The sequence below is a fragment of the Helianthus annuus genome, chromosome 14 (genome assembly GCF_002127325.2).
Source record: "Helianthus annuus cultivar XRQ/B chromosome 14, HanXRQr2.0-SUNRISE, whole genome shotgun sequence".
Classification (NCBI taxonomy): domain Eukaryota; kingdom Viridiplantae; phylum Streptophyta; class Magnoliopsida; order Asterales; family Asteraceae; genus Helianthus; species Helianthus annuus.
In genome coordinates this window covers 109,124,397-109,196,485 of record NC_035446.2, presented here as the reverse complement: position 1 = coordinate 109,196,485, position 72,089 = coordinate 109,124,397, and the positions used below count along the sequence as shown (strand labels likewise).

The 72,089-nt window shown below is 36.0% G+C and overlaps 3 protein-coding genes, 3 long non-coding RNA genes and 2 other non-coding genes across 32 annotated transcripts; 4 read left to right on the top strand and 4 right to left on the bottom strand.

Annotated features, from left to right (window-relative positions):
* Positions 1-4,421: 4,421 nt before the first annotated feature.
* LOC110905734 lies at positions 4,422-6,055 on the bottom strand. The gene is made up of 3 exons (XR_002573377.1): positions 5,942-6,055; positions 5,364-5,430; positions 4,422-4,626 (listed from the first exon to the last, which is right to left on the bottom strand). It is a non-coding gene; the product is annotated as an uncharacterized LOC110905734 (long non-coding RNA).
* A 253-nt stretch (positions 6,056-6,308) lies between these two features.
* On the top strand, positions 6,309-11,307 carry LOC110905736. Its single transcript, XR_004878348.1, has 5 exons — positions 6,309-6,401; positions 7,795-8,736; positions 9,988-10,086; positions 10,177-10,713; positions 10,801-11,307. It is a non-coding gene; the product is annotated as an uncharacterized LOC110905736 (long non-coding RNA).
* A 23,890-nt stretch (positions 11,308-35,197) lies between these two features.
* Positions 35,198-38,422, bottom strand: LOC110908979 (zinc finger MYM-type protein 1-like). 2 transcript variants are annotated; one of them, XM_022153981.2, is made up of 2 exons: positions 38,227-38,422; positions 35,198-37,774 (listed from the first exon to the last, which is right to left on the bottom strand). In XM_022153981.2, the coding sequence occupies exon 2, from the start codon at positions 36,508-36,510 to the stop codon at positions 35,233-35,235; it is 1,278 nt and encodes a 425-aa protein (XP_022009673.1). In that variant the 5' UTR covers positions 36,511-37,774; positions 38,227-38,422; the 3' UTR covers positions 35,198-35,232. Both variants share the same exon structure in this region, with proteins under 2 accessions (XP_022009673.1, XP_022009674.1).
* A 4,443-nt stretch (positions 38,423-42,865) lies between these two features.
* LOC110905737 lies at positions 42,866-43,435 on the top strand. The gene is made up of 2 exons (XR_002573380.2): positions 42,866-43,140; positions 43,234-43,435. It is a non-coding gene; the product is annotated as an uncharacterized LOC110905737 (long non-coding RNA).
* LOC118487059 lies at positions 43,374-43,441 on the top strand. Its single transcript, XR_004880225.1, has one exon. It is a non-coding gene; the product is annotated as a small nucleolar RNA R66 (small nucleolar RNA).
* Positions 43,442-45,968: 2,527 nt separating this feature from the next.
* On the bottom strand, positions 45,969-50,922 carry LOC110908980. 24 transcript variants are annotated; one of them, XR_004878333.1, is made up of 9 exons: positions 50,234-50,922; positions 48,844-49,067; positions 48,711-48,778; positions 48,563-48,605; positions 48,367-48,423; positions 48,185-48,285; positions 47,502-48,100; positions 46,619-47,437; positions 45,969-46,241 (listed from the first exon to the last, which is right to left on the bottom strand). It is a non-coding gene; the product is annotated as an uncharacterized LOC110908980 (transcript). The 24 variants fall into 24 exon arrangements; XR_004878325.1 differs by having other exon boundaries at positions 48,711-49,067; XR_004878336.1 differs by lacking the exon at positions 48,563-48,605.
* An 8,968-nt stretch (positions 50,923-59,890) lies between these two features.
* Positions 59,891-60,390, top strand: LOC110905738 (protein RADIALIS-like 1). Its single transcript, XM_022151270.2, has one exon. The coding sequence runs from the start codon at positions 59,961-59,963 to the stop codon at positions 60,198-60,200; it is 240 nt and encodes a 79-aa protein (XP_022006962.1). The 5' UTR covers positions 59,891-59,960; the 3' UTR covers positions 60,201-60,390.
* A 2,952-nt stretch (positions 60,391-63,342) lies between these two features.
* Positions 63,343-64,944, bottom strand: LOC110905739 (GATA transcription factor 19). The gene is made up of 2 exons (XM_022151271.2): positions 64,425-64,944; positions 63,343-63,862 (listed from the first exon to the last, which is right to left on the bottom strand). Exons 1-2 carry the CDS (start codon positions 64,836-64,838, stop codon positions 63,551-63,553), a joined length of 726 nt encoding a protein of 241 aa, XP_022006963.1. The 5' UTR covers positions 64,839-64,944; the 3' UTR covers positions 63,343-63,550.
* Between the last annotated feature and the right edge of the window lie 7,145 nt (positions 64,945-72,089).

Below are 72,089 nucleotides of genomic sequence, written 5' to 3'. Positions count from 1 at the left end.
CTATAGACTAGGTCAATTTTTCTAAGACGTCGACCCGGACTAGGTCGAGTCTCAAACTTTGCCTAATTCCCTATAGTTATGGCTCTGATACCAATCTGTCACACCCCAACCGATGGCGGAATCATCGGGGCGCGGCACTAGGCGAATCAGATTGCTCAAGAGAATCCATAACAACTATATTGCGATAATATTTATTACATTTGTCATCCCATACTAACAAACAATACAATCACGTAAGTCATCACAGATTTCTTGTCCTCTCGAACAATTCAAATCCGACAACCTAGATTTTAGATGAGTTTCTAGACTTCCTAGCTTGATTTGATGTATACTTCGGCTAAACCTGCAACATACGTTAAAACCTTGTCAATACAAAAGTATTGGCGAGTATACAGGTTTGATATGTGATAGTGTGATAGATTGAAAATGCTGCGAATTTCCACATGCATAAACGTAATACACAACATATATACTCACAAAACTGATACTACCAGCTAAGTCCTCGATGCTCGACTCTTGATGGCATAACTAGACCCCGTCGGGCGAAATAGTACTATACTAGTCTTGGTGGGACGTCACGAGTATAAGTCCTAGCATACATGTACTAGCATCACGTATATCTATGCAAACAGTTATTCGCAAGTGATAAATAGTCCAATTAAATCATTCGTTTGATAAGTTTGTTTTTTTATGGAACGTATGTTACACCCAAAATTCGATAAAAGGGGTCAAGTATACTCACAGTGGTTGATCGTGGATTGAAAGGAGTACTGAGAATAGGTTAGCCTGAATAGTTCGATAACACAACGATGAGTAACGCGGAAAAAGTAAACAATGTACTTGGATCGAGTAGGCCATTCGATCGGACAGCAGTTCGATCGAGTGGGCTGTTCGATTGGTTTGAAAGTCCGTTCGAACATCCATTCGATCGGCTGGCTGGCTCGATCGGCTGGTTCCTTCAAGTGGATTGTTTCTTCCTTTGATGAGAAGGATGTGTTTGTGTATGATGGTTTGTACTACCGTTCAAGTTGGCCGATCGAACAGCTGTTCGATCGGTTAGCCCAACCGATCGGCTAGCACTTCACTGTTTTCAAATATGTCACTCGATCGGTTGGCATGCTCGATCGGGTGACATTCCAATGTTTCGAAAAGTCTAAGTGTTTTGAAGTGTAGTATCTCATGATTCGAGTAGTGATGATTACAATCGAGTGGCGTAGTCGATCGAACAGTACCTCGTCAATACTACACCTTTGAGTTTGAGGGCCCAGGTGCTAGTCGATCGGTTAGCCTAGCCGATCGGCTGGCGTAGTCGTTCGGTTGGGCTGTTCGATCGAACAGCCTAGCCGTTCGGCCAGCTTCTCGATTTGGTTAACCTATCACTTAACACTTGGTTATTCCCGTTAATTGTTGATGTTTTAGAGGTATTTTGACTACGAGTTGAACCACAAAGCTGAAGTCCCTACTTAGTCTACTGACTCGAGCAGGAATCACCCAAGCTCGGCCAGAGGCGGTTTGGAACTTAAGTTTAACGTTCTACCCGAAATCGGTATATCTCTTGGTAAAACCCGAATCTTGAACCATGTGTTTGTTTAGAATGGCTTATAAATCGGTTCAAGTCTCGTTTTCACCTTTTTGAGTGTAAAAGAGTTGAAAGATAGATGAAAACCCATCTTCCAATCCTTTTCCACCGTGAAATGTTAAGATCTTTGGTAGATTTTAGGTTATTTATGTGGAAATCGGTTAGATCTAAGCTATTCATGGTGGAATGATGCCAAAACTTAGTGTTCTTGAAGAACACATGATGACATCACCCAAGAACACCTGGATCTTGGTGATTTCATGGATGAAATCCAAGTTTTGAAAGATAGAAAGATGTAGAATCGATTAATGAACAAAAACGTACAAGGATTAGAGCGTAATACTTACCGGTTTGAGAGAAATCTGAGATTTAGTGAGAAGAAGAGGCTGGTCGGTCAGAGCTTTTCCAAAAGTGGAAAGTTTGACAAAGGCAGCCCTATTTATAGGCTTCCAAAAGAGGAGAGGGTCAGCTGATCGAACAGCATCCCTGATCGAGCAGCTGCCCGATCGAACAGCCTGTTCGATCGGCTAGCCTGTTCGATCAGGTTGCCCTGTTCGATCGGCTAGCCTGTTCGATCAGGTTGCCCTGTTCGATCGGCTAGCCTGTTCGATCAGGTTGCCCTGTTCGATCGGCTTGCCTGGTTTTGAGTGTTTCGCGACGATTTTTGATATTTCGGCTTCGATGAACGATGATTTGAGAATGATAGAATTCCTAATCAAATTACTTTTAGTCCCAACTACTATATCTAACATACGAGCATCCTTACAACCATTTCGGGTTCGATTTCCATTGAGTTTGATTCACCTTTGAGTCTTGATTGATTTGATTGATTCACCACACACTTTAACACATAAGGCACACACACACGTATAAAAGTACTAGAATCTCCACACTTGAGTTCGATGATTGATTTGACTAGCCTGATCGAATTGATCCGTTCGGAAGCCTTTTGATCCCGTTTTTGGTGCGATTTCGACGGTTTGAGCCATATTTTCATATATTTGTATAATTATTAAATTATTTATTATTATTAATCACAAAAGGGCCGTATATACGTAATTATGTATCCAATTCTCAGTGCGGTGATCGAGTTACGCGTGCCTTCGAGTGCGTTCTACGATGTGATGTGCCACAATGATTATCGGGGCACCACTTACTCATATTGCCATCATCGTCATGACGGTTAGAGTCATAGTACTCACCCGATAACCTTCGTTAGCGTTGATTACTCACATTTTGACACCTCACGCTCATCGAGAAGGGTAGTTTAGGCCCATATTCGACATCATCGTGAGTGTTATGCGAAATAGGTTTGTAATAGCGATAGAATATGCGTAATTATTCGATTGTACTTCGATTTAGCGATATAATTGATATAGTTACATTATGATCCGAATCTCCGGTGCTAGGCGCAACGAGTGTATCGAGTAGTAACAACGCACGAAGGTGCGGGTTGTTACATTTTGTGTCTCTCTTTCCAACCAACTCGGGGCATTCAGACTTTTTGTGGTCGGGTTGATAACATTTGTAACAAACGGAAACTTTTCCGGGACATAACGATGCAGTGTGCCCAGTCTTCCCACATACCGGACATGGCTTGTCTTTGAAGCGGCACTTGCCTTTGTGCCCCTTTCCACATACTTTGCAACTTGGCGACCCGCCTTTAGCATCAACCTTCTTTCCCGATTCTCCAGTTCGGGCTTTCTTTGTAGGGCTTGGATTCACATCTTGTGCCCTTCGCTCACCTCTTTCAACTTGTTTCTTCAACTCGATTTCCCGTTCCCGAGCAACGTTTATGATTTCGGTAAGGGTCTCGTATTTTGAAGGAGTCATAAACTCCATATATTCAGCGCTCAACATGTTGTAATAATAGTATATCTTCTGCTCTTCAGTGGTGACTAACTCGTCACAAAACCTCAGCTTATCCATGAAGATGCCCGTGATCTTATCAATTGATTCTCCCTTTTGTCTTAACTGGATAAATTCCTCTTTGATCCTGTTGATAACTGCTTTGGGACTATGGTGTTTAAGGAACGGCACCTTAAACTCATCCCAAGTCATGACCCTTGCCGCTTCGGCTCCCATTTCCTTCTTTTTATTTTCCCACCAATCCTTGGCTTGATTTCTCAATTGACCAGTTCCGTAAGCAACAAAGTCACCTACGTCACATTGGGTTCGTTCAAACACTCCTTCGATGTCACTCAACCATCTTTAACATATTATCGGGTCGACCTCCCCATTATATATTGGCGGTTTACATGCCATGAATTCCTTATATGAGCACCCTTTACGTTCTCCAATTTTGTCTTTCATAAGGTTGACACTATCCTCCAACCTTTTAACTCGCTCTTCGACAAGCGACAACACCGTGCTTTGAATCTTGTCTATAAACCCGGATAGGCTACCTTCAATTGTCTTCCCTACTTCTTCGGCAATTATCTCTTTCATTTGTTCGGTGCTTGTTTGCACCGGATCATCATCATTTCCATCAGACATCTTGAAACTGAAATGTTTACATTTAAACGTTAAACATTTCATTTATAACATTGCTTCTTTTGTTTCAATTTAGCCAAGTTCTCAACTTGCTTTGACCGTTCACATTTGGTGCACTTTCCGGGTTTGGGTGTGTTAACACGCTCTTCCATGCACTTCAATTACTTTCTCATTCTTACATAAGACATAATTTGTTAACATAATAAGTTAATTCTTACCGGACGATCGATCGAGCTTGAACCGAACACTTTGTTGACAACCTTAAGCTCTGATTACCAACTTGTAACACCCGTCTAATTTACTTGAATTTAATAATAGTTCAAACCATTTTAGATAAAAGATGCCTAGTTAACATAGATTTCATAAGTATAGTTCATTAGTAGCAAGACCTCAGTCGACTAACGACTAAGTTAAAACATCCAAAAGTTGTTTAACAATTTGTTTACAACCCATAAACATAATCTACTAAAGTTTAAAACATTGCGGAAGCTTGTAAATAGTGTTTGGTTCTTCAAAAGCTAGCTCGATCATCTTCCGGTTAGTTCCAACGTCACCTAAGATCAAAACCACAACAAATGTTAGTTTTGATAAAGTTACAATGCATATAAACAAGTTCCAAGAGTCAAAAAATCAAAAAATAAAATTTTCTCGGATAAAGGGGGCGTCGCGTGACGCCAAGGGCCTAGGCGTCACGCCTAGCCCTGATTTTCACAGAATGTTCGTTCATTTGATGTTGTACATTTCCAGCTCAAAGTTTAATCAAGTCCCAACTTAAAATAGCCATAACTTATGATCCGTAAGTCCTTTTTTAGTGATTCTTTTTCCTATATGTCTGTAATTTCACTACCAACGTGCCTAATACGATAGTCATACCAAAATTTTAACTTATGGACAGAAAGTCTATATGTCGTTATGCATTTATTCGACCCATTTGTACTTGACACAATTTACTACCATTTAGCTAGTAAACTTATAATGCTTTATACCCAACATCTCGGGCTTATCATCACTCGCATTTCTTGACCAATCTCATGGCTTAATGCTCTTGTGATTTCCAACTCCATTTTGACTCTCTAAAACACTAAACAACAATTTACACAATTAAATGACCCGTTTGGCTCATCTTATGGAATTCCCCAATATGATGACTACCAAACGATTCTTTATCATTCTTAGACTAGTAATTCAAGTAACGATCATGGTCGCTACAATCGACACCCTATTTATCCTAAAATGAGACTTCGCAAAATTTAACAACGATTCATTTAATGTAACGGGTCAAGTTACATACCTTCAATGTAGGCCTTTCAAACGTGATTCGCCACCCGCTTGTCCGTTTGACGCTCCTACGTCCTTTCCTATAGAGTTCATTAATGACATGTTTAGAACTCTCTTTAAACCACATATCGCATAATATACCTAAACATCATAATTATGCGTTTGAACTTTGAATTTCAATTTTAAGCCTTCTTTGAGGCATTTTCACAAACACTTTAGGGGGGGGATTTTTACATATTATATAGCAAATTTCTAGCTCATCACTTAGCCCTAATTTCACCCCAATCAACCATTTTACATGATTGTTAACTTCTAAATTTCTGAAATCACTTCAAAATTGTCAAATTACACTAGGTCAGCACTCTATCTCCTAGTGTTCATCAAATTACACATAACCCACTAACCACCTACAATGGTGTTCATAGGTTTCACTAAAATTTCACATGATTTCAACTTGTATTTGTCTAGGGTTTGTCCCTGGACACTATATGGTTCCTAATTCATCATAAAACAAACATGCAACCATGAATTTCAGATTATCCCAATTTCATGAGAATTTCAAACAGAGAATTAGCACCAAATTTCACATACCTTGTACCCCCTTGTGATGAGGATCATGAATCTATGTTCAGATTTCGATTTAGGACAGGAATTAGCCTTCAATTGATCAAATTTGTGGAGTTGGGGTTTGGTGAGAAGCTTTGGTCGCTCCTCCTACGTTCCTGATCGACAAGACACCAAATGGTGTGTTTGGTTTTTGTTTTAATTAATTCTAGTTTTAGGTTTTTACAAGATTAACCCCTCCTCTTTTGTATAACTTATAGTTTGGCTGTTTTTAACCCTATTATAAGTTATTTCTAGACTATTAGCTAACTAGGTTAAAATTCCTAGTTAGTAAATTCTTGTTTATTTATACTTTATAATCCTAATATAAAGTTTTATATTTTCGGGATGTTACACGATAAGGATAATGGAGGAGGATGCGGTGGTGGGAGATGGTGGGGGAGGAGATGGTTGTTGGAATGTTGTGGCGACGCTTAGAGAGTTGCAGGTAGCTTGCTTATGCTTTTATTACAAATCGTATAAGCCGACTGTCTTTTGGTAAACTTATGTGCCCTCATCTCTCCTTTCTACTTGACGGCTGGCCCCCTCCTAGTCTCCTACAAGCGCCTAATTGAGACGAATTCTCGGTAGGGCTGTCTCTGATCTGGTTTTTCACTGCTGGCTTTTCTCCCGCTGTTGCTAGTTCTTCCGTTGTTGGTAGTTCCTCAGGTCGGGTTGTTTCTTTTTCAGAGCTTTTTCAATTCTTTCAGAACCTTTCGTATGCGCCTATTGGAAGATTTGGGCTACCTCCTCTCTTTCCGATCTCATTCAGATAATAAGCCAGTCCGGTTTATTATTATTAGATAGTGAGTGGGTAAGAGAGGTGCTTGGTCTGTCTCCAAATGTGGGCCTAGAAGCATTAGCCGAGTCTCTGAATATTCCCGAGGGTTCTCAGGATAAAGACAGCCTTAAGGTGCTAACGGAGCTTCCACGGTCTCAGTCCATGAAGGTGCTTGCTTTATTGGTTGGCAGCTTGGTTATAGTCGTTATGAAGAATGAAGGAGCACTGCTGCACTTCCACGACATGGGAATTTGTCTGGTTGTGCCTTTCAAAATCACAAATTCACATATGTAATTGGTTGTTTATTATTTGTTTTTATGGTTTATCATTTTAAGTGATCATCACATTTCAACTTGACTGGTTTTGTAAACTGTATTATTCATGTATTATAAAGTTGGTTTTTTAGATCTGAATTTCATTTATTCGTAAATTGTAAAAGCGAGTGATCGACTTGATTATTGAAGTTTCGAGAGTTGAAAGTCTAGTTATTCATAAATTGTATCGCATATAACTCACGCGCATCCAGTAAAACCTAATTCGTATGCGTATAATCGGTTTGTACATGATAAAGAACTATCGTATTATATGAAGTTTGACTAGAAAAGGTACTTTTAACTGAACAACTTTATTCAGCAAAACCTGGTGAGTTTCAGATTATTCTGTAATTAATGTTTATATAATATGAAAAGTATTTGATTATATGAATCTGCTGAACTGTGGTTGAGAGTTTCGATTAAACCTATGAGAGTGAATACGAACTTAGGTTGTAGATGATATTTGTAAAAAGTTAAAGCTCAAACGATTAATTAATTTAATTTGGAGATTGAATGTTTCTAGAAGATCATATCTACTGTTTTGATTTTCCTTTAATCACCGTTGATAATATTATATGGTGTGTTTCTAGAAAATTATATCTTCTATATGCCATTAGATATATGTATGTACTATGGAATGCGATTTTGGTTTAGGTATATTGATTTTTCTATTAAATATCGTCTCGATGTGATTTTTTGTTGACATTTGTATAACTGGAACCTATGTTTTCGTTCCTCTGAAGCAGACACAAGCTTTCGTGATTTCTATTCCAGCTGTGAGTAGTTAACATTCACAATGAATAGGAGCAGTAAAGCTTGGGTTACCAACATGTGCCAGAAGTTAGAAGATATACGCACGGATATTGATAAACTTGTATGCAAGGAATGCTTCTTGATGCTTTTATGTAATAGTTTTAGTTTCTTTTTGCAGTTGGTCTTCAAGATTATCATGTAAGTTTCATGTTTTTTTTTTCTTCAGGAACCCATTTCATTTGTGGGAAAACAAATGGAAACTGTGGGGAACCAAATGGAAACTGTCAGTGCGAACGTGAAGAACTTTTTCTCTGGTATTGTGGATGAGTTTGGTCTTACTCGGGTGATGGATCCTGTACATGAAGCACAAGTAGTGCCTTCAAAAGGTATTAATTTGGCTGAAACTTCTACAAATTCAGTTGCAGAAGTCAAAGACACTACTGTTGATAGTAACACAAAGAACCCGAAAAAAGCTCCTTCGACTCATGAAGAATTATGTCATAAACCATCATCTACTGGTTTGCCCCCATTCAGAGCAAATCATCTCTGAAATCAGTCAACATCTTATTGGTGAAACGGACAGTCTACCAATAAACGAGACTTTGGATAACACCACTCAAGTTAATCTAAACTCTTCTTCTACCAATAGTCAAAATCTTGATAACAGATTTGAAGAGGAAGTAGTTTATGATGAAAGTTCACATAGTGATGCTCTAGCATTTGAGTATTCAGATTGGGGTCTAGAAAATATTATCGATCTGAATTTAGAAACCGACAATATTATTGAAGGGGATCAATTGATGAATTTGGAAGAAAAGAAAACACTTCTGAACAGCCCCGTTGATGAACTTGAATGCGATTTAAAATTCTTTAACCCCTCATGAATCATCTGAACTGGACAAGGAGAGGTGCAAAATGATGCTAAGTATGATCAGGTATAAACTAAATACAAAAGTATGAAATACTTTTTTTTTAAAAAACATCACCGTGAATGACACCATATAAGCTTGGCAACAGTTTTATCTTGGAGACTACAGGTAGGGGTGCAAACGAGCCGAGCTGAGCCCGAGCTCGACCAGGCTCGAGTTTGTTTAACATATGAAAGCTCGAGCTCGAGCTCGGCTCGAATGTAATTTTTCAAGCTCGAGCTCGGCTCGGGCTCGACTCATTTAGTATTTATTAATTATAATTATTATTATTTTACATATAAGTTAGTTATTTTTTATATTTATATAAATGGTAATTATTATTATATAAATATACGTTTAATATATTAATAAAAAAATATATAAACAGGAAGCTCGTTTAGGTTCGCGAGCCTGCTCGAGCTCGATAAGCGAAGCTCGGGCTCCGGCTCGTTTACTAAACGAGATTGTTTTTAGGCTCGGGCTCGAGCTCGAGCTCGTTTAAGCTCGACTCGTTCGAGGTTTTTTTCGAGTCGAGCTCGAGTAGCTCGCGAGTAGCTCGCGAGTAGCTCGGTTCGTTTGCACCCCTAACTACAGGCCCCTTATTCAAGACGGTCATGGAAATGCTCTATATGAGGTCAGTTTTTTCAATTACTTTTTTTAGAAATAATTTTTTCCTTAATAAACCATAGTTTTATTCAAAATTTCAAGAAACCACATGAGTAGACCTGTAACCGAACCGAACACGAACATATAATGGAACACATTTTTTATTCATGTTCGTTCATTAAGAGAAAGAGAATGAACATGTTCGTGTTTGTTTATACTCATTCGTTTAACACTTAAACGAACAATTCACGAATATACACAAAAAAACTTATACGGACATAATATAGTAAACATAACGAACACTAATGAACATAATTGACCAAACATAAACGAACATTAAGTAGTTTTTTGTTGACCAAATATAAACCTTTCAAAAAAAAAATTAATTATGATAAGTTCAATTCGAAAGCCCTTTTTATTACTAGAAAGCCAAATTACTAATTAGTTATCTTTCTAAAAAACTTATTTTAATTACCATACTGAACTACTGAATGTTATCTTTTTTTTTGCCATTTGTTGCTAATGTTTTGAGATTTCCAAATACATGAATGGTTGTCTATCACTTCCTCAAGGAATGCAAAATGGTGGTACTCTGCATATTTTACCGGTTACCGTCATGGCATAAACAAGTTAATTATTTAATTATTTCCGATTGCAATTGGCCTTTTTCAGATCTATTATTATGTTGGATATTCTCTCATCTTGGAAAAAGTGCCTTTGCTTACTCAAGATATCGAACTGATAAATCAAGATCTGCTCGTACATGGAAATGTGAGAACTATTGGTTTGATCTTTTCTATATGTGGATGTTAATACACATTTATCATGTTAATGAATGTTTTTCTTTTCCTTTTTACGTAGATTAAGCATTTCTTGAAGTATTGGCATGAAAAGTTGTAGCAAAAGCAAATTCTTCAACCTCCTATTATTTCATCTATAAGTAATTTTTTTTATTTGTTTGAAAATAGTTAAATTACACATTTTTTATTTGTATATTTTGTATACACCTGGAAATCGTGACTTATTCTTTAATAAATGGGTTGATTTGGGTAATTGTTTTTAGCTAAATGGCTTGATTATGGTGACTCAAATTAAATAATGGGTCAAAATAGGTCACTCCAATGTACCTAGCTAAGGTCCAAATGGGCTAGCACCACCCCCCGTCACCACCTACAGGTCATCACTTCGGTCAACAAAGTCACCACCTATTTTTTTCGGAACCCATATTGACCTAATTCCAATTGACACGTTACTTTAAAAAAGACCTGTTTGACCCGTTAGCTAAGCCAACCCATCCTCTTTGCTATTTTATAAAATTGGCAAACTTTCTGACTGGAAAGTTCAGGGATGGTAAGCTTGGGGTTTGTAGCAGGCAGTGATTATCAGCTATCAGCAAATGTAAACCTTAAAAACCTTGAAATTGATTTTTTTATAAGTGTCAAATTTTGTTTTCATTGCTGGTTTTGTCATGGTTAATGATCTCAGGTGCTTGCAGGAGCTGTCTTCTTTAACCACATTCAAGATAGCTGAGTTTTTGTCCAGGATAATTCTTACTTGCCATGAAGGTTAGTTATTTCATCATCTATCTATATCAACATTTTAGCATGAGTTACACTCAAGGTCGTCTGTATGGATATTTAAATGAAGCTACTGCTTAGGGCCACGATTTTGTTAGGGCCTCTAATCTTAAAAAAAAAATCATTTTGTATATTATATATTGGGTTTATAACATAATGGACAAAATAACTAAAAGTGTCCACCATTGAGTTTAATTAGGGTCAAAAGTCACTTAGTTTATCCGGAAATAATAAGTATGTCTCTTTTTTATTGCAAAGTTTATTGGCAATGCATGATTACTTTATTTTATGTTTTCTGCAACTACACTTTCATGACACTTCAATTAGGTGATATTAGGATTAATGTTTTTTTTAGTTTTCATCACAGTTGTTTTTGTATTTTTCGTATTCATCATTTCAATTCATTGTAATTTAATATATACCTTAGTAATGGAACGTTATTTCATTTAAAAGTTTAGGTCAACATTTATTAGTAGTATAATTTATTGTAAGACCACCCGTGTAGCACACGGGAACTTATGTTGTTGTGCGTTTGGTCGATTGTAGGTGATGCTTTGTTGTAAGGGGAAAGGCGTATGCAGAGAGGCACATACTAAGAAAATTATATTTGGAAAGTAGGATATCTAAAATCATGCCAAGAACATCAAAGTCTCAAACAGCTTATCATTGTCTAATAACGACTTGTGATTTTTTATTCATTTTCTTTCATTTCAAAGTTTATTTCAACACTGTTAGATTTTGAATGATCGTCCGATATTCGCTATCGATAACTATGGCCGTTACATGTATTTTTAGGCTTTTATATGGTGGCATGGGTAACAATAATCGTTTCGGTTATCATACGGCTCAACCTCTATGGTTTTTTAGAGATGATCCTTTGACATCAAGAATCTGTTTAGTTATCATATTGGCCTGACCTGTTAGGTTTTCTTAGAAATTGTTGCTTGATAGCAATAACTAATTCGTTTATCATATGTAATTAACCTGTTAGGATTTCCTAGATGTTTTCTTTGACATTGGACTCTTGACCAAATGCAGCCACCACTTCCTAGCATTGTTGATTTGGTGTTGTGTCCGTCGCTTGCCACAGTGTCAAATGTTGACCACATCGAAAGAACAGGTCTTCGATTGAGGGTACTTTGTACGGATCGTTGATATGACCATGGTTCTTTGATGGTCAGATACGGTCTCCGAGGGTCAGGTAGCATATTCCGATCAGGTCTACGGAAGGTGAGGTATTGTTCAATCCTTTTAGTTTGATTTTGACAAGTGATTGTTCTTTTTCCTTTTTAGATAGGTGTTAATTGTTTGTTTTGTTTTTTGTATTTTCCAACTTATAGTTATTGTTTGGTTAACAAAGTATATTCAGATAGGCTATTAACAGAGGTGCCAAGATTCAGTAGATCATTTCTTCAATGTCATGTCAGGTCATTTTTACCATTTTTTTAATTCATCAATTTAGTGCCTTTATATGTAACAAATGAATTCATGATGTCTAATGTGAACATGCTCGATGAAATATCTATTTATATTTTTCTTTCTTTTTAATTTAATTACTATTTTTACTTTTCTATATTTTGATCCAAGTTTTCAACCAATTCGATGAGATGCGCCACTTAGTTTTTTATTATTCTTTAATTTAGCTATTAATTTATATTAAGTTTTGATCCAACAATGAAACATGTTCCGATGAAATGCCTCTGTGAATAGTTTTATTCTTCTTTTTAAGATTTAATTATTGATTTCTATATGCTTTTGTGATGAAGACACACAAGGGCTCCAAAGAAAAGCAAAAGCAAATAATTTGAGTTGAAGGACTGGTCAGAAAAGTACAAAGTCAAATGTCAAATGTGAGAAAGTTAATTGCACATCTAATTTATTGGTGCATAGGTAACGGGGAACATAGCTTTGGTGGGTGGGTGTTTTGGTGTGCGTTAGGAATAACGTGATGCATTGCTACTCGAGATAATTGAAGGTGTTAATACGATTTGGATAGTTCGATTCGCAGGGTTGTTTTGGTTCATGAGGTGTATTTCTTTTCTTTTCTTTCGGAGGTATTAGAGTATTTTCTGTATGATTTAAGAAACAACCAGGTTGACTTAATTTTGACTGGTTGGTCTGCATTGGTTCTTTTGGCAGAATGACATGACTTAGCAAAAGATAGCATGAGTCATCATGAGTTAGGAAGCTAAGTTCAAGACGGCTCGGATGCAGATGTGCTAAGCGGTGGTCACTGACAAATGCCCAAGTTTTGCAGAGGGTTCAGGCAGTGGCGGAACCAGAACTTTTTAATTGGGGGGTCGAATCATATTTTTTCTACGTTCTAGAACTTTTTAATTGAGGGGTCGAATCTTATTTTTTCTGCGTTCGCTGGTGTGTTCTAATTCCTTTCGGTGCACTATATTCCAACCGGCCAAAATGATCAAATCAAGTTTCTTTAGGTGTCTACCAAAATCTTCTTAGGAAATTTGACTCTTTGGTTGCGAAAGTTTTTATTAAGAGTTGTCGGATTATTGTCCATCTCTTTACTTCCTACTTTCTCATGAATATTAACCGAATCATCATTACTCGACGTTGGATCACCAAAAATAACATCTTCCAATAATTTAACTATCTTATAACTTTTTTAACCTTTGGCGTTTATTAAAGCTTAATGAATTAGATGAAACCTAAGTTAGTTTGGGTTGAATATGTTTGCTAAAATATTTTCTCGAAAAAGCATCTCTATATAATGAACTAACAAGGTTATAACCCCGTGTAATACACGAGGTTGAATAAATAAATTTTATATATTAATTAATAAAACAATATATCTTTAAAATCTCATTTATTATACGGATTGAATAAATATAATTTTATATATTAAATAACAAAAAAATATATCTATAAGAACCATATTGTACAGGTTGAACAAATGTAATTTTATATACAAAATAAAAAAGTTATATCTTTAAAACCATGTGTATTACACGGGTTAAATAAATGTAATATTGTTTATCAAATAATAAAATAATACATCTTTAAAAAACTTCATTTATTACACGGGTTAATAAATGTAATTTTATATACCAAACAATAAAAAAAAGTTACATCTTTAAAAATATGCGCATTACACGGTTTGAATAAATGTAATTTTATATACTAAATAATAAAAAATATATATTTTTAAAAAACCCCGTGTATTGTATGAATTGAGTAAATATAATTTTATATATCAAATAATAAAAAGTTATATCTTAAAAAACCTCATGTGTTACATGGGTCGAGTAAAATGTAATTTTATACAGTGAAAATAAAAATATTTAGTATATTAATACAAAGTTTGGTTTTCGTGATAAAAATAGATTATTCTGTTGTTGTAAAATTTGTTAACGAAGTCTCAATAAATTTAACCCTTTATTTAAAACTCCGTAAATGTATAAATGATAAATAATATTAGTTAATTTTATTTTAAGTTTCGTAAAATTTATTTTATACTAAACAAAACGTTCAAATATAATTAATTCAAATAAATAATATTATAAATAAGAAGAAGATTAAATTAAATAAATATTATTCATAAGATATTAAGCTAATAATATTTAGTAGGAGAGTTATCTATAATATAAGATATTAAATTAAAAAATATTTTGTAGGAGGATTATTTATAATTAATTAGAAGAGATTAAATTAAAATAATAATTATCTATAAGAGATGACCTAATATGATGACAAGTGTCCCTAAAGTGGTTTCTTTTATTATAGTAGTTAGATTAGATTAGATTTATATTTATTTTTCGACTATATAATGAACTAGTTATATATATTTTTGGAAAACAATAAAAAATATGAAAAAATAAACTCTATATCAAATAAATTAATAAGTATATAAAGTAACTAAATATCTAATGTAATCAAAAAGTTTAAAACATAAAACAAAATAGAAACGTTAAACTTTACCGAAGAAAAACTATTAAATAGTAAATAAGTTTGTGGTGTAAATTTTAGCTAGTATTCACATACATTCAGATGCTTTTTACTTTTTCCAGTAAATATGTACACACAAAACAAAGTGTACCATAAATAATATAATATTACTTTTAAATCTTCTGAAAAATCATCGTCTTCTCTACGCAAAAGACAATCGGAAATGAGAGAAGAGCCCACCGGAAAGCCGGAAAAAAGCTTGTTGACTCGTATGTTTCACTTTCTTACTTCACAGTACTACTCTCAAGCCTAAAGAGAGATTGTTGGAGGGTCAAATTACTAAAACATTTTTTTGTCCTGGATACTCCGGTCAACTGAGATTTGGCCGTCCGGAGGGTCAATGGACCCTCCTGACCCCTCTGTGGTTCCGCCTCTGGGTTCAGGGGCATTGGTAAGAAAGTCGGGAACCAGAAGGCAATATTACCTTATCAGTGAGATGAAGGATAGAAGACGAGAAATAAAATAATAGTAGATAGTACACAATATTATTCCAGAGTACAATGTAATCTTTAGAGACTTATAATTTTTGCTTACTTATTATGAATTCATTGTAATTTAATATTTACTTAACTAATAGAATGTTTCATTTAAAATTAATATTAATAAAGAATATAATTTACTTTAAGACCACCCGTGTAACATACACGGGTACTTAGACTAGTTATATATTATATTATATAATCATATAAAAGAGTAAAATCTAGAGGGCTGTGAGACAAGTACATAGAGCACAAAAAGTGATATAAAATTGAATAGTAAATCTTAAAGTGAAAAGCAATTTGTAAATTAATTAGTATCGGAGTAGGGGTGTAAACGAGCCGAGCGGCTCGCGAGCTACTCGAGATCGGCTCGAGAAAAACTCGAAACGAGCCGAGCCTTATCGAGCCCGAGCCGAGCTTGAGCTTAAAATAAAGCTCGTTTATTTATCGAGCCCGAGCTCGAGCCTCGCATGTGAAGCTCGTTAGGTTCGTCGAGCCTTAGTGTAAACGAGCCGAGCCTATTTTAACTTGTTTACAAGTCGATCTGGAACCTAAAAATAAGCTTATTGAGTAAACGAGCCCGAGCTTCACTTATCGAGCTCGCGAGCCTAAAAAGTCTATTATTTATATTATTTTTATTTAATATATTAATTAGTTACTACTAGAAAATACACACCTCTTGACACGCGAACAATGACACACACATATTTTATGACATTCAAAAGCGTATGTCAAGAAAAAAATGTCATGGTTTACAAAATTTAATAAATCTATGACATTCTTTTTTGCGTGTCATGTTTTAGCGTCATAAAAAAAAGATTTATCTTGACACGCAAACAATGACACACGCTCATTTTATGACATTCGAGTGTGACTGTCAAGAATAAAAATGTCATGGTTTTACAAAAAAAATCAATATATTTATGATTTTTTTTGTGTGTCATCCTTTTAGCGTCAAAAACAAGATTTATCTTGTCACGCGAATAATGACACGCGCTTATTTTATGACACTTAAATGCGTGTCAAGAAAAAAATGTCATGGTTGTACAACCTATTTAATCTATTAATCTATTATTAAAAATACAACCTTGTGAATCGTATTTTAGGTATATTCAGACTTCTACGTGTGACCCATCCCACTTCTCAATCTTCCACGTACAAGAGAAAGAGAAACTGTAAACGTGATGGGAGAACGGTAAGAAGTGAAAGAAAGATCCGGAAGAGAGAGAGGGAGATATCCGAAGCCACACTACAAGAAAAGTGATCAATATGGACTAAATTATCAGGGACTAAAATATCAGTTTCAAATACGTAATATTTATGACTGGTTTATTAGTTACTAATAATATTGGGGACTAATTTAGGCTGGCATGGTGTGGTTTAGCTAGTATGGGCTAGTTAAAGCTCCACATCACTGCCACGCAGGAAGCGGGGCTTTAACTAACCCATCATTTAACTAATCCGGTGTGATTTAACTAAATGTTAAAAATAAAATAAAAGAAATACGATTGGTTGAATAAAAGGCGGTCCTCACATTTGGAATGGATACTGCCGGTTAATGGCATGGAAAACTCATGCTTGACGCCCCCTCTTTAACTACCGTGGTTTGATGTTAAATGCGTCAAAGTGCTGAGGTGGAAGGAGGGGCTTGGCCACACAGGCTATCAACATTATTCATAAATAATAATACAAATATTTAGTTTGAGTTAAATGCCCGGATAGTCCCTATGGTTTGGTCTTTTTTCACCTTTAGTCCCTAACTTTCTAAAATTACCTCTATAGTCCCCAACTTTTCAATTTTCGTTCCCGGATAGTCCCTGACGTGGATGGGGGTTAGTTTTCTCAGTTAAGTTGGTGTAAAATGACTATAATGCCCTTAAGTCTGTCTTCAATAGCAACTAGTTTAATACCCGTCCGGTGGACGGGTTACGCTAACAGCGTAACAATACCCCACATGTGTCATCCACTCCACCAATATCCCTTTTTAGGGCATCCACATCAGTTATGACTTTTAAGTGAAAATGCATGGAGATCAACTATTCCAGAACATGAAATGAGGAAACAAAGTACCAAAATAAGTCATTAAATAACTTAAGTAACCTCTCTTTGGCACAATGCAGCTTCCTTCTTGAAACACACTGGAACTTAGAAATCCAAAAATTATTCCATGAAAGATATCTTGAAAAAGGTAATAGTGAAAGAAATTAGAACAAACTCTTGATATATAATAAGCATTTTGGTAGAAGAGAAGTTCACCTATTTACAGTTTTGCTTCCAAAGATATTTCTTCGGCAAGAGACGGGACCTGAACGACAATACTTTCTAATGAGTACTTATGAAAGAAAAACTTGGGAGGAAAATACAACTACAAGAAATAGAATTTTCCGATTTTAAAAACACCCGCACCCTAACAAACATATTAAATATGATACAAGAAATAGAACAGTACCGATTTTAAAAGCACCCGCACCCTAACAAACTTATTAAATATGCTACACAAGAAATAGAATTTTACTTGGTTTAATATCAACAAAGTTATCTTCAGTACCATTACACACATGCAGAGACCATGAGATCTACTTAGAAGTTGAAACCAAAACTTTAAATGTAAACCACTTTTGTCAAGAATTAAATATCTTTTTTCTTTTTTTTTTTTGAAAAAGGGCGATTTCATTAAAAATAAACTTAAGCAAGAAGCTCAAGTTTGATACATACACAGAAATAATGGGAAGACATCATACAGGAAAATTAGAAAACTTGAAATAACTCCATGCCTCCTATCTCAAATCCAGAAATCCAGCCCTATTTTTTACCCATATCAATGACCCAGCTTTAATATCTCCAATAAGCTTTTGAATTGATGTTGGTTTTTTTTAAATCAAATCATTCCTTGATCTCCAAATCATCCAGCATGTTGTCGCCAGTACCACATGAACTGCCCTTCTAATTTCTTTTGACGCGTTGAAATTGTTGACATATTCTAGCATTTCGACTACGCTTAGGAGGTACCGAGGCAAAGGAACCTTCAGCCATCGGAAAATGATGACCCAAACCTTTTGCGCAAATTCACAGATTGCTTTGACTCTCGTATCAACAGAACGCCTCTCTACAGATTGCTTCTCTCTGTTCGGCATTTGAGTAGAAAAACTCGGCATTTATTTCACTAGAAAATATCAACAGGCTAATTAATTAGAAGTAAAAAAAGGAAATTAATTCAGTCTCCAAATCATGATGCGAGGATTTGGATATCATGGATATGAATCGAGTCTCCAAATCATGGGGTAAGAAAGCTGGTCTTGGAAGTATAAGGCGCCACCAGGATACTCAAACCTGCAAATAAATTTGCTAAATAAGATTCAATTCAAACTTAAATCTATAATGCTATAATTGAGAACGATGAACACTAACAAAATCAAAGAACCGGTAAATTGATGATTACCTTCAACAAAGAATAGAAGATGAAGAAGGTCACCTGATGATCAGTTGACAAAACGTCACAAATTCAGTTGGAAAGAAAGCACGAATGCTTGGTGATCTCCTTGTTCGACAGGACCCATAAGAATGTATAGTTTTAGAAAGAAAACAGGGAATATGACCTTTATTCCTCTCCTTTGAACGAATGTCTGGTGACCAAGAAAGCGCCAGGGGATTTCTTTTGATTTTTCAAGAATGCTTCAGTTAAAAATACGATTTTTTGTTTGCAGCCTGTATATTATATAACAATACTCCTCAATTGAATTGAGACCAGTACCCATGTTTGTAGGAGGATTTAGTTTTAGTCATGGAGATCATGGGCATTAAGGTGGAGGTAACCACCTGCTAAAGAAACCGCAAGGAACCGCCCTGAACCACCATTAGAGCGGTTATTTTTGGGAGTTTAAAGGGCTGAGATTTAATCTCAGCATGATCCGATGGTCGAGATTGATTCAAAAAGTGGTTAGACTTAATGGGAACCATATATATATATAATTGTGCATCAATGGAAGCTTAGTACTTGGTAGTGACAACTGCGAGCAATGGCAAAAGGGCAACTGAAGTTATATTGATATAATCGATAACTAGCAAGCAGTTATAATTGCCCTTAGATGCAGTCTTTCACGAAGAGTTACAACATTTTCCCCCAAGTCTGTCTTCCAATTATTCCTCTACTCCTCACTTGCATATCATCAATTCCCCAATCAAATCAAACCACCAAATCTGTACACCGGAGCTATTCGAAGTCTAATTACTTCATTATATAAAATAACATATCTCCAATAAATATCAATTCGAATAACAACACACCAGACACGACACTTCGAAAAGTTCGAAGTTCACGGGCGACGACATCGGTCCTTTGGTCATCGGAGCCGTGGAACAAGTCATGAAGGTGATGCACGCGCCGATCTACTTCGAAAGTTCGAAGTTCACGGCGACATGAAGACGATTCTGACGGAGGTTCTGGATTCGATCAGGAGGAATAAGGTGTGTTTGAAAGGTGGATTGAATACGCCGATGGGTGGAGGTGTGAGTTCGTTGAATGTGCAGTTGAGGAATGAGCTTGATCTGTACACGTCGCTTGAAGGTAGTTTATTATTTAACAAAATTTTGTAGTTCAGATTAATATTTGATGATGTTGAAATGGGAAATTGTGTGTTTGATATGGATAGTGCTTGAGCATGTTTTAGTTATAGGGTTTAGGGGGAATTTTCTATGGTTGTGAAGGGAATATGATGAAGGAGATTATTGATCTTGAAGGAGATGATTGATCTTGAAAGGAACTTGTTTAGAAAATGACTGGTTTAGAAGGGAAATGTGATGAAGGAGATGATTTTGGAAGACAGACTTAAGGGCATTATAGTCATTTTACATCAACTTAACTGAGAAAACTAACCCTCATTTACGCCAGGGACTATCCGGGAACGAAAATTGAAAAGTTAGGGACTATAAAGGTAATTTTAGAAAGTTAGAGACTAAAGGTGAAAAGAACCAAACCACAGGGACTATCCGGGCATTTAACTCATTTAGTTTTATTAAACGATAAAAAAGAAATGTATTAAAACTTTTTGTACTCATAACTAATATATAAATCTTAATTTTAAATCTCCACATTTATTTATACTTATCGTAATAGATAGAAAAAAATTATAGAGATAGATATGTTTTTGATTATTTTTATAATTAATTAATATTACTATTCTTGCTTTAGTTTTTTTTTTCTTTCCAAAATTCAGTTTCCATCTAAACCCTCCTCTCTGCACTAAAAATTTGAACTTTCCCTCCTCAAAATTTTAGAGATTCCCTCCATACCATGGGAGTGTTTGGGTTAGCTTATTTTGGAGCAACTTATGACTTATTGATTTATAAAAGTTAATAAGTTATTTGTTGAGTGTTTGGATTACCTTATTTTGAAGGATTTTATGCCTTGAGAAGTCATTTTTGAGAAGTTAGAATTTCTAACTTCTCACTTTTGACTTATATAAGTTAATAAGTTAGTTTTGAGAAGGAATGCCAAACACCCACCATGTCCCAAATCCAATCTGTATGCTCATTTCTCTCTCAATCTCGATCAAACTCCAACAGGATTCACACCTCCATTCAACAGCCGCCCATCATCGTTCAGCATTCTCTTCATCATTGTTTGGCAGCCTTGATGATGTCAAGTTAAAGAGGACTTCTTGTTCTGAATTGCCCATCAAATTTGTATATGGAAAAATAGTTTCGTGAATTTACTCGTTTGTTTATGGTTTTTGTTTGGTGCCCTAATCTTATAGTTTTCATTTCAGATTATGAATTACTGCTAAGGGACACCATCTGTTTGATTAAATGCCTTGTGAGTTCTTGCCTCCCATTTAGAGTTACTTTACACTCGTTTTTTCTTTTGAATGACTTGATGATATTAACACACTTAGATTTCAGAAACAGTTAAAAATCCATCAATCTGGCAACATGTTAGAGGTTTTTGTTATGTTTTTCGTTTTATTTTTGGGTAGAGATGATAATTATCAAGATTGAAAATGAATAGGCCAGTTCGACACTAATAGTCTTTAATGTGTTATCATTTTTGAGCAAAGAACCCCATGAGCAACTAGTTTTGTCATTAGTAATATGGATTTTGTGCTGGGAGTGGGAGGTTACGATCTTGACATGTGATGATGGTTATTTTTGGATTTTTTTTAAATATATATGTAAACACATACTCTTAATTCTTATACATGGCCTCACACGAATACACACCATACTATATGTTTCTTATATAGTCTTTTACTCTTTTAAGGGTGAAGAACCAAAAAACCAAGTCTAGGCCGAAGCCTGTAAATGAGGATTTGGATCTTGTTAGGGATTGAGAAAGGCTCCTGCAAAACAGAAAACCGTTAGGCTCGCCGCAGAGATGGGAGGGCCCCTCTGCGACCACCCTCCGGCGTGAGGATAAGTATTGGTAGAGAGAGAAAGTAGAGAGAGAAAATAGGGACGAAGGTTCAGAGAAATCGTACTTGGATTTGTACTTGAAGGGGTATTTATAATAGTCAACTGAGATGACGTGTTCCGTCTGGACGCACTCGAACGGGGGCTCGTCTTCGGAGCTTTTTGATATGGGGCGGACATGCTTTGGATGTCCGCCCAAGTGGAGTCCGGTTCGTCTCAGGGATCATGTCCGGCTTCGGACATGTGTCTTCAAGTCCCCTAGTTTGGGGAGTCTTTTGTAAAGACTTGGCAAACTATTATTTCAAGCTTTTTTGTCTTGCTCAGATGACGTGTCACTGCGGGAGTGGTCTTGAATTGATTACGTGGCGTGTATTGAATGGTGCGGGTGACCTTCATTATTTGGATCGTTAGTCACCTACAAGTGACGGTAACGAAACCCCTGTTGGGAATCGTGGGAAGCGACGGTTGATGTGATTGGTCCCAACCGACTTATATTTTCTATAAATTCGATTTTCACCATTTCATTTTTACCTTTTCTCTTCTCTTTTTCCATCTTCTCTGCTGTTATCTTCTCTAGTGTTTTCTTCTTCTTCAAAGAAAAAGGTGCGTCTTTGTTCCTTTTTACTTTTTACAGTTATGGCTCCGGGTAAGGAAAACCTTTCGGAAAGTGTGAGTGTGCTTACCCAACGTCAGTTGGATAAGTTTATTAGAGAATATAGGATTACCCTAGATCTCCACCCGGTCCTCCCTTCCAATACGGAAGCCATATATCCATTCCGTCAAGGGAAGTTCCCCTTGTACACTCGCGTCTGCAACTTCGCCAACTATAGGGTTCCTTTTTCCCGTTTCTTGATTAGGGTTTTACAATTTTTTAGGGTTCACGTTTGTCAGGTTAATCCATTTGGCCTTAGCCGTATTAATCATTTTGAAATTTCTTGCCGAGCCCTTGATCAGAAACCGGATTTAAATGTTTTTCGATACTTTTATGAGTTCATCTCGGCCGGAGACTGGTACACTTTTGCACACCGGAAGAATGTCCCTTATCCGTCCTCCAACGAACGGTCTAGTTTAAAAAACTGGAAAGATAATTTCTTTTGGTTAGATGACCGTTGTCTTCCGGAGGACATGAGGTGGCGCTTCAAGGACCAGTCTATGTCTTTTGATCTTGACGAAAACTTTGTTTTTAACGAGAGTTTAGGCCGCGCTTTGGTTGAGCATCAGTCTCCTATTCGTCCTCTTCCCGAGCATTTCCTTTGGCTAGGTCGAGTTAGTTTTTCATGGGCCCGGGGGGATAAGGATTGGCCAATTATACGCCGGAAGAGTGACCGTAAGTTTCGGTTCTTTATACCCCCTTCGGCTCCTTTACTTAGTTGTTTTGCTAACTCTTTATTTGTTTTGGAAATGTAGGTGCCGCAATGTCGCTTCTTGATGCTTTGAAGGTTCCGAGCATGGACGCTTTTGACTTTGATTTCGAGCAGCAGGAGGATGTTCCGTTCATGAAACAGGTGGCACCCTCTGCTCATCCTATCCGTGGCCAGGCTGATCCGAACATACCCGCGTCATCTGCTGCCGAGACGACTTCCTCTGTTTCGAAGGATTCTTCTGAACAAGCCGCTGCTGAAACGGTTTCCCTTATTCCGGCATCTTCTAAGGAGGCTGGAGGTTCGTCCGGATCTCATGCTGGGCGGAAGTCTATTCTTGACGATGTGGATGATGATCCAGAGATCCGTAGTCTGGATGAGGCCCTCCTGCATCGGCCTTCATCTTTGAAGAGCAAAAGCGTTGGCGCGGATACGTATCTGGTAATCCGATCCCGCAAGAGGAAGGGTGAGTCGGTTCAGATACGTTCTTTCGATTCTCTCCCAATGCCAAAATTGAAGAAAACGAAAGGGAGTTCTCATTCCGAAGGCACTGTGATGGAGGAGCTTGACGAACATCTTTCTGGGGGTAAGAGTTCAAGGGAGGAGGCAGCCTTAGCTCGTAGTAAACCGACTCCAGTTTATTCAGGTGGCTTTTTCCCTGATAGCGAAGTGGAAAGCATGGAGATGGAGAATCCGGTGGGTGTGGGTAAGGGCAAAGCCCATAGTGAGCCGAAGGTGGTCACTTTTTCAGGTACGCACTTGGGCTCATCTTTGGGTCCGGACTGTTTTATGGATGATGAGGAAGATCAAGTGTCTTCGCTTCCCTCATCTTGGTTCGGACCTGAGTTGATGTCCTTTTTTCGATATGCAAATCTGTTCTCGGATGATATGGAGATTGACCCATCCACTGCTGAGGAGAAATTTATTCCCGAATGGGACATCCGGAACAAAGATACAGTGATGGACGTTCTGACCGCTAGGACGATGCTCTTTAATATAAACACTCCGATGGATCATGTTCGAAGCCGAAAGATGAAGAATCCGGATCTGGGGGCCGCAGTTTTGACTAACCAGGCTCAATCTAACATCTTCGTGACAGAACTTTACCGTAGGTGGGTTGAAGCGGAATCCGTGCGGGAGAATTTCGAGAATGAGGTTCGTTCGTTGAAACGTAAAATTCTCAAGAGCCCGGAGGTGGAAAAGAAGGTAGCTCAGCTGACCCAAGATCTTCGAACTCAACAGGAAAAGGTCACTTCTTTGATGGCTCTGAATCAATCGTCGCAGGCGGCTGCTGCGGCCGCCGCTGAAGACAGGGATAAAATCTCTTCGGAGTTCAAAGTATTTCCTGAGTCCATGAAACAAAAGGACGAAGAGCATAAGGCAGTTTTGGCGAAGATGGAAGAATCTCTCAACGGTGCTCGTCTTGCGTACGAGAGTATGATGGCTGGTACGTTCGTCTTTCCGTTTTACTAAATTCTCATTTCTTCTGTTTTTTTCTAACTTTTTCCCCAGAGCGTGATGCGCTTAAAACAGGGGAAGCTGATTTGAAGGATCGTCTGGGGGAGATGGAGGCCGAGAATGCTTCTCTAAGAACAGAAGTGGATGATCTCCGCGAGACAAAAGTTTGGATGCTTACGGAAGGAGCCCAGCTTTTAGCAAAGAATATTCACAAGGGCAAGGAGATGACTGCTGCCGTGGCTGGAGTCAATAATGCAATGAGCGCGGTGGGCATTAATTCGGGCTTGCATTCCGGCTACGTCCATGCTTTGCAGAAAAAGACTCCTTTCAAATAGGTTCCATTGTTGAATCGGAATGCCACGGAGGAGCTTAAGGTGGCGGTCGCCTGCTTTGATACTCTCAAGTTTCCAGTGATAGAAGATCTTCCGAAGCTTAGCGACGCACCCCTTCCTGAAATTAAGAAGGCCCTTCGTTTCGCCAGTGATGATTCTACGAATGAATGAGGTGAACATGCCCGGCTTCTTGGGGTATGCACCTTGGGTGTTTTTAGTTAGTCCGGATGAACGAACAGTACGTTCGGTACCTTGACTGGTGTCCTGTTTTTGGATTTGTAATGATGTTTTTACTTTTGTTTATTATCCTTTTGTGAATGATATTAATACTTATTCCGGTTGTTTATGTCCGGTTTATATTTGATGTAACTACTTTACACATGCGTCCATGTTAATGGTGTACATTTTGAATTTTCTAGAACGTTCTTTTGTTAAATGCGGATCCGTTTTGTTTTATTAAGGATAATTTGAAGGAAATATGAACGATGCCAGTTCGTCTTTTCCTTTTAGGGTTGGATCCCTGGATTCGGCCGATGAGTATTCATAAGTTGCAACTTTTATTAGAGAAATCTAATATTTTATTTACTAGGTTCGGAGTTTAAATTTCTCCGATAAATGCAAAGTAAAAACATTTTTAAGCAATCCGCAGGTACGACCCTCTGCGGTTCTTTGTAATTTAACTTGTGCGGGAAAAAACATCCGCTTTACAGGAAAATTGAAAAGATGACGGAGCTCATAGCTTCCGTTTTACAATTATTTGTTTCAAAGTAACCTTCTAAAGATAACATCTTTTCAGATGCACTCCGTTCCAGGTACGTGGAACGGAGGTTCCGTCCATCTTGCTTAAAGTATACGCCCCGTCCTTTCCAGCTGTTTTGATCTGATAGGGTCCTTCCCATTTGGGAGCTAACTTCCCCGTTCCTTCGGTTAAGCTCGCTTCATTACTCCGCATCACATACTATCCGACTTTGAACCGGGTTTCTTTAATTTTGACGTTGTAGTGTTTTTCCAACTCTTTTTTATACTTGGCTTCCCGGATTGCCGCGAGTTCTCTCCTTTCTTCAATTAAATCGAGATTTAAGCGGAGTTCTCGTTCATTTTCCTGCTGGCTCAATTGTATGTGAGGCGTTAGTACACAAGTTACTGCACTTTAGTGAACTTCTTGAGCAAAGAACTGACAAATGGCGGCCCCAGGTTCTTTGAATCTGGGATCTACGGCTGTTAGTACACAAGTTACTGCACCAGCAAGTATTGTCTCTACGACCTCAGCTACTTTAAGCTCAGGTCCAGGAACAACCTTGCCATTTATCTTACTTCCCACTTCGCAAACATCAGAGTTCGATGCAGAATTTCTCGCCAAAAATGCAAGTCTTCTACGAAGATTAAAAGCACAACAGGCCAGAGATGAACAGATCCTCGGTTTGCGAACCAGGCTCTTTCATGAAGAAGCTCCAACAGGGACTATGGGTCCCACAATGATCACCCCTCCTACATTTTCCACAATCGTCACTTCGGAAACTTATACTGGATATGTACAAGGTTCCTCCGGGCCTTCACCAGCAATGACTATGCGAAATGAAACACAGATGGATGTAATCAGCGATCCGGAATTTACCAAGCCGTACCATCCAGTTTCCATGACAGCCAAGTCAAAGTTTAGTGCTCGTATAACACATGCTAAACTTCCTCTGAAGCTCAAAATGCCAACTACGGTGAAAAAGTATGATGGCACAACTGATCCGGATGATCATATGTTCGATTTTGACGGAGCTGCACGAGTTGAACAATGGCCGATGCCAGCATGGTGCTTTATGTTCGCACAAACTCTAACTGGAGCCGCACGAGTATGGTTTGATGCGTTGAATGAAGGTGAGATCAACGACTTTGAAGAGTTCCGAAGGTTATTCCTCCAAAATTTCAGCCAGCAAAGGCACTACTCTAAAGAAATTACCGAAGTCCACAACATCCGGAGAAAGGACGGAGAATCTTTAGACATATTCATTGACCGGTTTAACCGGGAAAGCATGCAGATCAGTGGGGTAGTTGACCAACTACGTATCTCCGGATTCTGTCACGGCGTTCGGAATAATCAGCTAGTTGAAAAATTGCACGAAAATCTCCCAAAGACGATGGAGGTACTCATGTAACGAGCCAGAGCTTTTGCTCGAGGCAAGAACGCATGTAATCCTGCTCCAGAGTCAGATCACAAGATGTCTTCATGGAAGAAAAATGGTGGGTCGGTGTTTGATAAAACCCCACCGGGGAGCAGGGGACGATCACACCCTTACAGTAGAAATGACAGACCTCCACGCGGGAAAAGCTCCGGGTCAAGATTTTACAATTTATCGGATCTCTCCAAAACTGCCAGTGAAATTCTCAGTACGGAAGGGGCAAATTTCCCCGCTCCACCAAAACTTCGAAACCCAGGAGACAAAAATTCTAAGAAATATTGTGACTACCATCATGCTCGGGGTCACAATACAGATGACTGCTGGTCTTTGAAGCAAGAAATAGAAAAGGCAGTACGGTCCGGAAAGCTATCGCATCTAGTCAAAGAAGTAAAGGAAGGAAAATCTTCAGGGAATTCGGGAGATAATCCGAACAATCAACCAGCAATTTGCATGATCCGTAGGGTGAACAACCAAGGCATCAAGCGGTCCAATCAGCACTTGGCCGCCTGGATGCAGCAACCCATTGGTTTCCCGCCCGTCAGTCTGGAAGATATCAAGGACGGACCGGTCATAGTGTCCGCAGTCATTGCAGGACACAAGGTTCGAAGAGTATACGTTGACAGCGGAAGCGCCACCGAGATTATGTACAAGCAATGCTTTCAACAGTTAGCCCCACAGACAAAGGCGAAATTGCTCCGAGTATCAATGCCTTTGGTCAGTTTTTCCGGAGAGGTGGTCCAGCCTTTAGGCCAAATCACTCTGCCAACGACGATGGGGGAAGGAAGTTTGGTTCGAACTGTCAACTTGACGTATCTAGTGGTTGAAGCAAGGTCCGTCCACAATGTCATACTAGGAAGACCTGGTATGTGCGCCTTCGGAATTATCAGTTCTACCATACATGGAGCGTTAAAATTCCCCACCGAAGCAGGGATAGCAACACTGTACTCCAAATCTACGATCGGTGTAGCCAAAATACGACAGAGCGATGGTAATGCCGAGCCTCCTAATACTCCCACGGATGGCGCCAATTGAAGAACCAAAAAACCAAGTCTAGGCCGAAGCCTGTAAATGAGGATTTGGATCTTGTTAGGGATTGAGAAAGGCTCCTGCAAAACAGAAAACCGTTAGGCTCGCCGCAGAGATGGGAGGGCCCCTCTGCGACCACCATCCGGCGTGAGGATAAGTATTGGTAGAGAGAGAAAGTAGAGAGAGAAAATAGGGACGAAGGTTCAGAGAAATCGTACTTGGATTTGTACTTGAAGGGGTATTTATAATAGTCAACTGAGATGACGTCTTCCGTCTGGACGCACTTGAACGGGGGCTCGTCTTCGGAGCTTTTTGATATGGGGCGGACATGCTTTGGATGTCCGCCCAAGTGGAGTCCGGTTCGTCTCAGGGATCATGTCCGGCTTCGGACATGTGTCTTCAAAGGGTGTCCGGGGCGCTTTGCGGGGAGGGGTGCGGGGTGTCAAGTCCCCGAGCGGGAACACCGCCGCCATCAAATCGGGGAGGCTAAGCGGTGAGTGGGAGCGGTGTGTACTCACTGATTGAGAGAGAGGAGAGAGAGAGAGGGGGTGATTGGTTGTTAATGTGGGTCCACTCTTTTCCACCAATCATATTTTTTTCTTCTTTTTTATAAAAAAATAATTGTGTGAGTGGAGTGATGCCAACGTTTGAGTGCAAAATGAGGACTTAAGAGGGGAGTTGACGTGGCGCGTGCTGATTGGATGTGTGTAAGAGAGGTCACTCCCCTAAGAGAGGAGTGCCCCTCTCACCCTAAGCCTCCTTGAGATGGTTCTTGTTGAAAAATAATTTAATCAAACAATTAATTTATTAATTACCGAGTTATCAGCCAAACCAGTTTGTTCCAACTTGAGCAAACTGATTAAAGAAAGGTAGAAGGAGACTGTCCCGTTGTCGGACGAATTTAAAGAACACGAAAATTAAAACCAACCTGGCGAAGATCGTTGAACGAAAGCCTTGAACTGCACAGATGATTCCTGTCCTTAAAGGATTTTACGCGCTCGTATAGCTGTGAGCTGCAGCGTAAACTCCCAGGATTTAATGCAGAACTGATCTGGTATTCCAACAGCAATGGAAACCAGAAAACGCAGAAGCTGGAACGAAAACACGAACACCCAGATGGAGGAGAGTAGGCTGCGAAATTATCAGTCTATGAATGGGTAACAGGAAGCTTTTATTTATAGGTGTGGGTTATACCAGAGAATGAGAAAAATAGGGAATGATATATCAATCCCATACGAATTCGTTTTCTGGATGTATATCCATACGAATTCGGTTACTGTATAGTTATCCCATACGAATTCGAATCAGTATGGGATAACCCCCACTGTTTCGAATTAATCTCTATCTCCCTATCTCATTTGAACCACAGATCTGACCCACCTTAGCTAAAAATAAAAGCTCCTCAGCTCCTAGCGACGATGCGTACGTGCAAAGTGCGCCTCAAACACGCCCATTCGCGCCTCAAACGCGACCATTCACGAGCTCGCGGCTCGGCTCGGCTCGGCTCGGTGCGCGTGTGGGCTTCACCCACTTCTCAACCCATTTATCACTATGGAGGCCCATAAGGGGTAATCCCTTATAAACCACTCAAACTTCACTCACTCCACCAATGTAGGATGGAGGAAACATACCAACTTGTATGTTCCTCTTTAATATTATCTTTAATATTTCCAACAGTTCTCACTCTGAAAGTCACACCCACAAGCATGGACATGGTAAGGCTAACTAACACTCATATTATGAATAAACTAATCTCTGATATATCTATGGGACTTTATCAATGAACTTATTTTAGCGTAATGTTTATCACAACAGGTAAGTACTGGTCCCGAAATGGGTAAATGTAATTCTTTTACGCTCTTTGTGAAATTTTTTTGGGATATGCATTTATTACTGTAACTTTTTACTTTCTTTATGGTGTTTTGAAGTTCATTTTTAAACATGGCAGGTCTCAAAAATCAGTAATGACAGTTTTTTAATCCAATTATCCAAGTAGTTATATTCTTTCTTTTGTTCTTTCTTTTTTACTATTCAAAACACAACATACTCTTTTATGTTGTACAAAACTAAAATTAGTTTTTTTTTGCTGAATCTTAATCTAGGTATCATTGATTGTCTATAAGATGAGTGGTTTCGATGCTGGTTATGGCCTATGGGAGTTTCATTATGTTATGAATGGTGAGTTTTTATATCTTAACTGCTCTGGATTTATTTAGTTGATTTCAATTTTGATTCATTATCTTGCTATGGTTGAATGTGTGGGACATTAAAAAGCCTACGAGATTGGGTATTGTGTTACTGAATCAACCGAACCAAACCAATTATACATGTAGCTATTTGAAATATGTGATATCCTTTATACATAGTTATTTATCCTTTTAGTCTCATAAATATGTGGTGTTCTTCATGTTCATAATTTCATATTTAGTAAGAGTTAAGTTGGTTGTTTTTAGGTTTCTTGATAATTCTTCTATTTCAAAAAGTAGTTGCTTTGTTTCATGTTGATGTAATTGTTCTGTAGTTGGACAACATAAGTTAGCAAATTAGTGATCATATATAAACATGCATTTAGATATGGAAAAGTTCAAGTGTAGGTTTAGACCGGAATTATCGCAACATGCATGCTTCATTTAGATTGTATATTTGGTAACAAGTTGAGGGATAATCTAAAAGCCTTCAAGTTAGTTATAAAAGAGTTCGGAATATACTTTGATATAATTTTTATTTTTTATAGGGCAATGGCTGTGTATGCTTAATGGAGTGGTGCCAACATGGGTTAAACTCATTTGGATTAACGATAGGGTAAGCACTTAATCCCTTATTTAAATTGTGGTTGTAATGATGTTGTAAATATTGAAACCCTTTAGTTTAAACTTAAATCGCAATGGTTTCACATTTCTTGATATTTTTAATTGTGTAATGCCCACGTCAGCCAGGAGGATGTATTGAATGCGGCTACTATGTGATGAAGTTCATGCAAGAGATAACTTACGAAGGAGTTGAAATACTTGACAATGATAATGTAAGTTTAGGCATATTTTAGTCTGTATATTAGAGAAATATGTATTTATATATACAAACAAATGCTTAAATTCATATATTAGGATTAAATTCTGATTTTTAAGATTTATTTTATTTAATTGTTGTCTCAGGTTGGGAAAGGAGTAGAAGAATACTCGGCTGCGGATATGGATGACATTCGTGAAGATTGGTCGACTTATGCGGTTAACTCTATTTTTAAGTTATAAATCGTATTTTAGGTGTTGACGATGTATTGACAGACAATTCTTTTTTTGTTAACGTTAAAATATTTGTAGTATACTTGACAAACGATTATGTAATGGATTGTTTTGGTATATATATATATATATATATATATATATATATATATATATATATATATGTGTGTATTTGTTTTATGAATAACATTTATTGTTTTTGTTATTATACATGTATCCAGGGCAAATTAGTAATTTTATAAAAAAATTTTATACAATTAAAAGCATGACACGCATAAATGAATGTCATACGTATGTGTCATAAATGCTTCTCATGAACGTGTGTCATTAAAAAGTATCATAAAATGAGTGTCATGAATGTTTGTCATTAAAAGGTGTCATAAAATGGGTGTCATGAATGCGTGTCATTAAATGTGGGTCATTAAATGTGTGTCATGAATGCGTGTCATTAAATGTGTGTCATAAAAACATGACACACAAATGCATGTCATGTTAATTTTATGACTCCTCAATCAACGACTCGCATTTGCGTGTCATAAAGACCCTTTCATGACACGCAATGCATGTCAAGAAAGATGTTTTTTCTAGTAGTGGGATAATAAACGAGCCGAGCCCGAGCCGAGCTCGAGCTTGAGAAAATACCAACGAGCCGAGCTCGAGCTTTGAAAACAAAGCTCGAATCGAGTCGAGCTCGAGCCCGAGCTCTCATAAGTTAATCGAGCTCGAGCTCGAGCCTGGTCGAGCTCGGGCTCGGCTCGGCTCGTTTGCACCCCTATATTGGAGCTTACGCTTTGCGGCAGGGTGCTAGCGAGAATGTATTTGTTACATGATATACCAATGGGTTATTATAAACTATAATCTAAACAATGGTAAAAGTAAGCAATCAACATGGTTAAGTAAACATGTCTAAAGTTAGAAGTTAACTTTAACTGTAATAAGGTAAAAAATAATAATTAATTTTTTACTAGTACATTGATGGGTCAAATATAGATCATGTAGGTTTTAATCTAAGCGACGGTAAAAATAAGCACATAACCCGGTTAACTAACATATTTAATAATCTAACTTATAATAAAAGACTACAAATAATGCCACATGTAATTCTCTCCTTCAACCTAATAAATTTTATTTATATTTGTTTAATAAATTTCTTTTAATATTAATATTAAAAAATAATCAATATATAAATATATCTCTTATTTTTATTCTTATCTTTATCTAAAATTAATAAATAATTTCAATTTTGCAATTTAGACCCTTTGTTTTTTTACTTTTAACCCAAAGTTTTTCATCTTTTACAATTTAATCCCAACAATTTTTTTATTTTCAATTTTGGTCCACCATACTTTTCATCTTTTCCAAGTTTTTCTTTTCGTTCTAAATTTATGAGTTAATACATCGCAACGTGCGTGGGGTTCAACATTTTTTCGTATATTTTTTCCCGTTTGACTGACCCGTCACGTCACATCTATTTTTCTGCGTTTGACAAGTTCGTCCAACACACGGGTCCTTGATGAACTTAGTTATTTTTTCTATGCTTTACGTTTTGGTTTAATTTCTCAGCAACGAGCGTGCGTGATTCAAAAATTTTACGTCTGCTTTTCGTTCGGTGTTATTTTTTCTCCGTTTTTATTTATTTTGCTTTTACGAGCTTTTCCGGTGTTCGTGGTCGCTGACAATGATATAGTTTTATGACAACCGCTGCAACGCATGGGGCTTAATACTAGTAAAGTAAATAAGTAATAAATTAAATAAAAAATAGTTAAACTTATATAAAAGATAACATAATTATTAAACTTAATAATAAAGTAAATAAATAATAAATAAAATAGAAAAGAATTAAACTTATATAAAAGATAAAATATTTACTAAAAAAATAAAATTATTAACCTTTTGAACTTACCGTTGAAATTGTTTATGGAATATATGGATAATTTTTCCTTTTACTTACGTTATAATTTATTACTTTCTTATAATTTCCTAGATTCTATGTTAATGAATAATTGAATATTGTATTGTAGTAAGTGGATATATATTTCTTTTCTAGTATCCTTCTCTTGTACGAAAGATAGGTGACTTCTCCCAATATTAATGACTTAAAACTAGGATGATGTTTTTTGTAATTATCATCTTCAAACAATTGAAGAAACATACAGAGAAACGGTATTATGTTCTTTTCACTTCAACTTTTTCCCCTTTGATTTTTCAATAGGTATAACTTTCTTATACATTAATATTTTTTCAAAAAATTATACCGCATTAACGAGCATTTCATCCTTTTTAATTCGGGCAGTCTATTGCTATAGTTTTCTTAAAAAAGTTACATGATTTTTTATTACCAATTACGTGATTTTGAAAACCCAGCATGACTACGTGATTTCATTATAATATTTGAAACCTCACTAAGTGATTACGTAGTTACATAAAAATAGCTGACTATGTATTATTACGTGACTACGTGATTTTGAATAGTCATTTCATGATTACGTGGTTTCCTTATAGTATTTTATGTGATATCACATTGAGTGATTACGTAAAAAAAAAATATGTAATACATAATATTTCATATGTAATACCTAATATTTCAGGTCTAATCATGTAATGAAGATAAATTATATACAAAACATTAGCCAAATGAACCTATAATAACCACATAATGCCGTATATTAGAGATTTAATAACGTAATAAAGTATAAAACAATCAAGTTCTTATTATTGAATGTGTAATCAAGTAATGAATTTATATTGAATGTGTAATCACGTAATAACATCAGTTATAACAAATCATATTGAATGTGTAATCAAGTAATAAATTTATATTGAATGTGTAATCACGTAAAGTTTTATGTTGAATGCGTAATCACGTAATGGATATTCAAAATCACGCAGTCATTTGTTGGGTATTCAAAATCACGTAATCACGTAATGAACTAATGGATATTCAAAATCCTGTAATTTTTTTTAAAGAAAACTATAGTAATCTGTTGCTCGAATTAAAGAGAATGAAATGCTCGTTAATACGGTGCAATCTTTAAAAAAATTATTAACGTATAAAAAAGTTATAGTCTTTTGAAAATCAAAAATGGGAAGTTGTTTAAGTGAAAAAAGGACTAAATTACCCTTCAAACCAAGGACACTTGTCCTCCTCTCAACCTCACGTATGCTTCGTACGAATCTTCTCTCATGTACAGGATCCATTCTTTTTTTTCTAAATATATTCTAATAAAAAATATCACTAATCAGGTCATTTAAATACCAATTTTAAAATAGCCAAAAATCGTCCAACTTAAAAAAGCTGACAATTGTTTAATAGCTTGGTTATGGTTAGATTTCAAAAAATGAACTCGTAGACAACAAATTTAGATATATTAGGGTGTTAGGAGTGGTTAAACACTTGAGAGTAACAAACTAAAAAATCGACCAATCAGAGTGCGCCACGTCAACCAGTGAAAAGTGTTTAAACTTTGGTGAAAAGTGTTGGCAATGGTTTAGACATTTGGTGAAGTGGTAAACTTTTTAAATTAAAAAAAAGGAAAAATGTGACTGGTTAAGATTGAAATGGACCCCACCCCACACCCCCCTCTCTCTCTCCTTCCTCCCTTCCCCACATCGGTTATGCCTCACCGAATCTGTGCCCATTTCGTCAAACACCCATGCGGCAAAGGTGTTGGCATTGGTTGCCGTGAGTTTGCCGATCAGTGCCGGGTGGGTTTACAGCAGGGCCGTCCCCGAGATTAATAAAAAAAATTTGGGCCTCGTGCAAGACAAAAAAATTGGGCCCTCTTCGTATAATATAAACTTGTGAATTATATATCTAAAAACCACAATACGACAATAATTGATTAATTTTTATAAAAATATACAAAACAATAGTAGTGTAGCAAAATAATCAAACTAACTTACTTAAGCAAATCGTGAGGCTCTCCTAGCGTTTTTGGAAGCAAAGCTCTCGATCAAGTCTTTATAGTCCATACCTTCTAATATTTCGTTTTCAATAGATATCATCGCCAAGCCATTAAGTCTTTCTTGGGACATTGTCGATCGCAAATAAGACTTCAACAACTTCAATTTTGAAAAGCTTCTTTCTGCCGATGCCACTGTTACCGGAATTGTCAAAAGCACTTTATATGCATTTATAGCATTAGGAAAATCACCTAGCCGAAAGATATTGTTTAAAGCATCAATAGGGCTAACAATGTGACTCGGTAAGAATGTCTTGATCAACTTCAACTCCAAATAAAGTTCTTTAGCATCAACGTCCGATTCTTCGTTACATTTCAATGCATCTTGAAGACGATAACAACAAGACTTAAGATCTTTTTCATCAAGTGTCTTCAACTTTTTAGGAAACAAAAAACCATATATTTTTTCGAATTTTTGGTATTGATCGAATCTTGTTTCAAGAGAACTTATAGCTTGATCTACAATACATAAAAAGTAATTGACTTTAAAATCCTCATCGAGTGAAAATATAACTTCTTCTACACTTGAATTCTCATCAAATTGCTTTTTCCTACGTATCACACGTTTTTTAGGGAATTCCGCATCAACACCCAATTCATTGGCAATTTCTATAGCTTCATCAATTGCCTTAGAAAACCCCACTTCTCTATAATTTTTGAAGTATTTAATCAATTTGTCCACTTCATCAATAGCAACATCAAGAACCACATCCTTTGATTGCAATCTTTTGCTCACCACATTCACATTTGATAATATTTCATACCAAATGACGATCTGTACCAAAAATTCATAGTCACCAACCTCATGCTTTTCAAGTGATTTAGCTTCGCTTTGAATTTTAGGATCATTATCTGAGGCCCTAACTTCTTTCAAAGCTTTTCTTACATCTACAAGTTGAGTTCTAATAGGCTTAATGCTATCTACACGACTTTCCCAACGAGTGGTAGACAATGACTTAAGAGTCAACCCTTTAACATTTTCTTTTAAAATATGCCACCTATTAATGGAATTGGCAAAGATCGTATAAATGCGTTGTATTGTTCCAAAAAACTCTCTAGACTTAGTAATGGTGTTAGCCATGTCACACAGTGCAAGGTTAAGACTATGACAACCACAAGCACTATACAAAGCTCTAGGATTTTTTTCTAAGAATCTCCTTTGAACTCCACTTTTTTTTCCCTTCATGTTTGCTCCATTATCATAGCCTTGACCACGCATATCACCGATATTAAGACCAAGAGACTCTAATTCCTTAGACGTAACTTCAAAAAGTCCTTTACCGGTAGTATCATCAACAACCAAAAAACCTAAAAAAGATTCCTCAATGGTCGCATAATTAGTATTATGGAGTAATACTTTGCTTCCTTTATCTTCGTGATGATTTCTGTTTTAATTTGATGAGCTAGTTATTGTATCAACTCATTTTGAATGCTATGCCCAAGATAATGTACATGGAGTTCATCACTCATGATACGTCGCACATGCTCTTTCATAACCGGGTCAAACTCTTCCAACATCTCAATCAAACCCAAAAAGTTTCCATTGCTCTTTTGATACAACTTCTCATGTTTTCCGCGAAATGCTAGTCCATGTTTAGCAAGAAATTTCACAAGAGCAATAATCCTAAAGATAACTTCTTTCCAATAATCTCTTTCTTTTTTGAATTGCTCATAAGTTCCTTTGTCAATTGTTTCATTGCATTCTAACCTTTGGCGCATTTCAAACCATTGATGCATATTCTTGAGATGTTCAAAGCTAACTTCATGCGCTTTAAGACCTTGAGAAGCATGCCTCCAATCCGCATAACCTTCGTTATCTAACCCACCTTTCGGATGCCCTTGTTTAAAAAGTTTACAACAAAAACAAAAGAGTTTGTCAAGCTCTTTTGAATACACTAGCCATTCTCTTTCACGTGTCTCCCTGTTTGATAGAATTCTAGTATACATGACTTTAGAAAATCGCCTTCCATCTTTATCCACGGGACCCTTATCAATAGTCAACTCTCTTTTTGGGCCTTTCTTAACCAATTCATTTTTCAAGTTAGGATTAAGCGAATCCCAAGTTCTAGGATCAAAAATATCAATACTAGGATTACCATTATCATTATCTTCACCCACATTAGCTTCATCCACATTAACATCATCTTCACCCACATTAGCTTCATCCACATTAACATTAACATCATCTTCACCCATATTAGCTTCATTCAAATTAGCATTCATATCACCTTCACCCACATTAGCTTCATCCACATTAACATTAGCATCATCTTCACCCATATTAGCTTCATCCACATTAACATCCGCATTATCTTCACCCACGTTAGCATCCACATTAGAACTAGAACTTTGAGATAGTTTTGAGAAAAATTTGTGTATACGCGGCCCTTTGTCAGCCTTTGCTCTTTCTTCCTCTAGCTTCTTCCTTTTACGTTTTTGACAACCAGATAGGTATTTGTATTTGGGAACGGGAGGCATAATCTCTAGAAAAAAAATACAAAGTTTCAATATTAACTCTAAAAGTTTTGAACATTAAAATAATTAACTAACATAATCCTTAAAATAAGATGGCATTGGGATTAATAGAATAATAGATTAGCATTAACTGTGAAAGTTTTCAACTATTTAGCATTAAAAAAAATTAGATAACCTTCAACTATTTAATATTTAGTGGCATTGGGATTAATGAGAATAGTCGATTTACTTCAAAGGAATATTAAAAACTGATAAAAAACAATAAAATCCATTATAAAGGCACATCACTTCGCTGGGGCATTTCGACAAACAGTTTGTAAGCGGTCAACTATGAAATGTTAAACTATGGATTAAAGATCACTGAAGATTATCCTCGATGTTTTTGAATGAATGATATGAAACTGAAACATTTGCAAATCCCTTTCCATTCAAATAAAATTTCTGATTTCCATGACAATACCTGATCAGGCGAGCCGCAAGCGATTGAATGATGATGTCGGCCAAAAAACTCGCAATTCCTAATCAGTAATCACCCAACGAATAGTCGAATAGCCTTGTAGATGGAGATGAAGATGAATCGTGAGAGTTTGCGTTCTTCGTTCTGGGATTTGTTTAGTCGCCCACCACAGCCAACGTAAAGTTGTAATCGGATTTGGGGATTGGGGCCCAAATCTGAGTTGGGTTTTTATTTTGGGCTTAAAATTATCAGATATAATACATAACTAATAGAAACTTATAAAAAAAAATTGGGCCCCTTGCCAATTTGGGCCTTGTGCAGTGGCCCGACCTGCACAGGCCCAAAACCGCCCCTGGTTTACAGCCCCCACTCCGGACACCCTTAGATTTTCACTATGTATTTAGTGCCGATAGCATGGAATAATAATAATCTTGATAACCATGGAATTAGTGCCGATAGCTTTGATGCAACTTACATGGAGTTAACTACTACCAAAGTGGGTGCCACATACATTGGCGGACCTAGGATTTTTTTTTAATGAGGTCTATTTTTTTCGGTGTTTAAAATTTTCATAACAAAATGTTAAAGTTTTCGGGTCGGTCCTCGTTCAGGTCGGGTCATAGCGAGGTTTGAACTAGATTTAAAAAAAAAAAACAGGAAAAAACAAGTTATACAAGGATTGAACCCATGAACTCTTGTTGGTAAAGAGAGGAATTTACCACTACACCAGATTTCCTTTCTTACAATGGTGTCCACCTAATTTTATTTATGAGTTCATTATACAATTTAATATACCGAATCTACTAATATTTTTAAAAATATTGGGTTCGGGGACCCCGACCACTATATGTGGGTCCCACATATGATATCTCCATGTATTATTTATTTCCGATATTCAAATTTCAAATTAACAATATTAATGAGGTTGTAGATATTCATGTGGGATTGTGGGGGACAATCAAAATTGTGTTGGGCCCATTGAAAGACAAACAGATGGTGGCGGGCTGCAAGTGGAATAGATATACATAATATTTTTTTCGAAAGAATTTAGGTGATCTACTTGACGGGTCACAAATGGGTGGGTGGACGGGTCTCTGAATCACTTATGAACAGCAAACGGTCCGTTCACCCGAGGTGGTGCATGTTCTGATAATATTAAATCGGAATCGGGTTGATGTTTTTCTTGATCCAGATGACATTGGTCCGAAGGTAAAACTCGAGGACGAGTTTTTGAGTTTTAAACACGGAGAGTATAATGCAAGATTATCTTATATATTATATTAAATTAAATTTGTGTTTCCAATTTTATTTTATTTAGCTTCCTATTAAAGTTATGACTCCCACCTATAAATTGGGATTTAATGTTTTATTGTAAGTCAGTTTTTTTTGGACTTCGATTATTGTAAAAGACAGCTTTGAGGTCTCTTTGAACCGGATGGTTTGGTATGAAGCTTTTGATTAATTATAGAGTTATTAAGCGATTTGATTGCTTCTGTTTCCGCATCAACATCGCTAGGGGTGCAAACGAGCCGAGCTACTCACGAGCTACTCAAGCTCGGCTCGAAAAAAAGCTCGAACGAGCCGAGCTTAAGCGAGCTCGAGCCCGAGCCTAAAAACAAGCTCGTTTAGTAAACGAGCCCGAGCCCGAGCTTCGCTTATCGAGCTCGAGCCGGCTCGCGAGCTTAATCGAGCTTTCTCTTTATATATTTTTTATTAATATATTAAACAAATATTTATATAATAATAATTACCATTTATATAAATATAAAAAAAATAACTAAATCATATGTATAATAATAATTATAATTAATATAAATTAATTCAAAAATACTAAACGAGTCGAGCCCGAGCCGAGCTCGAGCTTGAAAAATTACCTTCGAGCCGAGCTCAAGCTTCAGAAATAAAGCTCGAATCGAGCCGAGCTCGAGCTTTCATATGTTAAACGAGCTCGAGCTCGAGCCTGGTAGAGCTCGGGCTCGGCTCGGCTCGTTTGCACCCCTAAACATCGCTTTTATTTAGTTGCCAAATAGGTGTCCCGAAATAAACCCGGTCATTTTTTAAGGTTATATTGATCATTATATCGAGTTATTTTAGGGTGAAAAAAAATATTCAAACCCTATTCAAATTGGCTTGGATCGGGCTGATATCTGTTTGGGTCTAAAACCAGTATTCTTTTTTCAAAAAAATAATATTTTTTGTGTCGGGTTGAAACCAGTTTGGATGACGAGAGATTGAGAGATGAAACTGGTATACAAACTGATGATATAGATCTGGTTGAAAGTGGTTTGACTTAAACTGGTTTGGTAGTTCAAATCAGGTCAAATTATGAACCAGTTTTTTTTTTTTTTTTTTTGTCCATCACTGAAAGTTGGTTGTTGAAGCTCCAGCCTCTTAAATTTGGGTTGAACAAGTAAGAGCACAAATTTTGAATTATGAAGAAAGAAAAGGCCCAGTCCCAAATGAAGTGACATAAGCTCTTGGTCAAGTGCTTATTGGGCTTGACTCCCTCAAATAATTTTTATTTATTTTTATTCTTTTGAATATGGCATCCAAATCCAATTCTCAAATAACCGACATTCTGCGGTGAATCTTTTGTTTCAACTCCATGTTTCCATGCATTTACTTTAGTTTTTAGATTTTTATATATTTTAAGAATTTTTTTAAATGATTTTTATATATTTTAATAATTTTTTTAAATGATAATACTTTGTTTTGTTCAAAACCAAAACTCAGTTTAAAACCAATTACAAATAAGTAACAGGTAAATGAGCAACAAGTTGTGTCGTAACCCTTTTTGAATAGCAAAACTGATCCTACTAAGACATTTAAAAGTATTTAAAGTAGATTCCATTCCACCTAAACGTATATTGCACCAAAATAATGAGTAATATATATGATAAATGCATGATAAGTAATAAAAAGATGGATACTAAAATCATGATAATTCACGTCTATAAAAGCAACTAACACAATACCATATGGCCTCAAATGCAAAAGATAGAACTGAAGAAGATTGTGCGACACCTGGCAAAACGGGCAGGTCGGGTCGGGTGACGGGTCAAAATAGATCAATTCAAAAAACAGAATGTATTGGTTCGGGTCGGAACGAGTCCGGTCAAAACAGGTTTCGGATGAGTCGGGTTTGGTTAAGAAGGCCTTCTTTTTATAGTATATACACGTAAAAGAAATAAAAAAAAACCCAAATTTATACTTAGTTCTAGACGGGCCGGGTTAGGTTAAAAAGGGCTTTATACTTTGTTCAAATAGATAATACATGAAATGACAAACCTAGATATTTTCAATTGATAAGAATTTGCTGAAAAAATGATCAAGTGCTATACTATAATGGAAAGATTGTATGAAGGGGGTATAACTCTAAGACCACTCGTAGTGGGATTTTATTTTGGCGTTCCTTCCTCTCCTCCCCCCAACCAAAAAAAAGCCCTACAATGCCCCTCTACCGCCCCAGGGGCGTTTTTCTTCAAAATTTTGCTTGGGGCGTTCCAAATCAAACGCCTGGTGAGTTTCTTTTGGCCAATCATGTCACTACACCCATTTTAAACATTAGTTTTAATTTAAAAAAAATAACGGGTAATAATTGCAAGAACATTATACTACTACACCCGTTATAAGATAATGCCCTATAATGTCCAAAAGCTGATTGGACCGTCACATGGCGGATAATGCCCAAGGGTGGGACATTATCTTCCCCTTCACACTACACATGGTTTAAAGTTTAGCACTTTTTTTCTTAGATACCAGTTCTCATCAACATAATGAGTTGTCAGTGCCATAAATCCATATATCATGATAAAACTCCATAAATCAGAAGCCAGACATATCTTACCGTTACCTTTTCTAATTTGTCTTTAAGAACCATCTTCCATCGCTCGTATATTTTTAAGACATCCACCTTTGCAGTATTTCTTATTATGAAATTCACATCCCATGTTTAATTTGGGCAAATTTCTTGTTTCCTTATGTTTCACATAGCTAAAAGGGTAGTTATATTTGATAATTGAAATTGCTAACTTCTCCTTGTACACTGTTTGATTTAAAGGGGCACTTTTTTTTTGCTAGACCGGCTCATCAACATCAAAACACTAAGGGATATGTCGTATCAAGTTAGATGGTCCCGAGTAGGGATGAACAAATGGTATCGGGTATGGGTTCGAAACCGGTATCGAATTTCCCGAACGAACTCGATTTTCGGTAGCAGTATTTACTTTCAAATACTGATCCTTACGAATACCGATACCGTACCGGGTATTTTCAGTTACGGTACCCATTTTTTGGGATTTTTGGTACCGGTTCGGTAGCGGTTGGTACCAAGCTCATCCCTAGTCCTAAGCTTGCATTTGTCACATACACCTTTCCACAAGCACTATAACTTGCTTTTTGGGTAAATTACATTTTTCGTCCTTTATGTTTGTATCGGATTGCAATGGATGCCCTTTAACTTCAATAATTACAGTCGCAATCCTTTATTTGTAAAAACCATTACACTCTAGGTCCTTTAACATTAACCTAATTAAAATTTTCAGTTAAATCTATTCAGTTAATGGTATTTTGGTCATTTCATAGTTTTATTTAAAATTTCTTAATAAAGAAAACCAAAAAGTTTCAGTTCAATCATCATTTCCAGTTTCTACTCTCTAAACACTGTCTCTAAACTTCCCCTCTCTCTAAACCTTCATCTAAGCATTGGGATTCTTATTCTGCAGATTTGAGGATTTTGGATATTTGTTACGGATCTACAAACCAGTTACACTCTAGGCTGTGTTGTGCATCAAATAATTCAGATTTGGGCTCTGATCGACACAAAAACCCTAATCCCCAAATTAACAAAACTACGATATAAATCAAAGCTACAACGCCTACCTCCATAATCACAGACTCACCAATCAGACACTACTCGTAAGCCCTTATCTACATCTATATTGATATGTAATTCTGCATACTCTTGTGTTTTTTTATTGTCTCTGTGAGATAAATCCTTTGAAATTTCAGCAATTGAATCCATAGCTTCATGAGTTGCTTCTTTTTTGTGGATCACCGGAAGCAGCTAATAAAACTCCGTTGGATATATCTATTGTTATTATTTATTTATTTTTTATTTTATTTTTGTAAATTTGAATTACCTTTGGTGATCCAGTGATGGCATGATGTCTTTGAGACCTGATTTTAATGACAATTATAAGCATTCTACGTTGAGGCACATTTAAAATTTGAATTTCTATTTTATTCATATATTTAACAAAAATAGTATGAAATAATTTGAGATTTTGGTTCTTGAAGTGATGAAGTTTGCATTGGGCACTACGAGTGATTAATTAATTGCTTTAATTGATAAATAAAGCAACCTAGAAAGCTATTGTTTATAAGGTGGTGATGGTTGTTGCCGGAAATGGTGGTAATGGTTCTTGCCGGAGATGGCAGATGGTGGTGTGGTTACAGGTGGTGGCGGTGGCTAGGAAAGAAAGAAAATAGTGGTGGTGGTGGGTGTTATAAATGAGGGATTATAATGGGGAAGAAATAAGGTGTGAAAAGACATAAATGCCCTCACATGAGGTGCACATGATATTTCTTAACTGAAAAATTTAACTAGGTTAGCGCTAAAGGACCTAGAGTGTAATGCTTTTTACAAATAAAGGATTGTGACTGTAATTATTAAAGTTAAAGGGTATCCATTGCAATTTGATACAAACATAAAGGACGAAAAGTGTAATTTACCCTTGCTTTTTTATCCCCATCTGGTGCAATCGATAATGGGTGAAAATAGTTCCAAACGTAAGAACGATGTTTACCCTAACTATATGAATTACCTTCATCTTTAGTATTCTGTTGTCTAATGGGGTGTTTGGGATTGCTTATTTTAAGCAACTTATAACTTATTGACTTTTTGAAAAGTTAAATGGTGTTTGGGATTAGGAGTGTATGTGAGAGGAAAAGTCAATAAGTCACCCAATTGTGACTTATTAACTTTTCCAAAAAGTCATAACGAGTTTGGAAAAGCTAAGCCAAACACCCCCTAAATTTTCTGTTGTTTGACATACCTTTCAACTACAATTATATGCATCAAAACAACTAAAATTATTGAACAAATCTTGAAACGATGTAAACAAATATTTTCAACTGCAATTATTGAAAGTAACCCTAAGTTGTTCAATTACTACATCAATAGGAAAACAGAAGAAACATCAAATAATATGCAATAATATGCAGTAACAATGCAATTGATTAATCACTTTTAAATTAATTCAACATCAATTCTAAATTCAATCAAAATCATCGATCCACACAAAAATGCAAGTCAAAATGAACATAAGTCATCGAACACCGTCGTATACACAATACTTATACTATAGTATAGATACAACTAGGATTTGTAACCACTGAAACTTTTAGTAACATGAGAGCCCTGTCTGCGATCCAAAACTTGACTGGATCTGTTCAACCAATGATAAAGATTTAAACTTTTAGCCAAATTACGCATTGCCAATAAAAAATATTCATATTTCACAGAGTTACACAATGGAACATCGACCAGCAATAAAAAAACAAAAAAAATTGATAATTCAATTAAAGATTCCAGTAACTTACCGTTTACACCCATATTTCCAATCGAATAGTTCTCCTAATATTCCAGAAAAGATAACAACCTAAGATCAAACCTACATCTTGTTGAAATCAAAATTACTAACGAGGTTGTACATTTCAATCGAAATTAATCAATACCCACTAGCAAGATTCAAACGTTAGACACAATTACGTAGCAGAACACTATCAAGAACTCAACCAAAATCATGAATTTGATAATTATTTCAAGTTAAATTATTGCTATGATAATATGATCATTGAATTCTATATAGCCACAACTTACTTTAAAACCAAACTTCTTTCGAAATCCTAAACGTAGCCAATTCAATTAATGCTGCAACAACCAACAATCTGATTTAAACTTAATATCTGAAAACACAGTAAACACAGTCATCATCCCACCCCCACCGAAGGATTTTTAAGATGAAAACTCATTAGTTTTGGGGCCAGCGGGGTGATTCCAGATTCTCTATCGTCGATGAAGTTGAAGATTGAATGCCTATCATAGTGACGATCTCATATCATAGACCATAGTGACGATTTCAGTTTATGATGAAGCTTCGTAAAGTCTCTGTCATGGTGACAATTTTAGTTGTTCATCCAATCACCCGTTAAGTTTGAAGAAAAGCCTTTTAGAAAAAAAAAAAAAAAACTCTAGAGCTCATCTAACCCGTTTCTCTTTTCTTCTAAACCTAGTAACCCATTTCACCCATTTCGTTTTACTTCTAAACCCAACTTGACCCGTGAACATTTTTCCCTATGTTAGAACTAGTCTAAGATCCCGCGAGTATCGCGGATGGCTTAACACAAACATTTATGATTTAATAGTGTTATAAATTTATTATGTTTGTAATCTAAAAAACAAAATTAAATTAAAATAATTGATTTATTAATTATGTCATGGGTTTTATCCCACAGCAAGCCAGTTAATAATGAGCCCCTTATGCAATTGGCATTGACGTGGCGTGCTAATAATGTATAACATTTATATCTAGTTTCTAATATTAACTTACATGGAAACGGAGTGGGAGATGTGGAAATCTAAAATACTTGACGTGGCATGTCAATCGTATAAAATTTCTGGTAAGCTTTTTTTTACAACGTGCGAGCCTTTTTAAAATATGCAACATGTAATATAGGTTGCACTTCACAAAATTGTGTTAAATTTAAGTGGTTAAACGTAGCGAATTGTACAACCTTATAAATACTAATAACTAAAGCACTTACAAATCATTGTACTAAAGCTATATAAAAATATCAAAATATATACTAAAAAGAATGACAAAAATAGTCATAATCAACGACCCCTGACATGCATAATTCCAGCCTTTTTAGAGCTCTTGATCGATAAGCCTGTATTCATGCATAACCCAGTTTGTCCTCTCACCTTTCGGATTCTTCCGGTTCCAAAGTCCATACTGAAATAAGAAAACAAAAGATAGGTAAAGTGTGAACCCCGTTGATAACTGCTCAAAGAAGCATAAGGTCCAAATAGTTAGCGACTCATGTGTTAAATACTGATTATATGATGTGTATTATTGCTATTATTAAAAGTTGGAAAACCTCATATGGGTTGCAAGGTTGAAAGTCTGTTGTAGTATATTTGAATGCATATGGCCTTTAGTTGATATAGTTGAAGACTTATATTATATTTAATTCTTTACCTATGTATATTACAAAAGTTCAACAAAGTGAATTTGGTCAACACAACACAACCTAATCCAATGAACCGTTGCTAAAAACGTCTTGTTTAACCCATTTCACCGGAACAGGACCAAAAAGTTCAATATCTTACCTCGAGAGGGAAACATGCTTCCAAACTGAAAGCACAATAGGCCGTTTTCCACTGTGTTCCTCTAAATATGCAAACTGACCCATAACACACTGCATGGTAACAACATATGTTAAATCCTAAGATAAATAAAAACACCATACATAACAGAACTGATGGTGATAAGTGATATAAACCTAGAATAGAGAAAGATGGTGCTTTCGTTTACAACCATGTAATCTTTTAAAAGCTGAGGATGGTATTCGAGAATTTACCGAAATATCAGTTCTCAAATATCATCTTTTGTAGTCCTACGCCTCTAGAATCAAATATTAGTTTCTCGCAATTAGTTGTGAACTTATAGCTGTGTCATTAATTATTGATTCTAACACCCTTCAAAGTCAAATAATAATCCAGATTATCTTCATTTGCAACCATGTGCAATGTGGGCCAACAATTCAAACATAATATCTCTCTACCAAATCGCTATTTCCCAATTAATGGGATTAGAAACAAATTAATTCAGGGCATTAATAATTCACAGCCCATCAAAGACTTGAGATGTTGGTTATTAAATGCATCTAGCAAGTCAAGAAATGGACATGTACGAAAAAGCCTGACCAGAAGTTCGATCGCCACCAAAACCCGAGTCTAAGTACCCGGCTCCATTCAAATGACTAACATCCCCCCATGATTTGATGACCCATTTTTCGGGATCCGATAAGTGTAATACATTGACTGTAACATTCAGTATCCTTCCTGCTCGGTGTCCTGTACCTAAAGAAGCCCGCTCGTGAAGTGCTCTGATCACACCACCATGAGTCACCACTACAACCCGCTCCCCTGTCATCTCAACAATCATTAATCTAAGTGAAAACTAAAAAAGGATGGTAAGACAAAATTTTACCTTGGTATTTACTGCCAATCGCTTGCAATGAATTTGTTCAACGTTTATAGAGTTGATTCAGGCTTTCACCACCACCCTATATAAACAATAAACTGGTGATTGATCTTTTTTCTTTTCTTTATAAACAAAGAAAACACACCAAGTATTGAAATCAGTAGATTTCTTTTGTTATAAAGTCATTCCAGATATAATGGAACGTGTTAACTATTTATAAAACCAACTGTTAATAAACATGACCGAACCAGAAACTTACTGACCAGACATTGAACTATTACTTGCAGCAACAACTAATTAACTCATTTTTCTTATCAATAGCAAGTAGACATATAGCCTCACATGAAAACAAACCCCTGTTCCTCCTGACTGGTAAACCTTATTTGCACTCAACCGCCACTAACATTGCCATCCGTACATCTTTGACCTCCTTTAAATTTAAACCAACAATGGAAGTTGATGTCAAACTCCTGTTTTCCCTTTTTTTCTTCTTCTCTTGTCGGTTTACCTCCACCACAACCGTCGCTACCTCACACGTTGTCGTTGCTCGAGTTTTGATGTAATTACCGGCCAAATCCTTCGATCAGTGGTCTGACCATGGTGTTCTGTATCAATCGATTAACATGTTATTTTAAACACGTACTATATAACTAACGCCAAGATCGGCTAAAATGCTTTTATGCACCCACCCTTGTACTGTACCAAACAAAGTTGACCTAAGTCGACTACTTTTTGACACCAGACACCCAAAATCACCCAGATTCGTCTCTATAGAATAGAGCATGTTCAACTGCAAGAAGCATAGCCAAAAAAATTAGACATGTCAAGAAAATATCATGTGCCCAAGAAGATGAACCAGCTCATGTGCTACCTCACTAAAGTATTAGAAACGCTTTAAATCACCAGGTTATCCATAGGTTTTTCATCTCTACAAAAAAATTGTAGGGTGAAGAGGCTAAATAAAGTAAATGAGAAGCCTTATATAAAAATTTTTAAAGACATAGTTGAATTTTACACAAAAAAAATGTTTTGCAGGCCAGATTTTATTTTTGAACTGGGACTCTTACCACTAAATCTAAAACATGTACCATTGCATAAGGGATTTTCCATCTAGAAGACATCAACACAATTTTTATTAGTTGTTATTAAAAGCTATTATTAAAAATAAAAATTACATGATTAATTATAGCATTATAAACAACTGATTGAACATACCTTAGTAAATCGAATGAAAATCCCTAATATGTGAAGCGATCTGAAACGGCTTACGTATCAATCACCTGCTGTTGAAAGGAAAACGTGAAAGTTATAGGAATTTAAGTAAGAACTGGTTATAACTTCATCATACTTTAGGTAATGCGTAGTGGGGCGCTTTGCCCTTTCATGGCGCCGGTATAACGTCGGGAACACCAAAACGGTGGGCGGTATGGATGAGAAAAAGAGGGGGGGCGCGAGTATTATAGCGGCGGTATGGGGATTTTTTTGGTCCTGCATTTTCCACTTTGGTCCCTGCATTTTCCACTTTGGTCCCTGAATTTTACACTTTGGTCCCTGCATTTTACACTTTGGTTCCTGCATTTTACACTTTGGTTATAATGAGGTAGGGGCTTTATGACTACAGGCTCTAGTGACATAACGCCTCATAAAGCCCCTATGTGACGTGGCACGACACGTGTCGCATAACGCCTACAAAGGGGCTTTATGACTACACATGGCCTTATAGCAAGTTTTACAAAGAAACAATTGAAAGGGAGTCTTGTTTATCACAGTTAACGCCTGAACGTTAAACTAACTAATGCATACTTCATAATTTCAATCTTATAATCATCACAAACAAACCTATGCAAAATGCCCTAATTTAACTTAAGGTAACATATGTGATATGACTTTGAAAAAAGTCACTTAACACTGAAAAGTAACCAACTTTCATAATTGTATCATTTATGTCACTCGGTTTAAACCAATTATGAATAAATTCACAGTAATAAAACAATATGGAAACTTGAGTGATTTTTTCTGTTAAAACAATATTGAAACTTGTGTGGTTTTTTCTGTTAAAAATGCGCGCCTGATGTTCATGAAACGATATTAAAATCTCGTTACTTTTCAATGATTTTCACCGAAAGGTTATATACTTATATCAAACCTGGTTTTTCTTTTCCTTTGAGTGAGGACTGAGAGCCTTTTTAATTGAAGAAAAACAGCTTCCTTTTTTCCCCATTATATTATCATATCCAAAAACTCATTTATGTAATAATATTAAAAGAAGTTATTATGATACAAATATGCAATGCAAAACTTCACTGCATAGAAAGACATGAACTTTGACATTTGAAAGTCAAACTCATTGTTATAATATTCAAAATTCGTTACGAATTACCAGTTCGACCCAATTTTTTTCCTGTTAGTGGTGATAAACACGTTATAACTTCAAGAAAACCTTCAAGATTCAAGAAATTAAGCAACACCCAGATGAAAGCCAACACCAAGTTCAATCAAACTAAATAAATAAATAAACAACAAACATACAAAACCACATTATAACTTGAAGAAAACCATCAAGATTCAAGCAATTAACCAACACCCAGACGATAACCAACACAAACAACAACAACAACAACAAATTCAGTAAAATTACAAAAAAAAAAAAAAAAAACCAGTAAGCATCTAAATCCACATTATAACTTCAAGATTAAAGCCACAATCAATGGAATTAAATTTATTTATGACAAACATACCATTTAAAAAAGAAGCCGCCATCAACAACAACATTGGAACCGCCACCGCTGAATACTAAGAAACCGGTATCCCTATCGCAGACACCGGTTGTCGGAGAAGATGACCTTCATATCCCTCTGCGTCCCTCATTTGCTTCCTCTCTCTCTCTCTCTCTCTCTCTTTTATCTTTTACAAAATCGAATATAAAGAAAGCATAGAGATTAGACAGAGGCAAAGGTAGAAATTTAGGGTTCTTTTTATAGGACGGCCAGACAGAGACCTTGAACGGCATCCATTACTCCACCACTCTCTGTCTCTTTTTTTTTTACCATCTCCCTTGGCCTCAAGGGTCGATGTGTTAAGAATCTGAGACGGGAAATCGAGAAAGAAGCAGGATAGAAACATCAAGATATGAAATCAAACCCTAAACGAAAACTTACCAGGTAGAGAGTAGAGAGATGAGATCTAGGTTCTTTCAATTGGGAGGCAAATGATGAAAGGAAACACTGGATTTAGGGTTTTTGATTGTAACGGAGAGATGGAACGATGGAACAGGCAAGATATATGAATTTTTATGAGGTTTTAAAGATTGATTGAAGAGTATTGGAGAAGATTTCAATTGATTGAGAAATTATTGGAGTTTCCATATTGAAGAACATAATACCGCTTTAACAAAATGGCTAAGGAATGAGGAAAAGGATTTGCCCGCTCAAATGTAGAATTCTCTGCATAAGTAGCATTGCCACATCAGCAGGTGATGTGGCAAAGTTATTTTGCTTTAGTATAATAGATAGATGACATAGTTAGACCCATTAATTATTACAAGGAAGCCGAAATTGACTTTTGTATTTACCTTTCTAGTATTTGAAAGGAAGCCCAAATTGACTTTTGTATTTACCTTTCTAGCATTTGAAATTAGATTCGTGAACACCTCTACTCACACCTAGGGATTTTTTTGTATTTAACTTTCTAACTTTAAATTTCTGTTTAAAACAATATACCTTATAACGAGAAATAAATAAACTATACCCAAAAAAATACTTTTACTAATAATAAAAACGTACGCATTTTCAAAATTAACAATAAGATTTCATTTGTTATCGTTCCTAGCAACCTTGAGTAAAATTTGGCAGTATTGGTACAAAATACATAAAATTATGTTACTTATTACTGGTAAAATTATTATATATATTGTTTTAGTAAAAATGAAAGAATATTACTATTTCTAAAATATTTCAAGAAATACGTACCATTATTGGTCAAAGTGGGACAATATGTCGTTATTTGTGAAGGATAAGTTATAATTTTTCCAAGCTATATATGAAAGCAATGGTTCCCTAAGAACATCAATTTCATATATTCTATCAATATGCAAAATATAAAATTCTCGTTTGAAGCCACAAATCTTTTATCGGTACAACCTTTTCCTTACAACCTGGACAAAACATTTTAGTCCATTGTTCTTTCCTTTCTTTAGATTCTTTGAAAAATATGTTAATGCAATTAGGAAGGCTAATTACACTAAATACCGTACTCCACATACGACTAACCAATATGGAGTTTTAAGAAAGGAGTAAGAATCAGGGCCGACCCATGAGAGAATTAAGTTTGGCAACCGCCTAGTGTTCTCTCTTTCATGGGACCCAAGTTTAAAAAAATTATATATAAAAAGAATGATAAATAAAACAATGAAACATGTAATTAAATTTAAAAGTTAAAACCTAATATGTTTTTAAACCTATTAATTTATCTTATTTAGTTTAGGCCAAAGTAAAACCAATCTCATTTAACTCCACTCAACCAAATGATTTATCTTAGTTTAGGCCTAAATAATGTTTTAGAGGCCCCCGGCCCGAATTCTCAAGAGATTATTATTGGAGACGCTCTGGTAAAAATGATTACACGATGATGATATTTATTGCTCAAAGAACCATAATCTTTGTCTAATCGTATAACATAATATGTTAGAATGACAACAAATGATCAAAGAATCTTGATCCTTTTCAAGAAAATTTTGATATGATAAGGATTCCAAATATAGCTAAGATTTAGGTACCTAAAAGACAAGTAGAGGAATCATCTTTTAATTTTATCATGTTTCCTTTCTTTTCATGAAAATATGCTTACAAATATTCTTATTTCCAGCCTGAAATACTCTCAACTATAGCATATCACAGTCTAAGAAGATATTGAAAAAATATAACACATCATAATTAGTAAAATAACGATTTTCTTCTTCTACCAATTATTAAATTTTCCTTTGAGCTTTGTGTTATTATTTTGTAGGTGTAGTTTCACATATTTTCCTTTACAACTTGTAAAATATACTGGGAAAAAGAAAATGAGTAATCTTTTACATATGGTTAGAGAACTAGTCCTGCAATTGGTTAACATTTTCTTTGGTTAGATAGAATGGCATCACTTTAGCTTTTAGCTGGTCAATGTTATTAGCTAACAGTCTTCATCCAATAGCAGCTGTTGGAGATAATATGGTGAGTGTGGCTTCCACTACCAAAAATTGGTTCTTCAAATCCATCTAATATCTTTGGTGGTGCCAATTAAGATGTTATGTCAACTTGGATTATATAACATATTCCTCATTATATATTTATATATCCTACTTTTGCTCAACAATATGGTCCACAATATAGAATCATAAAAGATGGAAGAATCAGGCCATAGGTTGGAAGCAGTATACATACAAAAACGACGTCATTTTTAATCCCAGACCTCACCACATATAAGCGAGATTAGGGTATATATAAACCATAAAAAATCATTAACCCTTAAAATTGCTAATTTAAAGTACCAAGTTGCAGAATATACAACGACTGAGGCCCGTATTTGACATGGTTTCCCTTGAAACATATTTTGTATATATACATGTGTGCTTCGGTACAGGGCCGGTTATCCCCATGTGCAGAGTGGGCTTGAGAACAGGGCCCAAATCATTAAAGGGCCCAAAAATTTTTAAATTTTCTTTATATATATATAGCCCAAATCAGTACAGGTCCAAACTTTGTAAAAAAAAAACCCAATCTTATATCGGATAACAGGCCCAAATCATCAAACCAATACTACAATTACCGCTCCTCAGGAAACCAAACGTCGCATGATTTCTGATCGAACAGACGAACAAGTACACAACGTTCGCGGCAGGGATTCATAACCATCGTGATTCGCAGATAATAATCATCATCATCATCCGCAGATTCGCAGTAGAGCCAGGAGGTATTTGTTTGTTAATTGTTGATTTTTTGTTTGTTGTTATCTGTTACGAGTCGCAACCACGGTTCCGAGTTACGGTTTCGAGTTGCACCTCATCTGACTGTTGTTTATTAATTGTACGTTAAATGTATTAGACTTTGTGTGAATTGTGATTGAATGGATGTTTTTCGTTAATATGTAGAAATTATGCCTCCCGTTCCTAAATATAAACACCTATTCGGCCATAAAAAACGTATGAAGAGGAAGCTAGAGGAACCACACTGTTTGCTTAGCAAGTAAGTTCGATACTTCGATCATTTTTGCTACACTATTTTCGCTAATATGTTTATCTATTTCATAAAAATTATCGTAGTATTATGAATTTTTAGTATTTATATATATATGATTGAATGATTGATGAGTTTATGTTATATGAAGATTTGCGAATAGGCCCAAATTTTTTTTCTCGAACAGGGCCAAAAAATTTTTTGTGATTTTCGGAGACAGCCCTGTTTTGGTATAACATCTGAAGTAATAATACCGCCAAAGATGAGCAAACTTGTTTGACACTACAATGCATATTTCTGTTGTCTTTGAGCAAGAACGAAACACACATTTTTGGGTTTTGTGGTGTCTTTTTATTGTATATAACCAAAGTAGAGAATCAGTTTATAGCACAAACAAATGGATAGAAGAGACCAATCATTTAAGCTATATTAATCGAACTGGCGAACTTAAGTTGTTTTAAGTGATTTGTTATGCAACCAAACTTATTTATTAATTATTTTGTGTTAATGCATGGTGTTTGCAGACTTGCATTTGATATAGTTAGTTCTTGAGAATTGGTTCAAAAAAAAGTTGTAGGTTGTGCATTGTATGATCATGTATCCATATCCAGGGGCGCAACTTTGTAGGGGCCGGGGGGACCCCCCGAACTTTTCGTTCAATAGTGTCCGGTATGTAGCTTTTGTATAGAATTTTTTAGGTATATACGTTTTCTATTAGATTATAGACATAAGCTAGATATATTTATAAGTAATTATATAGCATAGTTGATTAATAAGGTTACATTATTATGTTATTATTATGTTAATTCCTAAGTTCCGGCGGTTACTGTCAAACCTGCCGTGTATATATGTAATCATATGTATTACTGTAACAATTTACCAATTCGAATATACGAACAAGTTATCTTTTTCTCTCTGAAACTTCGAACCCTAATTCATACAATCAACAAAGTGGTATCAGAGCCACGTACAACGATCCATTCATATAATATCATAATTCAGATCTGCACATTCAATTCATCACTACAAATCGTTATTATGGCAACATCAAACGCTGGATTTCAAACCCAAATTCCGAAACTCCTAGGGCAAAATTATTATCACTGGCGCATACAAATGAAAGTTCTATTGGAATCACAAGATCTATGGGCAATTATAGATGAAGGATACAATGAGATCGCTGCCAACGCGTCGGAGAATGATCAAAACATCTACAAAGAAAATGTTAAGAAGGATAAAAAGGCTCTACACATAATCTTCCAGGCAGTGAATGAAATCGTTTTCGAACGAATAGCAACCAGTAAAACAGCCAGGGAGGCATGGAGCATTCTTCACAAAGCATACAGAGGAGAACGCAGGGTTAAAACTGTAAGACTTCAAACATTACGGTGTGAATTTGATGCTTTAAGAATGAAAGATAGCGAATCAATAAAGGAATACATAAATAGAACAACCGTGATAGTAAATCAATTAAGATTAAATGAAGAAGAAATCCCTGAACAACGGATTATAGAAAAGATACTTAGAAGTCTTACCCGTAAGTATGAATCAGTGGTTGTGGCTATAGAGGAATCAAAAGATTTAAATTTGATTACAACAGAAGAACTACTCGGCATCCTTCAGTCGCATGAATTGCGATTAAAACAATATGATGATTCCCCAGTAGAACAAGCGTTTCAAGTTCAAGGACAGGATCGATCAAGACAATTTCGATCTAACTATGCAGGAAGAGGAAGAGGCAGGGGAAGAGGAAGGTATAACAGGCAGATCCGTTGTTATAACTGTCAAAAGTTAGGACATACAGCGAGATTTTGTAACCAAAAAGAAGAGAATGAGAGAAACAACAATGCTCTTATGCATGAAAATGAGGACGGTGAAAATGATGAAACCATGTTTATGATATTCAACATGGAGGAAGTAACTAAAGAAGATTGCTGGTATTTAGACAGTGGGTGTAGTAACCATATGACTGGGAACAAGAATCTGTTTATTACGTTAGATGAGTCCGAGAAAAGAGAAGTAAGGACAGGAGATAATAAAACACTCGAAGTTTTAGGGTGTGGAGATGTGTCAATCACAGTCAAGGGTATAGAGAAGAAAGTGCCGAATGTATTTTACGTTGAAGGTTTAAAACATAACCTTCTAAGTGTTGGTCAATTAATACAAAAGGGATATGAAGTGAGGTTTCAAAATAGGGAGTGTACAATCAAAGATCCAAGAGGCATACACATAGAAACGGTTCGAATGACAGGAAACAAAATGTTTCCTTTGAACCTAACACATGACGTAACTCCAAGAGTTTGTAATATGATAATGCAAGATACTTCGGTTTTATGGCACAGGAGATATGGTCACATAAATTTCGAAACACTACATAGTATGGGAAAGAACAATACCGTTAATGGTCTACCATCAATCTCGAGGGTAGCTCATAGTTTGTGTGAAGGGTGTTTGTTTGGGAAACATTCAAGAAAACCATTTCCCAAACAAGCAAAATGGCGAGCGTCACAACCTCTACAACTGATTCATTCAGACATATGTGGGCCTATGAGAACTCAGTCCATTAGCGGATGCAAATATTTCATAACATTTATCGATGACTTCTCAAGGAAAACGTAGGTCTACTTTCTAAAGCTGAAGTCAGAAGCTCTAGCAAAGTTCAAAGTATTTAAGAATCTGGTAGAAAATCAAATAGATAACAAAATAAAGGGAATACGCACGGACAGAGGAGGAGAATATTGTAGTTATGATTTTCAAAGATTTCTTATGGATAATGGTATACATCATCAGTTAACAACGAGCTACACACCTCAGCAAAATGGAGTGGCGGAGCGGAAAAATAGAACATTAATGGAACTGAGCCGAAGCATGTTAAAAACAAAGAGACTTTCACACTTGTACTGGGCAGAAGCAGTTGCATGTGCAGTTTATCTTTTAAATAGATCAACCACAAAGAGTGTACAAGACGTAACACCGTGTGAAGCATGGAGTGGAAGAAAGCCAAGTGTAGATCATCTAAGAATATTCGGAAGCATAGCAGACTCACATATACCTAAACAACACTGGGGAAAGCTTGATGATAAAGTAATAAAGACGATATTCATCGGTTATAGTGAGAATAGCAAGGCTTATAAGCTTTATGATTCGTTAACAAATAAGACCATCATAAGTAGAGACGTCATTTTTGATGAAGACCGAGACTGGGAGACATCCAACACTGATAAGAACCACGGAAGCATTAGAGTGACCTGCATAGATGATGATGATCAGGCAGTGGAGTCCTCCACAGATCTGGAGAGCGAGGGAAATAATCAATTTCATGATGTTGATTCACATATTAATGATCAAGATGGAAGTCAAATAAACAACGAAGATGAAAATATGCAAAATGACAGATCAGAAGATGAAACATCATCTGTTACCTCAGAAAATGAAGAACTCAGAACTCGGAACATAACAGAAATATATCAGGCTACTCAACCTATGACGGAAACACAAGTTAATCAACTATATGAAGAAAATCGTTTGCCCTCGAACGATGCAGCCAATTTTGTTCTATATGCAGATGCTGATCCCGTTACCTATAGTGAGGCTATAAAGGACGTAAAGTGGAAGGAAACAATGGATAGAGAAATCGAATCAATACAAAGAAACGAAACTTGGGAACTAGTAGATCCTCCGCTACATCAAAAACCCATCGGGGTGAAGTGGATATTTAAAACAAAATATGATGAATATGGGAATGTAGACAAATACAAGGCAAGGCTGGTGGTGAAAGGTTATAATAAAAAATATGGAATAGATTACCAAGACGTGTTTGCCCCTGTGATTAGATTCGATACAATTAGATTGATGCTAGCATTGGCAGCGCGTCATAGTTGGTACTTGCATCAAATGGATGTTAAAACGGCATTCTTAAATGGAAAGTTAAATGAGCAAGTCTACATCATGCAGCCAGAAGGGTATATTAAGAAAGGGGAAGAACGAAAAGTATGTCGACTAAAGAAAGCATTATATGGTCTGAAACAGGCCCCAAGAGCGTGGTACAGCATAATAGACGAGTATTTTCAATCAAATGGTTTCAAAAAATGTGTGTATGAGCACACTCTATTCCTTAAAGTATCAGAGAAGTCTAAAATGGTGATTTGCTTATATGTTGATGACCTGATTATAGCAAGTAACTCACTGGATATGATAAACCATTTCAAACACTCGATGAAGATGGAATTCGAAATGACTGACCTTGGAAACCTTCATTACTTCCTAGGTATGGAAGTAAATCAGGAAAATGGTAACATTAGTCTGTCACAAAGGAAGTATGCAAAGAGCTTACTCGAAAGATTTAACATGCAAAACTGTAATTCAATAACTACACCAATGGAGTATGGACAAAAATTGTCCAAAGAGGATCCAGAAGATGAAATGAATGAAAATTTATATAGAAGTTTAGTTGGAAGCTTAATGTACTTGACAAATACACGCCCTGATATCATGTTCGCTGTGAGCAAATTGAGTCGATTTATGGACAGACCAAAGAGGAGTCATTGGGAGGCTGGTAAACGGATACTTAGATATATACAGGGAACACTTAATGAAGGTATAACCTACTGAAAAGGCAGCAAAGGGAAGTTAGTTGGGTATAGCGATAGCGATTATGCGGGTAATGTAGATGATAGCAAGAGCACCTCTGGTTATATCTTCAACTTAGGATCAGGAGCCATCGCCTGGCAGTCCAAGAAACAACGTGTAGTAGCTTTGTCGTCAACAGAAGCAGAATATATCGCATTGTCAATGGCCGGATGTCAAGCTCTATGGCTTAAAGGAATTTTAAACGATCTGAAGTTTAACATGGAGTGTCCGCCTGTAATTTTCTGTGATAATAAATCTACTATTAATCTCGCAAAAGATCCTGTTTACCATGGAAAAAGCAAGCACATTAGAGTCAAATATCACTTCATCAGAGACCTTATTAAGAACGATGAAATAGAAATAAGTTTCTATTCAACCAAGGATCAGGCTGCTGATATCTTTACTAAAGCCCTGCAGCCGAAAGATTTCCACCACTTCAAGAGGCTTCTTCATATTGTCCCTATCTAGCTTACGGGAGGGTATTAGATTATAGACATAAGCTAGATATATTTATAAGTAATTATATAGCATAGTTGATTAATAAGGTTACATTATTATGTTATTATTATGTTAATTCCTAAGTTCCGGCGGTTACTGTCAAACCTGTCGTGTATATATGTAATCATATGTATTACTGTAACAATTTACCAATTCGAATATACGAACAAGTTATCTTTTTCTCTCTGAAACTTCGAACCCTAATTCATACAATCAACATTTTCGACCCCCCGGGTTTTATAATTTTTTAGGTATATACGTTTTCAACCCCATGTCGGAAATCTCAAGCTTCGCCACCATATCCATAAACTTGTAAACTGTAATATTTACCATGGAATTAGAAAGCTAAGTAGCTGACTCAATAAGGCCCAAGCCCAAGTCCAAGCCCAGACCCAAATAGAGCAAAATGGTCACATTTAGCATGCTTCCCAAATGCAACACAACAATTAGAGGTGCAAGATGATCATACGTCAAGGTATGATTAATGCTTGCACAGCTTATTAATCCCACTCCAAAAGGCATATCCATGAGTTATAACTTATGGTATTAAAATATTCATCGCTCTTTGACTTGCACAATATCCCCTCAAAAGAGATTCAATTTGTCAAATACTATACTTTACAATATTGACTTAAATATTTACTACTTGAAGTGCAATTTTACAAAACACTTGTAATATAGGCATACAAGAATGACCTTGACACTTTGTTAATGAATAATGATAAAGCAGTCGTTTGGCAAGCCGACAAACATCCATCGATGCCTTAGTCCTTACCCACCGATGCACATACATAGACAAAGTTTGATGGATGCCACATTTCAATAAATACGGTTTTGTAAATTTCATATGGATACTCGTTTGAACAAACAACTACATGAATAGAGAAACTATATAAAATGTTTTATGAAGATGCTCTTTAGCTCTTTTTGTGGTTCACAAAACATGATGACGTGTATATTATTTTGCCCTCTTGCAAATATTCACCCAACTGGACAAGAAGCCCCACCAGCTTTTCCTCCTATTTATAAGGAGCTTCCATTGACAACATCCTTCAAACCATCCCTTGACTTCACTTCACTTCACTTGAGTTCACTTCTTCTTTGACTTCAGTCTCCTAATTACTAAATGGCATCAAGCTCCATGTATTCAAGTAGCTCCACTTCCACTTGGACCCCCCAACAGAACAAACTGTTTGAGCGAGCGCTAGCAGTGTTTGATCGCGACACCCCTGATCGGTGGCAGAAGATCGCAAGGGCAGTGGGCGGTAAAACCGCAGAAGAAGTGAAGAGACACTATGAAGTGCTGATTGAAGACCTCAGGCATATAGAGTCTGGCAATGTTCCCTTTCCCAACTACAGACGTTAGTCTGGCAACAGTGAGTTAAATTAATAATAATGTGATCCAGTCGTTGATCACTAAATACAAGATTTATTATATTCAGGGCATACATACCTACTTGTAATGTCCTCTTGATTTCATATACTATATGCATTGTAATGTTGTTAAATCTCATCATTAATTATAAGCTTTAATTCAATGTCAAAATTTATATAAATGAACGGTTATAGCCTGCAATTCACAATTTCATGTAAGATGCTAATTTAAATTATTATGTTTGATCCGTGGGAAAATAGCACACCTATCGAATATGAAAATAGCTCACTACTGAAATTGCCATCCCCCTTGATATCTCTTAAATCTTCAATCTTGATCAGGATCTCGATGATGAATCATTACTGAGAAATTTGCATTGGTAAGACTATATGGTGTGGCACCCCCCCTCCCATTTGAAGAGTTCTCATTGGCCTATGGGCTGACAGTTTGACATAGGGAGTGTACACGCTGCCTCCACTCTCGTGCCGGCCAAGCCACTCATGGGCGAGCCCTTGGCGCCCCCTGTAATGATGTTTAACACCCTTCCATGCTGAGGTGTACGTGGGCGTTAACTCGCTACACTCAGCCTAATGACATTGAGTGATAATCATTACTTTCTAGGGGAATCAATGGCGAAGGTGGTTGCTATGTTTAGAAAAAAATGGAAGTGTGGTCGAATACTCGAAATGGCCACACTATTGGTTTACGGGTTGGACTAACTTAAAACACCACAGACTCTTAATTACTATTAAAAACTATTTATTATATTACATAAACTTTATATAGTACATTATTTTTATTTAATATAAAAAAATATATTTAAAAATAAATAAAATCCAACAAGGAAGAGAACTATAAAAATATATTTAAAAATAAATAAAATCCAACAAGGAAGAGAACTTTTTGGTGGATGGAGCATTTGTCTAATCTAACAACACAAAAATAGATTAACATCTTTCTATGGACGGGTTGATATGCACTTTGATATCGTTTTGGGTTTAAATCTTATAATCATTCACTTAAAATTGCTCTAACAACTGAACGCTTCACCGCACGCACTCATCGAAAACTGGTTGATTCAAAAGGGTGGTTCAACCCACGCCAACCAAACCAGTTAGGGTCTGGTGACCGGCCAGTTTTGATAACATTGGTTGAGACTACATCTACCAGAGATGTGTTCGAGAGTTGGAGCTTTAGGACAAATTTGGTAATCTAATAATTTGTCCCACAATAGCGGTACTGTTTGGAGCTGTCTCATCATCGTCATACTCAGTAAATCCCACCAATAGCAAAGATAACGTAGGGTCCGAGGTGGGTAAAATGTAGACAACCTTACCTTTACCTCATAGGAATAGAGAGGCTGCTTACAGTGAGACCCCCCGGCTCGATAGTAGTTTTGCATCAAGCCTTAGACATAAGGCACATAACACTCAACAATTAAGACAAAGGCCGACTAATGCATGTACTCCCTTGTTTTTCGGCTACCAACGCCACCACATGATGCATGATTAACCATCCCCCTCTTTTAATGTTATTTTCACGAAATTAGTAAAATAACATTAAAGTTAGTGCACTTTCACTTTTGCCCCCCGAGCGCCCACACATATATACATTATATGCGCATACCGCAAGCGGGGCGTAATATTTTGAAGAAATAGAATTACTTAGAGCATTCACATTGGATTCTATCCATATCCATATAATTACATTAAAAATTACTACTTTTTTTCTCAACTAAATAATATTTTTATACTATTATTATTACTACATTTTCTCTTTTCTCCACTCACAATCACCTTTAAAAATATTTAAAAAAATATATATAAGGGGTGAATAGTGTTTCCCATATATTTATATATGAACAGTAACATTTTCATATTTTTTCTCTCTCCTCCGCTCACAACCACTCAAAAACACTCACAATCATTCCTTATAATATAAGTTTTCTCACTCAGATATATATAAGAGATCTATTGTGAATGTTCTTACCACAAATATTTAAATAATCATTTAAACTTAAAAAATGATATCAACAATACCATTTTTACTTCAAATTGTTTGATGATCAAAATATATTTTTTTGTTTATTATAAAATCACAAGATATATAACTTTGATAACGGGTGGAATAAGAATCTCTCTTCTGTCAGTAGAGAGAATTCCAAATCCCAGTTTAAAGAATACGATTCTTAATTTTATAACTCAATGCCTCGTACTAAAAAACTAACTTCTATCATTGTCATTTTATTCTTTATGTTTCAACTTTAATATTTGAAGCATCAAGCCATATACATATGAAATTGTTTGCCAACTGTGTCAGATATGACAACGGGTTCAATAGGGAGAGGATGATGATTGATGACCGATGAGGAGAATAGGAAGCAACAACATATTATTCTTAGTGTGATACACGCACAACTTTAGTGATTAAACATTTAAACTGATCAGTATCGATTAAATTTGCATAAATATGGCTATTTTTCTTACTTAGGATGTTACCATGGCATGTGATCCTATAAGTTAAACAAGGTTGGCAAAGCAAATAATGAAAAGCAAACACAAAAAAAAAAAATGTGACTACTGGATATGTATCATTTGGTGCTAGCAAAAATATGAAAATTGAAGTCAAATAACATATTAGCTGGGTGGATGATTATTGCAAGAGTGAAAAATAAAAAATAGTTGAACTTATCTGCAAGATCAGATCACTAAACGTACGATCTTACAATATATGTAATCGATCCTTTTTCATTTTAACATATTAGCTAGGTGGATGATTATTGATTTTATTTATAAGTTTAGGTATGTAGTAATACTCTGATACTCATAATAGTAATTAAATGGATAAAAATGCTATATATTTGAGATGGTATTCAAATTAGATTTATAAATTGAACGACAGTTTTGAAATGATCGTTTGTATAAAAAGTTTTACAAACACCGGTTTACTCTTTTTGGGACAAAAAACATGACATACGTTAATAAACAGTAAATCAAACACAGTTTGGAGCGGAACAAAAAGAATATAAAGAAGATTAAAGATATTCATTCATATTAGATTAAAGCAGAAAAAAAAAAGAACAAAATAATTTGACCGGCAAAAGGTAAAAAAAAAGGCTGCTACTCCTAAAACAAAAGCTTAAGAATAAAAAAAAAAAAAAAAAAAAAAAAAAAACAAGATCTACATCTAAACACATCGTCTTCCTAACGTAAAGAATTTGAACAAGAAAAAGGTCGACCCCACATTTCCACGTCATCATGGGTGAGACTACACGACACGCCACGTCATAATTCTTTTTTTTTTTGAACGGCAAAATATCTCACATGTAAACCTTGTATTTTTCATCTGGTGAAGTCATGAACGAGGCCTGGTCTATCAGTGACGTTGAGTCGCCATGAAAGAAACGTCGAATCTCTGTCGTCCACGTCATCCATGAACCTAAATTCATTTGAAGCTGCAGGAGAGTAGCATGATGACATTTTATGGGTGGACTGTGTGTAATCATGATTAACCCATTGGCTACCGTTCATCATGTATTGGTGGTGGTATCCATCCGTAGCATCGCTGCCTCCGGTTGCATGTGTCGCAGCCGCGGCTGCGTTCGCCCGCCTCTCCTCTTTCTTGTATCTGATTCCGCATGCATTGCACAATGACTGCAAATGTACAATGGTTAGAATTCAATGCTTATTATTATGTTGATTAAAATAAACAAACGTATCTAGTAAAATCTTATTTGTAAAGTAGAGTTTGGGAAACATAATAAATTCCTTGATTCAAATGTTAGATTAAATAATAAAAGTTCTAGTGGTTAATGGTTTTGTTTCATTTGCTTATTATGTTAGATTAAAACATTAAGTGTATCCGGTAAAATATCATTCATAAAGCAGAGTTTGGGAAGGGTGGGACGAGTACAAACATTTCTTTTTATCAGAGAGATGATAGAGAGATTGCTTGTGAATTGTGATAAGACCCTGACTGAAATGTTAATTTAAATGATAAGAATTCGAGTGGCTCTAATTCATTTGCTTATTATGTTGACTAAAATATGATTAGAATAATAGAAAAAAACGTATCTAGTAATATCTCATTCATAAAACAGGGTTTGAATGGATTAGACAGAACAAATAAATTTGTTTGTAGAAGAAGACAGAGAGATTGCTTCTAATAAAACCTTAATTCAAATTTTAATAAGAATAATAAGAACTATAAGCGTACCTTAGGGCCGCGAGGTCCATTCCTCCAAAGCGGAGTAGAAGTGGTGTCACAATTAGCGCATCGCCGAGAAAAGAGACTATCAGAGTTGGCAGAAGAACCATTTCCACCGCCGCCATGATTGGCTTTATGAGCGGATGGTGCAGCCGAGTGACTCGAAGGTTGCAAAATGTTCCACCAACTAGACCCACGACGCTTTTCATGGTGCGTTTTTTCATAGTCATTTGACAAGCGAGTGGAAGGTGTGCCCAAAGACAAAGTGCAATCGACCGAAGAAGGGGAAGAACCATAAGAACACATTTCTTGCTCATAATCATAAGACATTGGGAACATGTTGGAAAATGAAGTTGGTTGATTATAATGGTAGAGACCACATGAACATGGACCCATCATGGTTGCACCAGTGCACCTGTTCATGGTGATAAAATGATGAAATAAAGGTCAAATGAACGGGTTGTGAAGGAGGCTTATTGTGTGTAAGTTGCTATAAATGAGAACTTGTGGGCCAATGAAGAACTAGAAGAGGGTTTGATGCAATGAAAGGATGGGGTTGGGGTGTTTATATAGGTATACACAGTGGGTCCAGTTGAAGTGCAGTTGCAGGACTGAATATTCCCATATGTTTTTTTGTCGTTTTGTCTTGTTGGAAATTGCCCACAATTTTTAATTTAAAATATACATATGATCTAATATACCAACCTAATGCTTTATAGAAAGTTGAGTGATCAGCATATTATTTATCAAATTATGTTTTTTTTTATCTGCTTCTTTTAAAATGAACTTCTATTTTATAATATTATTAATTTCATGTATAAAGAATTTTATAAGACTTGCAATCTAACTGTGAAGTATATAAAGAAATACATATATGTGATTACGAATTTAATAAAACACAGTAGCATTTTTATTTACATTTACTATAAATATGCATATGAAAGGTGGGAAAGGGACGGACTGTTTATAGGTTGCAATGATGGGATATGATAGATTGCTTTATGGCTTTGTATCTTTTTGTCGTCTGTAAGTTTCATTATCTAATTTCTTTATATAATACATATATATACACTAGCAAATCGGAACATTTCATTATTAAAGCCCAATGTGGATGTAGGCATACGATATACATCATATCCGCCAACATAAAGGTCCCCCACGAGACCAAACCCCAAAACAATGGAACAAACAGATCCAGGACAACTCCACGAGCCTTATAACCTTATATGAATGGTCAAATGGTCAGGTTGAGTCGGGATATCTAATGGGTCGATTGGGTTAGACGTGTAGTGGAGGGCCAACCATGTAGCATTACTATAACACAAACGTTGTGCCGCACCCAAGTGAGTGTTATTCTGTAAGTCATAAATAGTCACAAGGTAAACCCAATTAAAGAGTGTGCCAATGAAAACCTTCCTAGAACGTGCAACTTTTCAACCGAGAAACTAAATCGAAAATCGACAAATGGAATACCTATTTACCAAATTGGTGTTGAAAAATATATGAGTATATGTTATGGTACATGATGTGAGAGGAGGGCCAACCACGTATGTATCACTATCACACACACCATGCTGCACCCGAGTGAGTGTTATCGTGTTAGTCATAAATAGTAGCAAGGCCAGCCCAATTAAACAGAGAGCCAAAGAAATATTTTTACCCACCTTTCACTTTTCACCAACCATAACACATGTTAAGGAACATGGGTAATGCTCTCAAGTACGAGTGAGGAGGTAGACCCAGGGTTTCAGAGTGTTGTGACACACCACCCCATGGGGTGTTATACGTAGCATGAGGGGTGGGGGGGGGGGGGGGGGTTTCATGGGTGTGAAGTGGGTATGTTGATGGTCTGGATTTGTGTGCCAATGGTCATATGACCATTTCAAAGAGCACATCTTCCAATGAAGTTACTTCTGCTTAAGGCACTTCGGATGCACGGTTGCAAACAAATCAAACAATACGGATGATGAGTATGAGATCCCGGAAGAACCAGATCTTTCGTTGGGAGAATCAAAATAAATCAAAATACAAAGGCCCTCATTCAGCTTCAAACAATACGGAGATCCAGGCCCAAGTTAATAAACTTGAATCGAAAATTGACAAGTTGATATCTCTTAAGGAACGAAAAACATCAACGTACCATTGATCTTCAAGTCCGTGGGTTTAACACTCATCATTTCACGGGAGTGGAGCTTGAAAGTTTCAAAAAAAAGAAAGATGAGATTTGCAAAAGATTCTTGGGTCGTATTAGCTAGAATTTTTTTTTTTTTTTTGAGTTTTTATTTTTACTGTACTTTTTTTATTGGATATACTGTAGCTTTTTTAAGTTTTAAAATATATTGTATTTTTTATATATAATTTCACTTTTTATTTCAATTATCTAAATTAGTTTTTCAAAAAAAAAAAAAATAATGATTAAGAAATGATTGACGTGACACAATAAAAACCAGTGAAACTATTACTAAAAACTATTACTAAGCCAAATGAAAATAATAGAATAAAAGCCCCTTAGTAACGTGTCACTCACTTTTTGATGTAGTAGTAAAAACTAGTGAAACCATAACACATAATCTGGTGATAGTGAGTGTGATCACCCACCAGCGTACTTGGTGTGCCTTTCACTATCACTATCACACAGCATAACGCATGATCTTAACAGAATAGTATTTTTAGACGACTTTCTTTTGCCTCTCATTCCTAATCTTATTGGATTAAACATAATTCAATAATCCTAAATAGGAGAGCTTTTTCCTAATAGATTTTTTTTTAATTACAAATTTTATATAAATGAAAGCCGACTATTATCAAGAAGCCAAAGACTGGAGATACACCATAACTACACCATAAGCTTACATAAATTCTATATTAATAAATTAACAGAAAGTTAAGGGTGTTAACCATGGTCTTAAAACGTATATTTAAACACTTGTATATGTGTCATATGCCTATATACGACCGCGTATATAGGGTGTCAAAATAACTTTATTACTGATCGTACAAGTGTATACGTGTCAGTATACAACTTGTATAGACATATATGGGTCTTGTACTTTTATTAATTTTTTTTTTTCAAAAAGTGGGTCATATAGAAGCTATACGATGTAGTATATGACCCATATAAATGTTAACTTTTTTAAATTCAACAAATTATTTGATTCGACGTAAGATTCTTCGATTCATGTGCGAGTTATTTGACTCGATATAATATTCCTAGTAGACGTAATATTCCTCATTATGCAAGCCAATTATTTGATAATACGAGATCTGAAACCTCTACCATGTCTGTGGAGATTGAAGGAGTGAAACTTAGGTACTAGAGCAATCATGGTGCTGGATGCAATATAGGTCTACGACGATCATGGCGCAACAATGGTGGTGGCCAGATCTGAAACCTCTACTCACCGGCGAGATCTGAAACCTCCACTCACCGGCGAGAAACCTCCACCACTCGCTAGTGCTGATGGCTTTGGTTGAAGACGCTGCTGAAGGACAGAGGTGATAGTGCGACAATAGTGGTGATGATGCTGCAGCAATGGTGGTGATAGGGATGATCGGAAAATGATGGTGGTCGTGGAGGACGGCAGGTGATGGTGCTCGTGGGTGGAAGGTGCTTATGGGTGAAGGTCGGCAGGTGGCGCTGGAGGCTGGTGGCAGTGGAGTTCGTAGAAAGAAGGGGTACAGAGAGGAGAATGAGAGAGGAAAATAATGTTAACTAGAAGGGCAATTCAGTCATTTTATATGTAATTTTGTTAACTAGAGGAGCAATTCGGCCATATAAATGACCGAATTGCCCTTCTCATTAACAGAAATAATGGATCAAATTAACCCAATGGACTAAAATACCAACAGTGAAGCATTTTTAAACTCACAAAAAGAAAATGAAATCTTTACACTAAACTGCTAAAATAATCCAAACTACATTTAACTCTAGATAAAAATAACAATTCAAAATGGCATGATTAGAGCATTCACATCCATGGAATCAAATTGTGTGTGTTATGTTTTTAAAATATAATAAAAAGTATAAAAAGTGGTTGTGAGTGGAGGAGAGAGAAAATGTTACTGTTCATCTGTATATTTGGGGGGACACTGTTCACCCTCTATAATTTTTTAATATATTTTGAAAGTGGTTGTGAGTGGAGGAGAGAGAAAAGGTAATGATAAAGGTATAAAAAATATTATTTAATTGAAAAGGAGAGAGAAAATGTAGTGTTTTTTAGTGTAATTTAGGGTGAAAATATGGTGGGATGGATGTGAATGCTCTTAAAGAGTTTTTAGAGGGTTGTTTTTTAGGGGATGGTCAAAAAAGGCCACGTGACCAGAGGGAACAGTCCTACATGGATCTATATACTTCTTCGATCACGAGGCGTACAATCTTTTTCTCCAATTACCATAATACCCTTAACCTACTAATTATTTTCCTTTTAAGTAAAGAATATTCTTTCGTACCATAGGATTAGTTTGCACTCTATGGTATATATTTTTTTGTCCGGCTGGACTCTTTGAGATACAAGGGGTGTGGAGGCAGGTGCGGACCCATATGGTCCGGGTCGGGATCCACGGACCCAAATCTTTTTTTATAAAATAGTAGAACCGGTATGTTAAATTTTTTAAGGACCCCAAAAAATAAATTAATTGGACCCTATAGTATTAAAAGCAAGATGGTATGGTGGTAAATCCCCTTGTCTTTCAACAAATAGATTTCAAGTTCAAGTCTTACATGTCTTTTTTTTTTAGTTTATTTTTTTCCATCAAAATTAAACTAGTATTTTAAAACAGCACAACCACCCATTGACCCTCAAATTTGCTTCTTTAAAATGATAAATTGAATGTCGATTTTATTTAACACTTGATTACCAAAGAAAACTTCCAACATATAATGTAGTGGTTTCATGTCCACTAAATGCTTCTACATTGTTTCCTAGCCCCTACCCGACTACGATGACCGACCCGAAAATTCTAATGTTTAGTTGTGAAAAATCACAAAAATGGACCACAATGAAAAAAAAATCTTTGATCTGTCACTGTGTGGAGGAGGGTAGTTCTCAAAGGATGCTTCGCCATATAGGCATACACGTAAGTGGACGTGAGGATGAGCCTAAAAGGGATGAGGGATGGATCTAGGGTGTGGAGGATGGGCATATATATATATATATATATATATATATATATATATATATATATATATATATATATATATATATATATATATATATATATATATATATATATATATATATATATATATATATATATATATATATATATATATATATATATATATATATACGGGATCAGGAGAAAACGCTCAAAAGTGTGAGAATGGTGAGAACGCTTCCTGGCCTAACACGTGTCACGCCGCTTAGAGAAAGGCGGAGGGGCTTTTTGTCCTTTCATATTTCTTTTTTTAACGCGTGTCACTTCATCTTTCCATATTTTTGGCGTTTAATAAGTACGCGGCGTTTTTATTGTTTTTAGATCAGAATCATAGTAAATGTTTTGGTGTTTTAAGTATTGTTTTGGCGTTTTTATTGTTTTTTAGATCAGGATGCAGGCTTTTAATGTAAAAGACATCAATAATTTTCTTGACTTTATTATATCAAGTGTTTTGCCATTTAGGATACAGGCCTATAATGTGACAGGCCATTATGACGTTTTGAAAAGATAAATAAATTTCAATTTTCCATGTAGTGGCATTAATATAACTATAATGTTTGGCAATAATGATACCGTCCTTTATTTTACTGTTTCTTTCAATTTTCATCTGTCAATTAGTGTTGATTTTTCCAGCAATACTTTGTTTGCGTTTTTGGCGTTTTATATAGCAACCTCGTATTTTGCTAGCATTCGTTCTCACAGTTTTCAAACTTTCAGGCGTTTTGGTGTTTGTAGTTTTTGGCGTTTTATACTCATTTTTTTTAAAATAGTAGAGAATTAGATGATAAACAACAGAGAATTACATAACAAACAATAGAAAATGAAAAAAAAAATAAAAATTATAATTTAATTTCTCATTCAAATCTTCACTATCATCAGCCTCTTCTACTTTAACCTTTTTGGCGTTTTGAACCTGTTTTTGAATGTCTTATGTAGATCCTTATTTTCCTACGTAACAGTCGTCTTTAGAAGATGTTTATTTTTTGTGGCATCCTTTATGGTGGGTGGATATATACTTGTTTGATGACATGTTGAAGACCAAAGTCTGCTCTAATGTATTGATCCCTTCATGCCATTAATATATCCATCAAGAACAAAGTGACATGATGTCATATCAGTGTCATCAGTCTCTTTATCTTGAATATTTGTCCATCTCATTCAGCAAAAGATTATAGAGATACCCAACCCAGAAAAGAATCCATTCAATGAAACTTTATTCAGATCAATACTCAATATAGCAGAATCGAGGTTCTGCATCTGTGGCCTTTTTAAGTATTTTTTTGGCGTTTTTAAAGTGAATGGTTTCTAGGAAATATGGCGTTTGTTTCTGGTTTTGTGATAAGTTGTTTGTGCAGAGAAGTCTCTCTTTATCAGTGGCGGACTCACCTTAAGGGGTGGGTGGGCGGCCGCACCCCTTGAAAAAAAAATTTTGTGGTATTTTTCGTGAAAATTCCCGACCGCACCCTTGTAAATTTTCGTCCGCACCCCTTGAAAAATTCCAACCGCTCCCCTTGGAAAATTCCGACCGCACCCATTGGAAATTTTCGTCCGCACCTCTTAGGAATTTATATAAAAAATTGTTAACACTGATTGAAATCCGATCAAATTATGTAAAAAAAGTTAGCCCACTAACCCCTTTAATAAAACTTAAATTCAATCCATCAAGCCCAATAACTTAATACTCATTCAAGCCCAATCCAACTACTAGTTTTGTTAAACAAAATCAGTCCACATAATAAAAAAACTCAAATCGCTGCCACTTACCAGCGACTCCCGCCCTCCCTCTGCCTCACTTCAGCGCCCAGCGACAACATAATTCCGGCCGGCGACTACAAAATTCCAGCTTCAAACTGGTTAATTCAGGCCGCCCCATGTTTTTTTTTTTTGATGTTTATGTGATTTTGTTCAAGAGTCATGAGATAATAGGATTTTAGGATTGTTTAAAAAGTTTAAACTTTTATGTGTTTTAAGGTAATTTGGGGTTGTTCTGGTCTTTATAGGATGAGTTTGTTATTTCTTAATTTCTTATTGATTATATGATTCTAGTATAGGGTTTGAAAAGATGAAATTTAAAAATTGAACTTAAATGGGTAATTCGATTTGTTTTGATGTTTTATTGGGTTTTTTTTATATGTTTTCATGTATTTATGGGTTGTTCTAGTATTTAGTTGGGTGGTTTTGTTGATTATATGACTGTTGGTTGGTAAATAACAATTACTACGGCTTAAAATTCAAAAATTTAAATTGAAAATTAAGGAACATGAGCTATGGTTAAACACTTGAAGATCCTTATTTATTTTGAATGTGATAGGATTAGGAAGGAACAATGAATAGGGAAGTTATGTTGCGATTTCTCAAGAGGAAAAGGTTTGAACCAGTGGCGGACCCAGGATTTTAAATTTTTTTAAAAAAGTTCGCACCCCCAGGAAAAAAATCCTGGGTCCGCCACTGCTCTTTATAGGATGTTTTTGGCGCGTAGTTTAGGCGGGATTTTAATTATAATAAATGATATTAATA

Bases quoted from the DNA above. Each gene is read 5' to 3' on its own strand.
- LOC110905738 (XM_022151270.2), top strand. From the start codon at position 59,961: ATGGCATCAAGCTCCATGTATTCAAGTAGCTCCACTTCCACTTGGACC.
- LOC110905739 (XM_022151271.2), bottom strand. From the start codon at position 64,838: ATGAACAGGTGCACTGGTGCAACCATGATGGGTCCATGTTCATGTGGT. The intron at 63,863-64,424 runs GTACGCTTATAG...GTACATTTGCAG, and splicing joins ATGGACCTCGCGGCCCTAAG to TCATTGTGCAATGCATGCGG.
- LOC110908979 (XM_022153981.2), bottom strand. From the start codon at position 36,510: ATGCGTGGTCAAGGCTATGATAATGGAGCAAACATGAAGGGAAAAAAA.